The 58592-nt window shown below is 34.6% G+C and overlaps 8 protein-coding genes across 11 annotated transcripts in view; 3 read left to right on the plus strand and 5 right to left on the minus strand.

Moving 5' to 3' along the window:
• Nucleotides 1–8420: 8420 nt before the first annotated feature.
• On the minus strand, nucleotides 8421–9162 carry LOC116026877 (gibberellin-regulated protein 5-like). The gene is made up of 3 exons (XM_031268303.1): nucleotides 9085–9162; nucleotides 8839–8914; nucleotides 8421–8602 (listed from the first exon to the last, which is right to left on the minus strand). Exons 1-3 carry the CDS (start codon nucleotides 9160–9162, stop codon nucleotides 8421–8423), a joined length of 336 nt encoding a protein of 111 aa, XP_031124163.1.
• A 1946-nt stretch (nucleotides 9163–11108) lies between these two features.
• LOC116026878 (probable aquaporin NIP5-1) lies at nucleotides 11109–13848 on the minus strand. The gene is made up of 4 exons (XM_031268304.1): nucleotides 13675–13848; nucleotides 12833–13252; nucleotides 12333–12394; nucleotides 11109–11341 (listed from the first exon to the last, which is right to left on the minus strand). Exons 1-4 carry the CDS (start codon nucleotides 13846–13848, stop codon nucleotides 11146–11148), a joined length of 852 nt encoding a protein of 283 aa, XP_031124164.1. The 3' UTR covers nucleotides 11109–11145.
• A 596-nt stretch (nucleotides 13849–14444) lies between these two features.
• On the minus strand, nucleotides 14445–17355 carry LOC116027121 (protein FATTY ACID EXPORT 4, chloroplastic). Its single transcript, XM_031268551.1, has 4 exons — nucleotides 17028–17355; nucleotides 16883–16947; nucleotides 14919–15006; nucleotides 14445–14825 (listed from the first exon to the last, which is right to left on the minus strand). Exons 1-4 carry the CDS (start codon nucleotides 17266–17268, stop codon nucleotides 14716–14718), a joined length of 504 nt encoding a protein of 167 aa, XP_031124411.1. The 5' UTR covers nucleotides 17269–17355; the 3' UTR covers nucleotides 14445–14715.
• A 3086-nt stretch (nucleotides 17356–20441) lies between these two features.
• Nucleotides 20442–24590, plus strand: LOC116026555 (probable methyltransferase PMT18). Of its 3 annotated transcripts, none has more exons than XM_031267877.1 (7): nucleotides 20442–20619; nucleotides 21033–21171; nucleotides 21358–22540; nucleotides 22805–23015; nucleotides 23169–23466; nucleotides 23583–24050; nucleotides 24129–24590. In XM_031267877.1, the coding sequence occupies exons 3-7, from the start codon at nucleotides 21791–21793 to the stop codon at nucleotides 24355–24357; spliced, it is 1956 nt and encodes a 651-aa protein (XP_031123737.1). In that variant the 5' UTR covers nucleotides 20442–20619; nucleotides 21033–21171; nucleotides 21358–21790; the 3' UTR covers nucleotides 24358–24590. The 3 variants fall into 3 exon arrangements, with proteins under 3 accessions (XP_031123737.1, XP_031123735.1, XP_031123736.1); XM_031267875.1 differs by having other exon boundaries at nucleotides 20444–20619; nucleotides 21791–22540; XM_031267876.1 differs by lacking the exon at nucleotides 20442–20619 and having other exon boundaries at nucleotides 20912–21171; nucleotides 21791–22540.
• Nucleotides 24591–41639: 17049 nt separating this feature from the next.
• On the minus strand, nucleotides 41640–43943 carry LOC116026879. The gene has a single exon (XM_031268305.1). The coding sequence runs from the start codon at nucleotides 43941–43943 to the stop codon at nucleotides 41640–41642; it is 2304 nt and encodes a 767-aa protein (XP_031124165.1).
• Nucleotides 43944–43979: 36 nt separating this feature from the next.
• Nucleotides 43980–45680, minus strand: LOC116026880. Its single transcript, XM_031268306.1, has one exon. The coding sequence runs from the start codon at nucleotides 45678–45680 to the stop codon at nucleotides 43980–43982; it is 1701 nt and encodes a 566-aa protein (XP_031124166.1).
• A 335-nt stretch (nucleotides 45681–46015) lies between these two features.
• Nucleotides 46016–48599, plus strand: LOC116026817. Its single transcript, XM_031268217.1, has 2 exons — nucleotides 46016–46403; nucleotides 48136–48599. The coding sequence occupies exons 1-2, from the start codon at nucleotides 46200–46202 to the stop codon at nucleotides 48358–48360; spliced, it is 429 nt and encodes a 142-aa protein (XP_031124077.1). The 5' UTR covers nucleotides 46016–46199; the 3' UTR covers nucleotides 48361–48599.
• A 7273-nt stretch (nucleotides 48600–55872) lies between these two features.
• LOC116026640 overlaps nucleotides 55873–58592 on the plus strand; it is a 6121-nt gene continuing 3401 nt past the window's right edge. The window contains exons 1-4 of one of the 2 annotated variants that reach the window (XM_031267971.1): nucleotides 55873–56104; nucleotides 56241–56593; nucleotides 57573–57707; nucleotides 57875–57917. In XM_031267971.1, the coding sequence (XP_031123831.1) occupies nucleotides 56367–56593; nucleotides 57573–57707; nucleotides 57875–57917 (405 nt within the window). In that variant the 5' untranslated portion in view covers nucleotides 55873–56104; nucleotides 56241–56366. The other variant, XM_031267972.1, reaches the window with a different exon arrangement.

Below are 58592 nucleotides of genomic sequence, written 5' to 3' on the forward strand. Positions count from 1 at the left end.
AAAAACAAAGCCACCCCCCCCCCCCCCGGGTGGGTGCCAGGCTTCAAATCAAAAGGGAAGCAGCAAACAACCACCACAACAGCAAGCAACATGTCTGATCTAGGTGTCTCGCCTGAGCAGCTTCACAAAATCATAAACATATTGCAGAATCAACCGCAGAATCAGTCATCTGGAACCTCTAGCTCTAATGGTGTGATGGATGCTGTCACCTTAACACCTAAATTCGATGAGGTTCACACCAATGATGAAGGCAAGCTCTCTGTTAACTCTCTTTCTCTAAATAATTCTACCTGGATTCTTGATTCAGGAGCTACCAATCACATAATCTGCTCTCTTGAATTGGTCTCAAAATATCATGCAGTCAGAAATGTTGAGGTAAACCTTCCTACTGGTCAGTGTATTAAGGTTAAACACACAGCAGATGTAAAACTCAGTAATGATCTATGGCTTAAAGAGGCTTTACATATCCCTTCATTCAAGTTTAATATTGTATCTATGAGCAGATTAATTGAGGACACAGGCTGCAAACTAACATTCATGTGCAATCAGTGTGTGATTCAGGGGAGTCTTGGGTAGATAATTGGTATAGCTAAAGAGGACAGAGGCTTATATCTGTTGGAGCCACCAAAGCTGAGGGATGAGGTCTGTTCTTTGCAGCACAATAAAACAAGAATTTGGCACCAAAGATTGGGCCACTTTCCTACAAATAAGCTGCACCTTGTATGTGACATTGATAGTTCAAAATCTGACAATATACCTTGTGATGTTTGTCATTTAGCTAAACACAAGCGTTCTTCCTTTCCAATAAGCATTACTTGTTCTAAGGCTTGTTTTGAATTGGTTCATGCGGATATATGGGGACCATTCCCAGTTTGTTCATTGAAAGGGGAATATTATTTTCTCACACTAGTTGATGATTACTCTAGGTTTACTTGGGTACATTTGATGAGAAGTAAATTTGAAACAAGACAATTCATTAAGAAATTCCATGCTTATGTGCTTACTCAATTTCATGTTATGGTTAAAATCATCCGAAGTGACAATGGTGTTGAGTTTAGAATGGATGATTTTTTCATGAAAAATGGCATCATACATCAACGATCATGTGTTAATACACCACAACAAAATGCAATAGTCGAACAAAAACACCAACACATCTTAAATGTGGCAAGATCTATCCGGTTTCAAGCACATTTACCTTTAGAGTTTTGGGGGCATTGTGTTATGCATGCTGTACAGGCTTCCTTCCCCGGTCATCAACATGGAAAATCTTTACAAGAGATTATATGGGAATGATCCAGACATTAAAGACACCCTACCAAATAACAGACACAAGATGGCTCCAAGAGGGAAGAAATGCATTTTTATTGGTATTCCAGCTGGGGTGAAGGGGTACCTCTTATATGGTTTGGAAGATGGAACATGTTTTATTTCAAGAGATGTTACATTCTATGAATCTTACTTTCCTATGGCAGATGATAACAATGATAGCAATAATCATTTGGCCAATCAGCCATCACTCCCTAACATTCCTATCTCACTTGATTTAAATACAGACAATCAATGTGAGCAAGGGCAGACACTACAGATATCTGAACAAGAACAGCCACATCAGTCTTCTGAACATTTTCCCGTAGATACTGAGGTTCATCAACAACTTGGGAATGACATGAATGAGTCAGATGCCGGCAGTCAGGGTGATCAAGAAGAACCTTCCACCCAGTCTGATGTGAATCCTCCTGCTCAGATTAGGAGGTCTGATCGCAACCGAAAAATGCCTAGCAGACTCATGGATTATTATTGTGATGCTGCTGTAACGAAAGGCCTTTCTCCACATCTGTTATCTCAAGTTGTGTCATACAGTCACCTCTCTATTCCTCACAAGGAGTTCTCTATGGCCATCACAGCTGCTGATGAGCCACGCACCTACAGTCAAGCCATAAAACACAATTGTTGGAGACAAGCTATGGAAAATGAGATAAAAGCTTTACAAGAAAACAACACATGGACTGTAGTTGACTTACCTCCCGGGAAAACTCCAATCGGTTGCAAGTGGGTATACAAGATAAAGCTCAAAGCTGATGGATCCATTGAGCGATATAAAGCTCAATTAGTGGCAAAAGGTTATACTCAGCAGTTGGGGATAGACTATATTGAAACATTTTCTCCGGTTGCTAGGATTACTACGATTCGTACATTCCTAGTTGTTGCAGCTTCAAAAGGTTGGCATATACATCAACTAGACATAAACAATGCTTTCCTCCACGGTGATTTGGACGAGGAGGTTTACATGGTTCTTCCACCAGGATTTCAAGCTGATAAACAAGGGCAAGTTTGTAAGCTCTCAAGGTCTCTTTACGGATTGAAACAAGCTAGCCGGCAATGGAATGCCAAGCTAACCACCGCATTGATAAATGAAGGTTTTACACAATCAAAATATGACCCCTCTCTGTTTACAAAAGGTTGTGGTGCATCCTTTGTTGCTATTCTTGTGTATGTGGATGATATCCTAGTCACAAGTCCTAACATGAATTTGGTGCAGCAGCTGAAAACATACCTGGACAGCACTTTTAAGATAAAAGACTTGGGCAGGCTTGGTTACTTTCTGGGGATTGAAGCACACTTGGGAAGAGATGGTTTAAACCTGTGCCAACGAAAGTATGCTCTGGACATACTTAATGAAGCTGGTTTCATCAACTCCAAACCAGTAAACACACCCATGGTTCCAGGACACCGCTTAAACAAAGAAGAAGGGACTGCTTTATCAGATGCCACAGAGTATAGGTGCCTTGTTGGTCGTTTACTGTATCTCACAGCCACACGACCAGACATTGCGTTTGCTATACAACAACTTAGCCAATATGTTGATACTCCCACAACTGAACATATGGCAGCAGCTCACCGGGTCCTTCGATACATTAAAAAGTCCCCAGGCCAAGGTCTTTTCTATCCAAAACAGAATGATGCTCAACTCACAGTATTTTCTGATTCAGATTGGGCTTCATGTTTGGAAACACGGAAGTCCATCACCGGATTCTGCATATTCCTAAGCTCAGCCCTCATTTCTTGGCGATCAAAGAAGCAAGTAATCGTCTCTCGTTCTTCATCTGAAGCCGAATACCGTGCTCTGGCCTCGACAGTCTGTGAGGTTCAGTGGTTGTCTAACTTACTTCATGATCTACAGTTCCAACCAAGCAAACCAGCAGCCTTATTCTGCGATAATAAATCTGCCATTGCCATCGTCGAAAATCACGTCTTTCATGAAAGAACGAAGCATATAGACATTGATTGCCACATTGTGAGAGAAAAACTCAATGAAGGGTTATTCAAGCTACTGCCAGTAGCATCAGCAGCCCAGGTTGCCGATGGTCTTACCAAGGCTCTCCCTATTTCACAGTTCCAGCTGTTTACATCTAAACTGGGCACTCAGGACCTTCACGCTCCAGTTTATGGGGGGGTGTTGGCAGATGACGCAAGATCAAACGCGAGTGGTGAGCAAGACTGAAGAAAGGTGGTGAAAGGGAATCTTGATGAAGCAGTTATAACCACCTGTACAACTCACTCTACCCATGTATATAATTCATTGTTCAGCTTGTAACCAACTCAACAACTCTAATCAGATAATTCCTTTCCTTCCTGTTCTGCTTTCGTCTTTCTTCATTGCATGTGAGCTTATCCAATATGATGCCCTAACAGAGTGTTCTTCTCTCTCAGGTTGTTGGAGAATCTAAGAAGAAAGAGGAGTATTTGTGCTTCCCGGGACATTATTGTGCTTGTTATTCTTTCTTTTACCACGTCGTGAACAGAGGGGAGCAACTATGTGTGAGATTTCTAGATTGATCTTTTCCTTGGATTATTTTTTTTCTGAGATTCTGTGTCCATGTATTTCTCCCTTCAAAAGAGTTGAAGCTTTGCTGCATTTCTGTATTATCTTATCAGCGTCTTGTCCTGCAGTGTAAGCATCAACTGGCTGCAAAACTTGCCAAGTCTTTGGGAGCTTGCATTGAAGTTATGGTGTCCGATGAAGAGCTCGCGGTGATGCTCTCCCATCTTTGATAGTTTGCACTCTGAATTTTGTATTTCATACTGGAAAGATGAAGTGAGGTGCAATGCGTAAATGAGCTGGCTGCATTTCTATGTCACACTTGAATGATCACTATAGCACCTATATATGCATGTATGAATTATAATTTGAACAACATATGAGAATGCATATGCAGTTTGTGAGAGCACTGCTTCAGTTCTCTCAAAACATGACGTAGTAAGTACCATTGAATTGTAAGAAATGAACACTGGAAAAAGACAAAATTGCCCTTCAATTGAACGGAGAAATAACGTCAATTTTGATTGTGGGTTAACATTGTCCAACTTTTATTAACTTTGGGTGAAATGTGACCAAATTAATAAAAGCGGACTAAATGTGTCCTAACGCACAATAAGTATAGGACCAAAAATGGAATTTACTCAAATTAAAATTAATAATCGTAATAATATAGTACATATATTTCCCTACAATGTAATTTACACTATTGGTAATTTATAATTTTGAATAAAATATAGGCTGTTATTTGATTATTAAAATTGCTTTATAAATACTATTGAATATTTTCTATTCTTTTTTGCTATTTCTCATATTTCTCCTGATTGTTTAGTAATGAAGTCTGTTTTTGTCTTTGTCTCTGACCTATCCAGGACTAGGAAAAGCTCTTTAAGGCTATGGTTAATGCGTTGTTATTTGACCAGAGAATATCAACGCTCTACGGTCAACCAACAAACACTCAAATACTTATTCTATTACTCTTAGGTGAATTTTTTCCTAATATAGTTATACTTATTGAATATCAAAATATAAGTGTATTTCAAGATAACGCACAGGCCAAATATTCTTAATATATTATAACAAATCAATTCCGTACATCGCACAGATGAAAATACTAGTTTAAGAATAATAGAAAAATGTTTTAAAACTAAGTTACCAAAAAAATAATTAATATGACTAATAAATATAAAGTAAATAAGTCGAGTATAATTTTTTTTAAAAATAGAGTGATTATAATGGAGGATATATGCGCCCAAAAACAATCAATATTTATTGACCACAACCATCCTTTTCATGGGACTAAATCGCAACAACATTGCAGTCGAAAACTTATCATAGTTTTAATTAAATTAAAATAATAAATATAATTCAAGGACATTTAGGTCCTCCTTCTTGGGTCTTCCAATCGTTATAACAGGAACAACATTCCTTGTTTCCATAAGTACCAGGTGGGACGCAATGGCACCGGTCGCAACACATGTTGCAGAACATCAAACACCTCTTCTGGTGAGATGTTGCTGAACATCTCCTATTGCATTCACTTCCACATTCTTCCAAAACACAAAACAAAACCCCCAAAAAAAAAAAATATTAGTACTACAATTTATTCCATAGCTCAAACGGAGAAGACCAATCAGTCCTTCAAATTCGAATTTATAACTTTGTCATTACTAAGTCAATAGTTTGAACAACTTGGTTGAGGTTACGTCATTAAACTTCACTTTCAATCATTTGAATAACGTGGTATTTTAAAAAGAGTAGTGCTAGATATCCCTCAAATTTTCCCCCTCTAATTTAATCCATCACTCATGACATGGCAATATAAAGGTTGAATCTCCAATCTAAAGGCTTCCACACCTACCCCTTTCTCGACAGAGCGTTTGGGAAGATGTAAATCACGATAACTCAACGGCTCAGTAGAGGATTTGCCCACTTTGAACACAATCCCCACACTGTCGCTGCCGAGGTTCAAACCATGATCTCTTCTTCTAAACACGGTCTACCAAACCCATGAGTTAAACCCATGCAGGTGGGTATATAGTACTTTATAAACGAATTACTTACGATTTGCCGGCACAGGGCAAGTGGTCGGATCAACAGGGGGTTTCGAGATGAGTGTTGCATCGAAGCGCGGTCCTGCCTGCTTGTTTTCACAAGTTTAATTTGAAGATCAATTAAATCTAAAAGATAACAGTAAATGATGATACCATTTTTTGACTTATTTGTGCGTAGATTTGATTAGTAAGGGCTTATTGAAATGATATATGCCATTCAATTTTAAATATTAAATAATTAAATACAAACTTACCATTGAAATGTCGAGAACGGCCAATGATGCAACGAAGAAGAGGATGAAAGCATATTGAATTCTTGAAGAAACAACCATAGTTTTTGTATGTTCTCACTTCTCTATTTGTTTCTTTTCCTTTTGGTATAGGGGAAAGAATTATGTGAGTTACCCTAACAACAATATGCCTTTATAGGAAAAATATTTTTTATTTCCAATGAGGGTACTGAATGTCTGAATTAGGATGATATAATTTTTCCATAAGCGCTAAAAATGAAGGATTTATTATAATCTACCAATTTTACTAAATTACATCAACGAATTATGCAAATCATACCCATAATTGAGGGCATAATATCGAATGCAAATATTACATACCCATAAATGTTTGTAATCTATATCTTATACTATATATAAAATAAAATCCTCCTATTTCATTTTCTCGCCCAATTTGTAGTCAATTAATTAAATATTTTATTGGTCAAATAATTAATAAAGCTTATTTGGTTAGAAAATATAAAATGGAAATTAACTAATATTTATTAATTGGTAATATCGTTTTCTATATTCGCGTAGCAATACTATTAATAAAAGTAAAATCATCTCCTTCATCTTTCCGACAAAAACAAATATTATTAATTAATTGGTAAAAAAATTAATAAAATTTAATTGGTAACAAAATTTTATTTACCAAATTCTGAGAATGGAGATTATGAGGTTGCAGGTGGAAGAAAATGGCGAGAGCAGGGACTCTGTTTCCCCCCTCTCGGCCAGACCCGCAAGCCACCTGCGCGAGAGAACAGGTCCACCCGCAGGCCTTAAAGGCCCGCGGGGGTGACCATGCAAGGTGTGCAAGTTGCGAATGACAGGGCTCCAAGACCCCGGCCCCACGATGTCTTGGCGGCGAGGTTCGACACCCTGCTGCCAATCCCGGCGGGATGAGGGGCTCACTAGTTTTGGGGGTATACTCCCTTGCCTATTAGGTCCGGCCACCTCGCATTTTTAGCCCGATTGAACCATGGGAGGTCCGGGTGCTTGATCTATTAGTTGCCTTTGATGAGATAAATTGTTAATTAAATGTGACATTCCATTTCGTTATGTTATTATGTGATCAAGCATGATATTTTCTTAAATGATATTATGAGATTATTAAGTTTGATATTCCCATGTGATATTATTCTATGATTAAGTTATGTGTTCAAGTATGATATTTCCATGAGAAATGATATCATATGTAAGCAATGTAACTAAGCTTGATACTCTTATTTGAAATACAACTAATGAAATAAATAATGCGAGAGCATAACATTCCTACATGGAATGCAATTATAAAGTAAATTATGTGATTAAAGTATGATATTCCTAGTTGATAGAAATTATGAGATAGCATGAAATCCTTATTTATTGAAAGAATGAGATTATGAAATGATTTATGATGGGACCATGAGTTGAAGTATGAAAATTTTGAAGAGGAAAGCAAATGATATGCATTCTATCTTTGATATTAAAAATGTCATGTTAAGTATGATGAATAAAATCATCTATATGATTATTGCTTGTGTATTTATTTATAATCTCATGCCTATGTACATATTTACCAAGAAAAGAGTGCCAACAAATACAGAAATGTGACAACATATATAATTAACGCACCAGCTAGAGCTAAAGGGTGATACTAAGAAACTAAACAAAAAACAAAAACTAAAAGGCTTTAGCAACCTTACTCTCAAAAAAAAAAAAAGCTTTAGCAAGCAACCAAAGTCCCCTATATTTAAGTATTTTATGCATGTACAATGACAGTGTTATTTGTCGCACAAAGGAGCTATCTTAGACTGGTTGGGTGAGTATGAAAGATATAGCAGATTCCCTTTAAGGTTACATTTAAAAACACGAATGTTGGTCCCGCAAGTAAAAGTCTAGAAAGGGGGCAGTGTGTTTAATAGACTTGTTTGACACTCTTGAAAACTTTTTCGAACAACAGTGAGCTAGAATTTAGTTCAAAGTTTATAAACAAAGCTTTGAACACATAGCTAAATTTGTAGTTTGAACGTGTTTGAGTGCATAAGTATGGGGTTAGTTCGTAGTTCGTAAATAATGATAAGCAATGAAAATGAAGAAAGTAAAGTTACAAGAATTTTAAATAGAATAATTGTAATGGAGTGTAATATATCATTATTACAATAGCGGAGGTATCCCCAAAAACAATCAATAGTTATTGACTTATTGACCACAACCATCTTTTTTATGGGGCTAAATCACAACATTGCAGTTGAAAACCCATAGTTTTAATTAAATTAAAATAAATAATATAATTCAAGGACATTTAGGTCCTCCTTCTTGGGTCTTCCAATCGTTATAGCAGGAACAACATTCCTTGTTTCCATAAGTACCAGATGGGACACATTGGCACCAGTCGCAACACTTGTTGCAGAACAACAAACAGTTATTCACGTGAGATGTTCCTGAACATCTCCTTTTGCATTCACTTCCACATTCTTCCAAAAACAAAACAAAACACAAAAAAAAATAAAAATTATTAGTGCTGTTACATTCATAAAGTGACTGTGCTCATTGGAACTCAAACTCATGACCTCCCATTTAAAAGATTCACTTTGTGCCACTAGACTACAAACTCATTGGCACTGAAAATACTTCCATAAAAGTTACAAATTTTAAAAATAATTATTAAACGTATAAAGTGGCACATAGACTTTATAAACGAATTACTTACGATTTGCAGGCACAGGGCAAGTGGTCGGACCAACAGGGGGTTTTGAGATGAGTGTTGCATCAAAGCGCGGTCCTGCCTGCTTGTTTTTCACAAGTTTAATTTGAAAATCAATACAAACTAAAAGATAACAGTAAATGATAATACCATTTTTTGACTTATTTGTGTGTAGATTTGATTAGTAAGGGCTTATTGAAATGATATATGCCATTCAATTTTAAATATTAAATAATTAAAATACAAACTTACCATTGAAATGTCGAGAATGGCCAATGATGCAACGAAGAAGAGGATGAAAGCATATTGAATTCTTGAAGAAACAGCCATAGTTTTTGTATGTTCTCACTTCTCTATTTGTTTCTTTTCCTTTTGGTATAGAAGAAAGAATTATGTGAGTTACCTCAATAACAATATGCCTTTATATATAGTTTCTTTCCATCTATGAGGGTACTGAATGTCTTAATTGCGATGATTTAAATTTTCCATAATCGCTAAAAATAAAGGATTTTACTATAACCTACCAATTTTACTACATTTCATCAACTGTTATAAATCTATTATTTATATTTGTAACAATTTTGACATTTATTGTTGTAGATTATGTTATTTCATATAATATATATATATTGTACATAATACATATTGTATAGTAGAGGATGATGAATAAGAAACATATTTCTATCTTCAAAAAAAAGGAAACATATTTCTGATAGTTTCCAGTTTCCATATATATTTGTTCACAATTCCTGCTGTGAAACGAGCATAGGCCTCAAACAAACATGCATTACAACATCAACGAATTATGCAAATCTTACCCATAATTGAGGACATAATTGATCATTAACTACCAATTCAACCTAATTACGCAATCAAATGCAAATCTTACCCATAAATGTTTGTAATTTTAAAAATATTCCGAACTATTATGGTTAAATTTTCTATAATCAAGGATGTAATTTGGTTGAATTGGCAGTTGAGTAACGACTTGGAAATGATAATATAGTCAATGTACCATTTTTGGTATTGACTTGTGAAATTATATATTTTTTCCTAGGATTAGATGAGAATTTCATGGTGGCAATAACATATGACTAAATTATGTAAGATTTGCATAATTGAGGACATAATATGGTATAGTTGATAATCAATGGTCAATTTTAAAATTATGGCATGGCTAAAATGCAGTTGTTATATCGTGGATCATGGTCATGACTGATACTGCAGTTGTGTTGAAAGGGAACTGTAGTTGTGCAGAACGGAGGCTGTTTCATCCGACAGGAACTGCAGTTGTGTTGAATTGATACTACAGTTGTGTTAAACTGATACTACAATTATGTTGAAAGGGAACTGCAGTTGCGCGAAAAGGGAAGTGCAGTTGCGCGACTGTTTTCATTAATCAAAACGACGTCGTTTTGATATCGTGGTCCACCGTATAATTTGCGGTTAAAATGTTATCTATGAATAACTTTATGTCTTATATATCAAATTTATCTTGCGAAGATTGGGAAAAAAATGACATGGTTACCCTCTCTCTTCTTCTTTAAAAAAAAAAACATAATAAATAAAAAAAAATTAAGGAGGCAACCATTCCCTTCCTTTCATATTCTTCCGTGTAATTACTATAGTAACTTTATGATAATCTCTTTATGTAAGAAATTAATGCCCAAAACAATAAATGTTGGCTCCTAGAAAAATTATTAGAAAAATTAATGCCACAAAATTAATCTAAATATATTATCATTAGAAAAAGTCTGGCTCTTATACCACTATTAGAAAAATCATACAAGCGTAACGGAAGTATCAATCGTTTATTTTTAGATTCAACGTTCAAAGATGGAGTTAGAAAGTTTTTGCTAAAATTAATGCCACAAATAAATAAATACACACACACACACATAAGTATCAATTTTTTTTTTTTTTAGATTCTACGTTCAAAGATGGAGTTCGAAAATTTTTACTAAAATTAATGCCACAAATATATATATATATATTCTTTTTTTAAATGTTGTTTTTTATAAATGATAATTAAAATTTAAAATTTTAAGAAATTGTGGAATATAATTTGAATTAAAATTTTTAATTATTTTTATTTATTAATATTTTAATATTGTGCATGAATTTTTGCATATCGCTGTGTACAATTTGCTAGTAATAAACATATAAGTACTGTAAAACAGTTAATACTACTAATTAACTTTATTGTTTTTTTTTTTAATGCAATCATGATCTCATCTAGCCAGATGAAACTCAAATCAAATGCTGTAAGTTCAACCTTGATCTCAAGCACATATATATACACACACATTACGACTATCTGTGGAAGTTTTTGGGTCGGTGAGGTGAGTCGTTTTCAACTCCGGGAACCTTTACTAGTGTATAAATTGATGCTCCGGCAAGGGCACCAAGAGTTGGAGCAATCAAATATATCCATATTGATTTATAGTTTCCTGTTGCCACAGCCGGCCCTATGCTGCGCACTGGATTCATAGAGCCACCGCTAGACGGCCTACACATTTCACAAACAAAATAATAAAGCACGTTATTCATCAATTATTATACCATGAACCAGGTTCGTATTGCATTGTGAACCCTAATACAAAAATTCGATACCTACAGTTAATAATTTTTGTACATGTAAACAAATAATTTGATAATTGCTGAAACATTATATGAATATATGATAGCTACAAGTATAAATATGTTAACTATAAGTACAAAATGTGTCAATACAAAATATGAAGGTTATTTTTAGATCAGGGTCTACAATACAAAGTAGACCCTGGTCTATGGTATAATTTGACGTTATTCATAATATAATATTGTGTTTATTACCGAAATGGTCCCTCGACGATTGTGAAATTACCAATTTGGTCCTTGACAATTTTTCTTGCCAAATTAAGTCCTCGACTTTGAAAATTTTAACCATTTTGGTTCTCCGTTTATTTTACCATTTGATATCCGTTAAATCGGGACCAAATTGATAATTTCATTATAGTCAAGAGACAATTTCAGTAAAAAATTAATTACCGAAATGGTACTATGACAGTATGACTATAGCAAAATTACCAATTTAGTCCCGATTTAACGGTTGTTTAACACCAAAATAAACGGAGGACCAAATTGGTTAAAATTTTCAAAGTCGAAGATTTAATTGGGCAAGAAAAATTGTTGAGTACCAAATTAGTAATTTCACACTAGTCGAAAGAGTATTTCGGTAATAAACTCTATAATATTAGTCTCGTATGTTTGGAAATTTAACATTATTGTTTTTATAAAAAAAAATAAAAATTTGTTACATGGCCTTATTTAGTTCTTAAAATATGAGATTCTTAGGCGTAATATGATATTTTTAAAAAAAAAATGATTTTTAAAAACTATTTTTTTGTTATATTTCTCCCAAATTATTAATAGTATGAGAATTTATCACTCCGTAAAAGTATAGTTTCATTTAACCTAGCAAGCTTGAAGCTATGATTGATGAAGTTAATTCTTCTCACCCGGCAATAAGAATGTTTAGCATGACTGTTGCTCCAACTGCTACACCAGCCAATTTTCCCACCTACAAAATTAGAAAAGAAATACTTTTAAGTAAATAATATTTGAGTTATAGACTCTATTTAGTAACATAGTTAGTTTATCAGTCAATTTTAACTTGTTTGATCATTATTAGTTGTTTGATTTGGTTAAACAGTCATTATAAATATTTGACTAATTAATTTTTTGTAATGGCTTATTTATCCAAAATCCTAAAATTCAAGAAGCTGTTCAAATCAATTTTATCGATGTAATCAGTTATCATCTAACAGTAAATTTATCAAATATTTTTCTCAATCAACTAATACTATCAACTAGTCAAATTCACTAACTCAATAAGCTAACAGTCATTTATCAAACACCCATAATTTTCCCTTCATTTTTTTCTCTTTTCTTAACTTTTAAACCGATCATGAGAAGTATAAAAATGATTTGTTGTAATAATTTGTCACTATCTACTCACCGCACGGCTATCCGTAGCAATCGCAGTGACAACAAAGAGTAGATTAAAGGTGATGAGGAACTCGAGCGCGAAAGCTTGGCCGGCGGCGACCGAAGGGGCGGTGACCCCGCCGGACATGAAAGGGTGGAAAATGGCCTTGAGAGCTAAAGAAGCACATATGGAAGCCGAGACTTGTGCCACTATATAAGCCGGGACTTGGGACCAAGGAAAATGGCGAAAGGCTGCTAAGGCAATGGTGAGAGAAGGATTAAGATGAGCGCCGGAGATGTGGCCGGTGGACACAATAATACTCATCACGGCAAGGCCGGCGCAGGCAGCGTTTCCGATCAGGGTCTCCGCGCCATTGTACTTTTGGTTCACAATCGGTGCAGCCGTTGCGGTGAATATAAGGATAAATGTCCCCACAAATTCCGCTCCTACCTGAAAAATCAAAAAGTTAAGTGTGAGTGTAGCTCCTACCTGAAAAATTGAAAAGTTAAGTGTGAGTGTAGTAACCTGTAAATACTCTTCAATATAAAATGATTTTAGTCATACATTGAGACAAAAAATAAACACTCAATTCTGTCTCACTGAAACACATACACTCTGTAAGGTTGAGTGTGAGTGTGAGTGTAACAACTCGTAAATACTTTGATTTGAATCTTCTAGGTAAGAAGATTTTAGTCTTTAAGTTGGGACAAAAAATAAACCCTCAACTCTGTCCCACTGAAGTACAATCTGTAATTTAGGGACCCTCGTGCCTCAAGTTTAGGGTTTAAACCTAAAGAGGCTTAGGCTAGGCAAAAAGGAAGAAGAAGAAGACCGGAAATGAATGCATGGCTGGCCGGCCGGCTTGCAATTACCTTGCGAGCAAGCGGGATTTTCGGCGACGGTGCAACGTCCAAAGCGGAGCACTTGCAACGAGGTACTGGATTCCGATCACACGGCGGCGAGTCTATCCGGACAGAGGTGAGAATCGGCGTTGGAGTCGCCGGCGGCGGTGCATTCGTAGCTCTAGCAGCCTCGTATTCCGGCATTTCCTAGCTTAGCTTCTTCCTTCAATTCAATCAAGATTTCAGTTTCTTTTGCAAGCATTCATTTGTACAAAACACCCCTTTATATAGATACATATATGATCAACCAACACCTTTTCATGCAATTTTATATTATTTAAATTATCCGTACTTTTAAATATTAAATTTTAAAAAAAAAATCAAATTTATCTATAAATTTGTGCAAGAATAATATTATATACGAGTACTAAAATGAAGAATAATATTCTTTTTTTTTTGGCCCATTTTGATTGATTCGGATGATCATATGTTTGGCTCTTATAAAAAATACGCAATATTAAAGAGTTTTCTTCGACATATATATGTTCAACTCTTATAAAGAATGTGCAATAATGTTAAAGAGTTCTGAACCAGACTTTTCCCAAAATAAATAATTCATATAAAGAATATACAATAATGTTAAAGAGTTCTGAATCAGACTTTTTTCCGAGTAAACAATTCGTTCTACGTGCATTCTAATGACATTTGTGGTTTAAAAGAGGAAGTCATGGTGGAACAGATTCCTTGCAGAAGGTGCAAGCAACCCAATAGGCAATGAAATATGCCTATAGCTACTAGACTTTGAGCAGGAAAGCATTACTCCTGCCCCATGATTTGAAGCAGCTTTGCATTTTTATCAGAGATAATATATTCATTAAGTTATCATCTTCATTTGTTTATTACAACACTACTGACGAGATTACAGAGAATTCTTGCCACCAAATTCATCAGCTTCTGCTAAAAACACACAGAATTCTTGCCACCATTAGCCAAATGAAACACAATTAAGGAATCTTATCCTTGATGGCCAAGATAGTGTTTCCTAGCTATCCATTCCACATGCATAGGCTATCAGACCTTGTCTTGCAGGTAGGCTAGAATAAACACTGCCAGAGCTCCCAAGGAAACGCCTAGTAAAGGACCTGCAGGGACTAGTTTGCGGGAAGCAGCTAACCGTATTCCTGCACAACAAAGTGGAAACAATTAGAATAGTGGGGTGTGGGGGTGGCGATTACTCGATTAGATTGTTGAGTGAATAGGAAGTGAAGGCTTACCGAATACACAAGCAAAGAGGAGAGCCGATCCGAATGCTAGGGCATCACCTAATTCCTTTGTCTCGGATGCTTGCATGAGAAAATAGGCCTGTATAGGAGGAATGGGATGCATGTCACTTCTAAGACGGGAATGGAAAACCTTATCCAGTTCAGGGCGCCTCAGACAGAATATATACGTCCTCATGTTTTACAAGCAATTCTTATCCTAGGTAATTATAGGTGCATGCAAAAGGAATAAGCATCAATTGTAGTAGGCAAACAGAGCCTGTCAGGTCTTCAATAAAGAGAAAACTTATTAGGAAATGAATTGAACAGAATCCGGGAATAAGCAACAAAAGTTTAAAACCATCCATGTTTGTCAGAACAAATAGCCACGACCATCAACTGTCAGAATCCCTAACATAAGAAGAGCACCCGTAGGTTAATGACATGAATTTTAATTTTCTCACAATGTTTTTCATTGTCTCATATGCACGTCAATCTGCATAAAATTTCCGGTCCTCAGTTAAACCATGAAAGTGCAAACTTTATATCTCAAGAACTAAAGATTCCAACAGTGACACACGTTGTTTGACAGCAATAAGACTGTACCAGTGAAAGAAAATGGCAGCCCGGCTCTCAAATCACTATTGTCTATATTTCTATTTAATGATCTACCAACACCGAAAACCATAAATCTCTGTGGGCTATAGGGTTACCAGAGCCATGGACAAAGCAAACTTTAATCTAATTCCTTTTACCCCCACTCATCAATTGACCAATCTACAAAGCTAATAAAGAATGAGCAAAAGCTAAAGCAAGAACATCAGAAGCATTACAAACAGTGAAATCGAAACCTTAACAACCAGAATTCAATTCTCTGCCTAAACATTTCATCTTTTTATTATTCCTATCCCTGGATCAAACAAAATGAAAATATCAAAGATAAAGCAACTTTCAAGACTTCCACATTGTCATAAAGAGTTAAATACTACAAACTCTAAGGCCATGTTTGGTAAATGACTGTTAGCTGATTGGGTTAGAGGGTATAACTAGTTGATAACATTAGCTTATTGTAGAAAAGTGTGTAAATTAACTGTTAACTGATAGCTTTCGTATAATTTCTTTTCTCAAAAAGCAAATTGAAAAATTTGTTTTGAGCAACTTTTTGAATTTTAGCATTTTGGAGTTATAAAAAGTTTATTAATCAAACACTTTTATTGATTTTTTAACAAGTCAAATAGCTAATAGTGGTCAAATAAGCCAAAATTGGCTGATAGGCAATAACTATTTTACCAAACAGGGCCTAAGCACCACTATCCACGACATCTAATAGTCAACTAAGTTGATAGGAATCAAACTTAGGGTGTGTTTGGTTGGGGGTTTAGGCATAAGGTATGGGTATCAAAGTGATTGTTAGTGTTTGGTTGATAGGTTTTGTGAATGCTACTATGGGTTTGAAATATCCCATTAATGGCAAAACCCATACCCTTATTAAATAAGGGTTTCATCTCCCTTCATCATTTCTTCCCCAACTATTAATAATCATTCCCATTCCACCCAACTACCAAACATGCTAAATACTTTCACCAAAACCCATTACCCTTACCAAGTATTTGATACTCATTCCGATTCCGATTCCCATGTGCGAACCAAACGCACCCTTAATGTCACCATTCATTTCATGTCTTTTTGCAAGTTGAATTTTTTAATAAAGAGAAAAACTCACAGGTGTGGGGTAAACCCACCCTAGTTGATGGCAAAGAACCTCCGGAAAATAAATCAGTCTAGGTTACTCATAGCCGACTAGCTCAAATTAATGCAAGACAATAGACTGCTGCTCCAGCTAGAAGTTGAATTTGTAACCTTAAATTCTATTATTCTAGATAGGAAGTTAACCACAACAACTATCACTAAAAAACCAATTTCTTAACAATTCAAAGCAAGAACTAAAACACAGAGCTTAAAAGTTTGCAACACTTAACTGTACCCATAAGTCCAGCACCGGTTAAGCCGCCCAGAAGTGAGCCCTTACTTCCAGATCTTGTAACTGCAAACCAAGAACGCATTTTGGGGGTTCAAATATGACAATTATACACAAATTCCAAACCAGAAAAGCAAAGGGCATACATGCAAAGAGGCCGCCACCAAACAAAAGCGTTCCATAAGCTGCAGAGGTTAGAGGTGCGAGGTCTGTGGTTGTGAGCTGACAGTTACAGCGGAGACGGGTTGTGGCAGTGCCGGAATGCAGTCGGGTTTTGTGGGCCGGAAATCTTGGTGCATCTAAGGTGGTAATGGTAGAAGAAATGTGGGATAAAGATGGTCTTGTAGGAAGCGGCGAGAAGAAGCTGACATTGCTGCAACAACCCATCGTCTCCCCCGTGAACACTACAATTCCGGCGATAATCCCGGTTTTACTCCGTAGTCCGTATTCACTGGGAAAAAAAATTAGTCTGTGGGCTAAAAATTTAGTTGGGCGGATTGGGCCAAGCTTGAGCAGTTCAAAATAATACAATACTTTATTTTCATTTTTCTGAAAAAATGTCAAATTGGCCCCTAAGTCGGGTGGATATTGCAATTAGATTTCCTAACTGAAAAAAGTTTCATTCAAGTCCTATAAATCGGTAAAAATTGTTCAATTAAATCTAATTGCACTATCCACCAACTTAGGAATCAATTTGACACTTTTTTATTTTTATTTTATTTTTTCAATAAAAAATATTTTTTTTTATTTTAGTTATAATATTTGCCTTATTTAGTTTAACTTTCTTAACAAAATGATCAATAAATGTTTTTAATTAGTTTCAACGAGAGACTAATGGAGTTATAATGGGATAATGACATTTTTTTGGTGAATTAAGTTTTTCAACTTTGCCTAACAATTTCTTAGATCTCATGAACTTGCCTTTAGACCTATGAGGAGGTAAATGAAACCTGCATAATCTCGAACTCATACCAAATTCTACTCTTCTGTGGACCAGGAGTCCAATCCCAATCACATATGAAATTGGTGGAGCTCATTTACAGATTGTATGTGATATTGAGGTTCAAATCTCATACTGTTGCTGGAAGTGAGTTTCAACTTTCAAGTACAGTTACTCAACCACTAAACCACTTTCATGGGGCAATGATGACAATTTTGTCAAGTTAAAATATGTACAGTATTTAAACTCAATGTACAAATCTATTAGCATTAAAGATATGGATTAAAAAAACTAGGAATATAACCTAATTCACATATATAATGTTTTTAGATTTGTTCCATGTTTCACTCACTCAGTAATATATTTTGAGGTAGTATGAATAATTTTTATTTTTTTTGTCTGCATGTGAGTACAAGGGATCCAATCGCCTTTAAGTCATAACCTTTAAGTCGGACGACGAACTAATTACACTAAGTTTCGAGGCTATACAAATAATATTTAATGAGTTATATTACATGTATTCCCAAATCTTGCTCCTTCAAATTTACCTTTTGATGTGGCAGACACTAATTGGTTATTTTTCATGTGAATCCTTGTAAAAATGTCTACATCAAAATTTTAATTGTTGAATAAAAATTGAGAGTAAAAAATGTAAATACGTACATGTAATATTTTCCATATTAATCGAGTTATACTACATGTATTTAAGATGATGAGTTTGAAAAGTGACATAACTAAACGGGTGAGTACTAATGCCGCTGCTTTCCTTAATTAGCTGCGCTTATCACGGAATACTATATATAGACAAGGAAAATGCTGCTAATAATATTCTTTTGCATTCTCCAAAATCCAAATGTACAGTTTGGTTTTTCTCCAAATGAATCCTTAATAAATATTCAAACAACGTAACTGGTCTTCAGTTTTGACAATTTCCAACTGCCACTAATGGAATATATGTGTACTTTGATTGATATTTTAATTAAATTTTTTTTATTCACTATTCTGATGTTAAATAGTTATACAGTAAAATTCGATTAATTAAACTAAGTTATTATTTGTTGGGGTTAAATAATTTCTCTACACATTGGCTAAAAACGTTATTGGGTATTTGGGTTGGAGAAGGCTTTATTGCCCTTATTCAAATAGGTACCAAGTCCTAGATTATAGAGTAATATTTGGATTTTGGGGTAAGAGCATGCTTTTATAGTGTGATCATTATACTTTAGGGTATGTTTGATTTATGAGGTTAGATCCGAAGAATGAGAATGAAAGTCATACACATTGTTTAGATTATTTCTATAATTATAAAACTTATTACCTAATTTAAATCATGTATCATTCCATTAATTCAGTCTTATCTATCCTTATTTCATCGCTTGCCTCTGGACCTGGCAATTATGGACACGACCCGTTAACACGACACGAAATCGGACACGAAAATAACGGGTTAGTGTTTAGCCTTAACATGTCCCGGGTCGTTAACGGGTTGACCTGTTAAGAACCCGTTATGTTTTCGTGTCTTAACGGGTCAACCCGTTAAACCTATTAAGAACCCGTTAATATTATCGTGTTAACCCGTTTACACGAACCTGTTTACACATACCTGTTTAGAACCCGCTAAGAACCATTGTCATTTAGGTAAGAACCATTGTCTTTACAAAATATATCATGAACATGATTAAGAATGAATTTACTACATTAGGCCAAGATCATACACCAATTATTGATGTTCAACAATCTGAAATTTGAATGTTTATTGTGTTCAATTTTATTCTAAAAACTAGTATGGACTTCTTTAATTATGATTTTTGGATGTTATTTTATAATTTTATGAATGTTATAAATTGAATATTTTTTTAGTTTGTTTGATGGATTGGATTATAGGTTTTATTTCTTATATATATATATATATATATATAAAACTTAACTTTAAGTTTTAGTTCTTAATATATCAATAGATTTAACAGGGTTAAATAATGGGTTTCGTGTCATATCGTGTCGACATGATCTGAAACATGTTAACAAAACGGGTCTATCGTGTCAACCCGTTTAACCCGTTAACAATTCGTGTTCGTGTTCGTGTTACAATTTTGAACCCATTAACCTTAACGTGTCGTGTTCGTGTTTAACCTTATCGTGTTCGTGTCGTTATCGTGTCGACACGTTAACGAACCCGTATACACGAATTGCCAGGTCTACTTGCCTCCTCACTCATCTCTTCTCCTTTCATCGACTTCCTCACTGCATTGCATACTCATCTCAAGATCAATTGCCTTAATTTTTTATTTTTGTATTTTTAAAACCTATATTCAAATTATAGGGTTATATATAACCAAATGTCAAAGTTGGCAATTATTCAAATTCTACTATATTACCAAACATGCAAAATGCATTCTCAAAACCCAATCCAATTATCAAATATTTGATTCAATTCCAATTCTTATTCCTATATTCGAACCAAACACACCCTTAGTTTTTATTTAATATCTAAATAAAAAAATTTAGTTCAACCAAAATGAAGAGGACAGTATCTCCAACAGCGGTTTTTGGTCGTCCATGGAGACAAATTTGTATACTTTCACTCTCACCCACTCACCTGTCACCTCTCCCTTTTATTACACTCTATATTCCGTGTTCAACTCTATAATTACGCATCTCCGTTTCCGCACTCTTTCTCGCATCCAATCCCCATTACCCGCTTCTTCTTCTCCATAACACGAATCCCTTCTTGGGTTTCTTCATTTTGAGCTCCCATGGCTTCTGCTTCTGGAAAGTCTTCATCTTTGTCTTGATGCACAGTAAGTATCCCATTTTTACCTTCATTCTTTCACTTTTTCTGTAAAGGGTACTCCTTTTGCTTCTTTTTTTTTTTTTTGTTTCTGCCAGAGTTGATGGGGAGGGGGTCCATGTGTTTTTCTTTTTGATGCAACTTAGCTAGATATATAGGATAGCTACATCCTAGATAACACCTGTACACGTTGTTGTTCTTTATCATTTTCTCTTTATTTGCAAACTGGCATTTATGATTTGCCTTTGACTGTAAGAAATCTTTTTTAAAAAATGGTGTCTTTGACTCTTTGGGTGTTGTTTATGTATGCACATAAGGTGGGGGTGTGGGTTTTCATGTCTGGTTATTAGTGTGTTTTAAGGTAATCTTGAATGAAGTTGATGATGTGAGCTCAGGCAATGAATGATGTCTGGTTTTTGGCAGGGGTGAAAAGATTAGAAAGGAAGTTGAAGGGAGAGGGTGATTAGAGCAGAGCTTCTAGCATTGTAATTACATACTTATTCTGTGCTGTGTTCCCACTTTTTCTCTCTTCCTTTGCACCCCAAAGGCCACCATTATAGAGGTATGTCTCACAAAGTTTTCTTGATTCTGATTGTAATATAGTCATATTCAAATATATATATATATATATATATATATATATATGAATGACCCTTTACTCATCTTTACATCTTTTGTATATAATATGTTCAGTCCATGTAAAGAAGATCCTAAGCATTGTGTTACACTGTTTTACTCCTCTTTGTAGATTCAATTCCTTTTTAAGGGAAGATAAAATATCATTGAATTGAAGAGAATGGTTTTGGAGTTTAGTGTTGTGATTCCATTTTTATCATTCCTTCTTATCAATTGCATATTTTGGGGCAATCTCGGCCAAGTTGATCAGACTGCTGACTTGATAACCACAAGGTTACAAGTTCCACTCCCAACACGAGTAGCCTATCAGCCTTCTTGGTTTGAGCCGATCAGCTATGAGCAACCTAGGCCGGATTACCTCCTTATGATCCTTTGTTGGCTAGGGTCACTAAGTTGGTTTATCTCCTTGTAGTCCTTTGCTGGCTAAGATCATGGTTTGGGAGTTTAGTAGTGTTGGTGATTCTTTTCTAGCATTCTACAAATCATGTATTTGGGTGGCTTTTGCTGTCATTGATTTGAATTGGTAAGGGTGGTGGTGATTGTAGATGGCAAAGGAGTATGATGGATCCCCCAAAATTACACAGCTGGAAACAAGGAGAAAACAGCTAACATGGATTTTGGGAGTAAGTGGCCTCTGCATCCTATTCTATATTCTAGGAGCATGGCAAAGTACAACACCTCTCCCTACAACTCAATCTGAAGTTTACACACGCGTTGGCTGTGATAATCAATCCTCCCAAACAGGCAACCCTCCTGAAATGGCAACCCAACCACCATCATCATCATCGTCGTCTTCATCGTCTTCATCATCAGTGTCATCGTTGCCATTGCAGCCAGCCCCCTTCGACTTTCAGAGCCATCACCAATTAGAGGTCAAGGATTCTGTGGAGCCTGATAACTATGCACCCTGTAGTATGAATTTCAGTGAGTATACTCCCTGCCAGTATCCACCGAGGGGAAGGAAATTTCCTCGTGAGAAGTTAAGGTACCGGGAGAGACATTGCCCCACAAAGGAAGAGCTCATCAACTGCCTCATTCCTGCTCCCCCCAACTACAAGAGGCCTTTCCCGTGGCCTCAGAGCAGAGATTATGCATGGTTTGCCAATATTCCCCACAAAAAGCTTAGCGTTGAGAAGGCCGTTCAGAATTGGGTCCAAGTGGAAGGCGACCGCCTAAGATTTCCAGGAGGTGGCACTATGTTCCCACTCGGAGCTGATGCTTACATTGACAACATCAATGAACTCATTCCCCTCAGTAATGGAGCCATTCGAACTGCAGTCGATACAGGTTGTGGAGTAAGTAGCCTTCTCCCTCATTGTGCAATGTTTCCAACAATGATAAACTAATGTGAGCTGCTAATAATATAATGAGATCGAGCCTCAGTGGAGGCGGTATTGACTCTGTGTGCTTCAACAGGTTGAGAAAGTATAGATGAACAGATACTACAATGTAATAGAGTCAGTACTACTCAAAAAATAATATAATGCTTTATAATTACCTTTAATTTCTCCATCATAATTCATCTCTATTTTGTTTCTAATGGATATATTCTAATTAAGGTTGCAAGTTGGGGCGCTTTTTTGTTGAAACGAGACATTATAGCCATGTCTTTTGCTCCGAGAGATACACACGAAGCACAGGTATGGTTTGCATTGGAAAGAGGTGTTCCAGCTATGATTGGCGTGATGGGTGCACAAAAACAGCCATTTCCTGCAAGGGCTTTCGATATGGCTCACTGTTCTCGCTGCTTGATACCTTGGACCGACCATGGTAAGCTCTCCTAGACCATGGAAAATGTAAGATGGAATATAATCTAGTAGACTAAATTCCAATCCATGACCATTTAATCATACATTATATTGGTTACTATCTGTCCATTATTGTCTCAGTTGAAGTGTTTGTGTGTTTTTGTTATGGTTACAGATGGGATGTATTTAACGGAAGTCGACAGAATCCTTAGGCCGGGAGGATATTGGATACTTTCGGGGCCTCCTATCAACTGGAAGCAATACTGGAAAGGTTGGGAGAGAACAAAAGAGGATCTGAAGCATGAGCAAGATTCCATCGAGGATGTTGCCCGACGATTGTGCTGGAAAAAGGTAACTGAAAAGGGTGATTTGTCTGTGTGGCAAAAGCCTCTCAACCATTTTGGGTGTTCCAGGAGAAGATCAATGGCTAGTACAATGCCCCTCTGCAAATCGAACAGTTCTGATGAAGTTTGGTACAAAATTAATTCTCTATCAAAACTCTACAAGTGATTGAGATGAATACTAATGTTTGAACTTCTGGACTTATAGCTGATTTATTTAATTTACCTTGTTTTTTTTCTTGAGAAAGGTACAAAGATATGGAAAACTGCATAACCCCGCTGCCTGAGGTAAGCAATCCAGATGAAATTGCGGGTGGGGCATTAGTGAACTGGCCAGAGCGGGCATTCGCTGTTCCTCCTAGGATTCTCCGAGGTTCAGTACCAGGAATCACAGCCGAGACATTCAAAGAGGATAACGAGGTGTGGAAGCAAAGGTTGTCGTACTACAAGAAGCTCGTGAGTGCCTTACCCCAAGGGCATTATCGCAACATAATGGACATGAATGCTGGTTTAGGCGGCTTTGCAGCTGCCTTGTCGAAAATTCCAGTTTGGGTGATGAACGTTGTCCCAGCTAACATAGAGCCTAACACCCTCGGGATAATCTATGAACGAGGCTTCATTGGCACGTACCAAGACTGGTGCGAGGCCTTCTCGACCTATCCTCGAACCTATGACCTCATCCACGCTGGCAACGTGTTCAGCATCTACCAGGACAGGTAACAAAAACTCGTTCGTTAGCCATTGCTCGTGCAGCGTTGCATTCTAATCTCGCGTGCACAATTTTGGTTTTGCAGGTGCGATATCAGCTACATTTTGCTCGAGATGGACAGGATCCTGAGGCCCGAAGGGGTAGTGATATTCAGAGATGTGGTGGAAGTGTTGGTGAGAGTGAGGAGCATAACAGATAGAATGAGATGGGAAAGTCACATTGTGGATCATGAATCTGGACCGTTTAACCCCGAGAAGATCCTTGTTGCTGTCAAGACTTACTGGACAGGCAACATTGAAGGACAACAAAGATGATGTTTTTCAGTTGACAGTTTGAAGGTTGTTTTGCCCTTTTTTTTTTTTTTTTTTTTCATTTTAGATGACAGGTCTCATGATTCATGAACTTGATTCTTTGTAGAAAACTATGTTAATCCTTTATCTGTTAGGAAAGCTAAGAACTAGATGCTAGACTTAATACTGCAAGAACAGTTCTTTTTGTCCACTTGATTGTTACTTGATCGAGTAATATTTTATAGAATTAAGTGCTTTACTTATCTTCATCTAATACGTATTAAAATATATATATATAAGATAGTTATTGATGAAACAAATTTTATTTTAAAAAAATGAAACAAATTTTATTCTAAAAAAAACAATATGACTGTAAGTAAGTCGGGTCTCAAGATTTTATCAATATGCCAAGGTGTTGTCAACTTGCAATCGTTATACTCGCAACACGGTACACATAGCAATGTGCACCACGAACGTAAATGACGTCGTTTCAATGTTAGTGGACGCGAACGCGAATGACTCAAGGAAATTCATTATTTATAATACACATAATCATTATCTAGAATTCACAGAACGTTTGCCTAGAATACACAAAATGTTTGCCCAGAATACACAGAATATTGATACAAAATACACAGATGTTAGTGGACGCGGACATGAATGACTCCAGGGAATTCATTATCTATAATACACATAATCATTATCTAGAATACACAGAACGTTTGCCTAGAATACACAGAATGTTTGCCCAGAATACACAGAATTCATCTATCCTCCTAACATTCGAATGCACAAACACATCACAACATGTGTTAATAACATGAATACACAGAACACTGACACAAAATATACAAAATTCATCCTCCTAAACATTCGAATGCACAAACACATCACAACATGTGTTACTAACATGAATACACAGAACGGTTGCCTAGAATACACAGAACTGTTGCCTAGAATACACAGGATGATTGCCTGGAATACACAGAATATTAATATAAATACAGACACCGGCCGAACCGGAAAGCGTGATTTCCAAAAAAAAACGGACAATTAGTTTATAATGTTCAAAACGACGTCGTTTACGTACGTGGTGCACATTGCTATGTGCACCACGGTGCACGGTATAATTTGCCGTAAACTTGTTTGGTTGTTTGTAGGAATGTTTTTGTGGTAGTTGCTACCTCGTTTCCATTTATATGTGTAGGCATGTATATATGGGCTGAGTCGTTATTGCATGGATAATAATTCATAGAATTGTGTGGACCATAAGTATTTTGTGTACAAAAACTCATAAAGTATATTATTTAAAAGTACATTATTTTGTATATTATCAAATAATGTACATTCAATACACAAATAATTTACTTTTAGTATATTAAAAAAATATACTTTGTATTCAAGAAAAATAATTATTTGAGTACAGAAAATGCATTAAGGCTATGTTTGACAAATCTAGCTGAAAAGGTAGCTGAAAGTTGAAAAGTAGCTGAAAACTGAAAAGCTATAAGTTCGAAGCTGAAATCTGAAGAGCTATTAAGCTAGCTGTTATGCTTAAAAGTGTTTGAGAAAATTACCTTTTTGATAAGCTGATAAATGAAAAAAAAAAATGAAAAGGACATCTTCATACAATTTAAATAGTTTTAAATTTAAATAGGTTTGTTTATATATTAAAATATAAAATAATGAAATTAATATATTTTAATAAAATATAAAGTAAGAACATATATTTGAAAATATATAAAGTAAAACAAAATGTTTATAAATCATACAAAAATTAATGTTCAAACACAAATGTCAAATTAAAATTACAACCAAACATATTGAAGAGAAAATGCCAAAAGAGTTTTAATTGGGAGATGTAAAGGATGTCATTTATTTAAAATAACAAAGATAAAGATGGAAAAAAGTTACAAAACTACTAGCTTATTTTTGAAAAGCTACTTTCTAAAGTAGCTTTTTAAAATAAGCTCTTATTTTAAGCTACTAGCTTATTTTGAGAACATTACCAAACAGAGCTTATAGCTTATTAATAGTTTAAAATAAGCTATAAACTCTTAAATAAGCTTTGCCAAACAGAGCCTAAATACTGTAACTTCTCCCTGTGCGTGAGAGAGAACTTCTATGCTATACAATTCAACCTGTTTCTAAAAGGCTCTTGTATATATAGTGGTGCAACCTCCTTCTGTGAGATAAGTGTTTGTTTCAAGCCTTCCCATCTTCATTTTCCAACTTAAATGGGTCTATTTTGAGAATTAATTTCACCTTCAACCAGTTTAGCGACAGATTTCACTGTTTTTTTTGTTTTTGTTTTTTGTTTTTTGTTTTTTTGTTTTTTTTTTTTTTTGTAGTGAGTATTTTCCTTAGTTTCATGTTTCTATGAATTTAATGTGATTCAACATCATTCTAATTTTGATTTCTAGTGCTGAGAAGCACTAGAAATATATTTTCAGTGCACTAAAATATTTTTTTCTGGTGCACTGGAATATATTTCCAGTGCAATGGAAAATAATATTCTAGTGCACTAAAAATATATTTATCAAGTAATGATGGATTTTGTCCAAAAATTAACTATACAGTATTTGACATTTGTTCTCCAAATATTAACTACACAAATGGATTATTCTTCATCTTGTCAATAAAACATTCCAAGTGAGCCAACTGAAGAGTCGGTTGGGCAAAAAAGCCGACTGATGTTTGGTAATTAGTACTTAGTAGTGTGTTTGAACTTTTTATTGCTATTTTGTTACATAATGTTTAATTTAGACTTTGGATTTGGACTATGTGAGTATGCATTATATTGTTTGATAGTGTGTTTGAAAAATTAGGAAATGTTGAAATTTGGGGTTCTTAAATCTAACCGAACTAATTTCGAACCGAAACCGAAATTTTTCAAACTGAACCAAAACCGAACCGAACTATAATGTAAAACCGAAAGCATGGTATCATTTTCTAATACCGAAAAAAAAAAAAAAAAAACTAAACCGAATCCCGAAACGCTTACCCCTATTTTTAATATATGTAGCAATAATTTTCTTTTGATTTTTTTTTTTGGATCAAGCTACCTGAATAAAAAATTATATATATATATATATATATATATATATATATATATATATATATATATATAATGTAGGGATGAGTCGTTGAATTTTGGATAACCAATGAATAAAAAGAGTTTTATTGTTACGTAATTGTGAAAATTTTGATCTCTATAATTTTTTTTTTTTAAATATTCATGAATCAATTGATCTCATATTTAATTTAAAAATAAATTTACTTATCAATGGAATATAAAAAACAATCATTCAAGTAATGCTAGACGCTCATTTCAGTCATTTGTATTATTGTGTACATGGGGGCCATTGCGGTTATTAGTCAGTATCACCATTCCATTTATCACCTAACGTTATTATATTGGATCGACGGTCTGATTGCAACGATGCAATATAATTGCCCCCATTTTAGGGCAACAACAGTATGCAATAAATTAAATTAATTTACCTATAAGAAAAAACAAAGAATTATATTCTTAAAATCTCGAGAGAAAGAGACAGAGATGGTTGGGTGTTGCGTTAGGTCTAAGGTGTTATTTCCCACAAAAAGGTGAAATGCTCTCGCCTCAATAACATGTTCTTAGGTGGAAGGACTAGTGTTTGATGTCCACAATAAATATCATATTGAGTGTAATTTAAACATTGTGACTATATATCAGGTATTAATTTTGTGTCATTTCTCATAATCTATCACTTAAAAAGCAACTGAGTTACCCGTGTGGGAAGCAACTATGGTGTCTGTGTAGGCAATAAGTTAGAACGTTAACCCCAAATTTGAGGCACGTCACCGTTCTTGTCCTGAAAATTGAGAGAGGAGATAAATTACAAAATATGCTTCAATTGATCTATATGTCTCAAATGTGCCAAATTTATGACTTTTTATTTTATTTTATTTTTAATCTTTGATAAAACATTTTAATTTTTATCGAGTTGATTGATCAATTTAACTGCTCTAAATTTTTTGGTACAATAAAAGCATGAGACGTGCGGAGAGTTGCATGTGGGCGGACTGCAATGATGGCTTCATCGCTCTTGCATGGGGTCCTCTTCATTCACGGCCATGTCGTTGCTTATTAATGAATATTTTCTACCAAGGCACCCGAACGTAATGAGGCACAAAATATGTTTTATACACTTTTCATATTAAATTGATCAGGCCGGCCGTTAAAAAAAATTAGGTTGTTCATTCACATTGCTATTTGATAAAATTAAATTTTTGATTAGCGCGTAACTGCTTCTTTAAATTAGTCGAGGTTGCCCACAACATAAGGAAGCTAATATGCCGCTTTGATTGGGGGTCAAACTCGTAACCTTATAAAGTTACAGTTACCAAGTTAATCGTCTGACAAACTTTAGCTAATGTTGTCCCCATAGAAGAAAGAGAAAAAATAAAACGGAATTTTTAATTAGGGTAATTGTGAATAGTAGTGCAACATCGACCTAGTGCTAGTGTGCACAACGCACATTGCCCCCACCCCCGGCAATTTATATCGTGGACCAGGGTGCATAACCAAAATGTTAGGAGATGAGTTCTGTGTATTCTAGGTAATAGTTCTGTGTATTTTAGGCAATCATTCTGCGTATTCTAGGCAACCGTTCTATGTATTCATGTTAGTAACACATGTTGTAATGTGTTTGTGCATTCGAATGTTTAAGAGGATGAGTTCTGTATATTTTGTGTCAATATTCTGTGTATTACCTTAATTAGAGTTTTCTCTTTAAATTTTTGTCTATTAAAAAAAATTCTAAATTCTCAAGTATAGGATAAGAGAAAAAGTTATAGCTGGCAAGTAACAAAATTTGTTTTTTAAGAATAATAAGACAATAGTAAAGCTGTTTTCCAAAAAAAAAAAAAGAGGAGACAATAGTAAAGCACACTAATAAATGCGAAGAAGAAGACAAATTGTTGCATGCAAGAGCAAGGCATTGTCTCGGTGTCATGAAATGAACACTTCATGAACTCATGATGACCCTCCCACCTCTCATTTTCTTAGTAGCTAGGATCACAAATAACACACTTTTTATTTTTTATTTTTTTGAAAACCAACCGCACACACTTTTTATATTTACACACACACAAAATCTTTTTTTTTTTTTTGTTGATGATATTTTCACTAGGTTATCACTTTGAGATTATCAGAATTTGCCTCGAGTTGTACCTTCAGAGTTTGTCTAGGACAAAATTTGGCTTAAATTTATTTTATACTAATTATAGTAATTACTATTAAATGTTAAAACTATGGGGCGTTTAGTTACTTGTGTCACATTTCCTTCCAAAATTTTAAAGAAATTTATTTCACTTTTCGTCTCACAAATATAGTTGTATTTTTATTTTTATCCTTAACTTTGATTTGTTTCACTTTTAATTTTTTGGATTTAAAAAATGTTCCTCTTTTGTTTAAAATAATGCGTGAAGTATCTTTAATTTATTTTTTTTCAAAACATTTTAGGACTAAAATTAAAGTTAAATATTTTTATTTTTAATGAAATTAATGATTAAAAGTGAAACAAGTTAACATATGATGACAAAAAAAAAAATGACACTAATGTGGTATTCTAGAGTGGATACCAAGTAATGTAATTATTTGAACTAAATACACCTGTAAAAAAAATAATAACATACCTTTATTTGTTTGATTCGTTGTAGCGGAGGCTAAATCAACAACAATAATGAATCTTTTTTCTTTTCAAAATTAAACACTATTTGAGTGAAAAGTCACTTTATTCAATCTCCCCTTCACGTTTACCTAGTGTAATATATTTTGTAATAATAAAATTCTATTATGAAACTAGATGACTCTTCATGTGTGAATAGTGAATCGTTTGCATCTCAGAAATACAATAAAGGAGAGAGAGACAGAATACAGAGAGTCAAATTTTTATTAATCATTCTTCAGTATAATATATACAAGATATACAAAGTTTTAATATAATTCTAATACTACAAATGATGATGAAGTATTATCATAATATAATACGTACATTTAGTAATGTTAACATATATTTATTCATAACAAATTCTTTTTATTCATTAATTATCATAAATTAAAAAAAAAAGCCTAATCTATTAATCAAATATATATTGTCACATAAATAGATTAAAAAAATTAAGATAAAAATATAGCGTTACTCTTAAAATAAATACGTAGAATTTTCGAATCATTGAAGCTTGTGGACGTGCCATCCATGGCGGGCCACTCCTTGTTCAATTCTTACCTATTCTTGAAGGCAACACAGCTGATTGCTTGTTTGGAGATCATTCTAGAGAACAAAATATATATATATATATATATATATATATATATATATATATTACATTTGTATCTCTTTCTTCTTTCAGCAGTAACAATAATATTTACTACTCCCTAATCACTTATGATGGGTTTAATTGCATTTTTTATTTTTAAAATATGTACTGTAAAAAAATTAATTAATTTCAGTAAATTGATATCATATATTCATATCTAAGTTTTTTTTTTGGTGAGAAAACATCCGTGTAAAATCGGAAACTCAATTTACCACACTCTACGGGTCATAGGACCATGAGCATCATCAATTTAAGAAGAAGATTCTGCAAGCTCCTTGGCGGGCGTTCAAGAATATTCATATTTAAATATATATACACTAAGATAGTGTTATCATAATCTCAAGTAAAATACTCCCTTGTTAAATAGTTACATTCTTACATAGGTGTTTTGTGTATATTGAATACTCATACTTACTTTCATTTTTGGTCATTTTATTACAAAAAATTCATGACCACTATTCAAATGATTCACTTTGAATGAAGTTTACCTTATGATCTTAGCATGCAAAGGATCACAATTAAAGAAGTAAATCAATTTAAGTTACTTATAGCTAATCGGTTCAAACCGAGAAAAGCATTAGACAACTCTCATAAAAAATCGAACATGAAGTCTTTGTGGTTATAATTTTAATGCATAATTATGAGTGACATTAGCTTCCTTTTATAATTTGAAAGACTAATTATAATCATTTTTATTTATTTTAAGAACTATAAGTACAATGAACCTTTTACCCTCCCTATTGAATATAATCTCTTCAAAAATTCTAAAATAAAATATATGTTAAAGAAAGTGTCTTTAAAAAAAAAAAAGAAATTAATAACTTAATTTTAAATTAGTTAAAAATTATCCTGAACAATTAAATACTTGTAGCACCAACCAACAACTTAGAACAATTGATAAATGTTCCCATGGACAGCTCAATTGATAATCAAGTGATAAATTTTAGATAAGGATACAATATCGAGACATAACCGCCATATGTGAGAGTTACATTACTTACACCCAATATGGTGCGCTCTTTGAAGGCACCAATGCCCTGCCACTTAAACGATCACTGAATAATCATGATTTAAAAAAGAGTAATTCACGACATTCGACCAGAATTTTAATCTAATAATTTTTCAAAATAACAATTCAAGAAATATTTCAAGAAAACAGGGGAAGTAAAGTAATGTATCTCTGTCTCTATATAAAACCGCGGCGCCACTGTCCATTTTCATCACTCTCCTTCCGTTGCAGACCTGCAGCGCAGCTTTCTCATTTTATTCCTTTTTTTCTCTCTATATTCTCTCTGTGGTGTCCGATCAAAGATGCGGCTTTTGAAAGAAGACGCCACCGAATACGACGGAGATTTCCGAGACTCTCCGGTGTCACCATCCACCGCGGCGGAGCCGGCGTCACCTCTGGCACACAACTGCTTCCCGCACAGCGGCTGCCCTTGGTGGCCGTACTCCAGTGCCCGGGATTTCAAAACCAACACCGCCCTCGTCCTCCTCATTCTCTTCTCCGCTTTTGTCTGCGCCCTCGCTTTCAACGCCGCCGTCCGCTACTTTCTCCGGCGCCGGCGCCGGCGCCGCTCTTCATCCGCCGCCCACAGAGACGGAAATTACGAGGAGGATGATGACAAGGCGGGTGGCGGGTCCAAAACGGGCGAGGACGAGGAGGCAGGGGCTAAGATTCCGACGGTGATATTCTCGGCGGCGGCGGCGGAGGAAGGCGGAGGAGGGGTGGCGTCGGATGAGTGTATAATCTGCTTGGGGGAATTCGTGGAGGGAGAGAGAGTGAGGGTGTTAGAGAATTGTAAACATTGCTTCCATATCCAATGTATCCAGCGCTGGCTCAAAGCCCATTCTTCTTGCCCGACTTGCCGTGCTGCCCCTCATTGAGTTTTTTGCATCCGCAGATTTGTCGACGACGGCGACGATTATCGATCATGTTTTTATCAGTAGAAACATATGACTGAGTTTTGACGATTAATCTGTTCTTGTTCTCTTGCCATCTTTTATTTTCCTTGCTTTACTCCCAATTTAATAATTTTTGTCCATAAATTATAAGAAACCTCCCTCAATTATTTACTTGTCTGCAAAATGACTTATTCCGTCCTTAGGTTTTGATAGGATTAAATTATAAAAATCATGGTAACCTAACTAAATTAGTCTGACGGTTAACTTGACAATAATAAAGTGGACTAATTAATTGTGAACAATTTAACCTCATAAACAACTTAATTGATTGTAGAGATAAAATTTATTATAAGAGACTCATTAACAATAGTGTGTGAGTAATCTCTTAAAATAAGGGACTTATTGTGCGTAATGAGCAAATATCTAACGTATGTCGAATGCATACCTTCTCGCTGTTGCAGATTTTCTTGTCAGTATTCAATTTGAATTTTTTGTAAGATTTTATCTAGTTGGAAGGGAGATTTTATTTTTCTTTTTTTCAAAAAAGGAAAATTCATGCTCGTTGAGTGTGTGAGTAAACCCCACAGAGCTTACTTTTTCGTCATAAAAAATCACACTTTGCAAGGACTATGATTAGATAGTTGGGGTGGGGTTTTTGTTTGGTTATTTCTCTCACAAGAGGTGATTTTTGAGGAAAAAAAAGAGGGAGACTACGTCGAACTTTACGCCTGCACCTAAAAGGTGTATTTCGTTTACAGGCCCATTAGATGTTTTAGAATGATCGCTAGCTAGCGATTACTCTAAGTTAATTAATTTTTAAAAAATGAGAAACTGGTCATTGCATATTAGTATGCAACAACAAACTTCTTGTTTTTTTTTTTTAAAGATATTTTTAATTTAATTTTTATAACATATTCCCTCCGTCTCATTTTACATGTCTTACTCTCCTTTTGGTTTGCCCCAAAATATTGTCCTCTTTCTAAAATTGTACATCACCATCATTCTATGTTTTCCAATTTACCTTTATGAGTTTTGCATTTTTTGTTGCTTTTATTTTCAAAAGTGAGAAAAGCGAGGACATAATTGAAAATTAAAACACATAACATTTACTTTAATTCCTTAAAAAATGTGCAAAAAGTAAATATGATAATCAATTCGGAACGAATGAAGTAATTTTTTAAAAATTTATGCTGCTAGTTTTTTTTTTTTAAATTTAATTTTAAATTTAATATTGCTATTAATTTATAATAATCAATTAATTAAATTTTGACATGTTTAATTTAAATACTAATAGTTATAATTTTGACATGTTTGAATAATCAATCTTGGCTGACGTCGAAAACAAGGTATGTGGCTACTCGTCTTTTTCACGACTGGGTTGATGGTTTGCATTGTAGTGGTCCTACAGCTTCAGTTCATGCTCCAATTGCAAATTCGGTCTTAACTGAGGAAGGTGTGGTTTTGGTTTATGTTGATGCCGCTTTATTTAATGGTACTGGCCAGGGTTTCTATGGTACTCTAATTAGATAAAGGAATGGGGAGTTTGTGTAGCAAAGAATGGCCCTATTCGTTGCTTGAATGATGCTCATCTAGCGGAAACTTTGGCGGTAAAGGAGGCACTTTCTTTGACTAAGGAAAGGGGGTTCACGAAGGTTATTACTCATTTGGATTGTCAGATAGTTTGCGGCTTGATTAATGGTGCTTTACCGGATTTTTCTTATGCAGGTTGTGTGATAAATGATTGCCGTGAGTTTCGTCGACACTTTGAAGTAGTGTCTTTTTAGTTTATTGCTCGATCAGTGAATAAGTTTTCTCATGCTCTTGTGAGGGCGGCTCGTTCTCAAACTGGTCCTACTAGTTGGTTTTTTTCTTTACCTCATTGTATTGAACATTTGTTTTAATTAATGAAGTTGGTTCGTTTTGGTTTTCGAAAAAAAAAATTACAATTATAATTTTTAGAATCATAATAAATAAAGAAATAACTAAAATATAATTTGTGTAAATTCGGGGCTCCATAAAAAATTAGGAAAAAAATTTAAAATTATTGGGAAGAAAAGGTTTTTGAGATTGAGTGAGATACTAGATATGATGAGGTGGATGCTGAGACTCACAAAAAAAAATTAGAAGAAAAAACCTTGCTGATAATGTTCACTAAAGATGCTTAAGAACAATCACAATAGTAAAACCCACATTTGAATTTTTTGTTAGATTTTAATGAGTTGGAGGGTAGAGGAAAAAAAACGTAATAGAAAATATGAATTTTACGATGGTGCCTACCATGACACACCCACTAGGTGCGCTCCATCACGGGTGTTTTTCTTAAAAAATTTTTCTGTTAAAAGCTAGAAAAAATTCAATATTTACACTAAAACCACACCTCTCTCTCAACAATGAGGTTTTACGTCGGATATTTTTTGGTATCAACTGCCAAGTGAGAGGAAGAGGGATGAGAAAAGAAAATAAAAAGGAAAGAGAAAAAGGAAAAAAAAAAAAAAACTAGGATTGCTAACATACCTATCGGGTGCATGCACTGCGATGGGTGTGCGCAATGTGCATCAACAGACCTACTTTCTCTTTCTTTCAATAGACCTACTTTTTTTCTTTTTAAATTCCTGTAGACCCCTAAAAAATTACTCTCTCGCATAGTATACCTTCACACCCACACACTCGCTCACACACACACTCTCCCTTCTACTTTTTTTCTTTCATCTCAAAAAAATTCATCCAAATTTTAAAAACAAAAAAAATCACTATTGTGATTGCTCTAAGAAGAGAAATCATATATACAACCACTATACAAGTTTAAGGAAAGATATCACACAAAACTAGTTAAGGACTCGTTAGAACTCGTTGATTTATGTATCTATCACATGGGGAAGTTAAGAGCAACCATAATGGTAAAACCCATATTTTGATTTGTTTTGTCAGATTCTAATGAGTTGGAGGATTTTTGGGGGAAATCATAACAGAAAATATGAATTTTAGAGTGGCACCCACTCTGACACACCCATTGTGTGCGCTCCATCGCACTCACGTTTGACTCGTTTTTTTCCAAAAACTTTTTTTTTGTTCGAAAAACTAATATTAGCACTAAAAACCAATCATTCTCTTAACAATGATTTTTTTTTTTTTTTTTGGTGTGCCAATGCCCAATGGGATATAGAGAGAGGGGAAAAAAGAAGATGATACACTCTCATTTGTACCTATTTTACTTGTGTTTTTATGTAGGTTTTATAGTTAATTGTGTGATAAAATGTTGTGTCCAATGCTTATTTCCTTGTTTTCATATTTAAAATGGTATAATGCTTGGTTTAGATGTTTTTGATGTGTTTAGAAGTGCATTAGAACCATTTGGGAGCAAAAGCCAATCCAAAGGAGCCAAAGAGTTGTAATTCCCGCTACCATGGCGACACCTTGGTAATTGGACCATATCTCAGCCTAGGAATATCCAAATGAGATGATTCTTGAACCATTGGAAAGAAGACTTCAAGTGCTACAACTCTTATGAAGACATCAAAGTGCGGTTCGAAAGGGAAAAGGGTCAAAATTAGGCTGCAAGTCGAAACTGTGTTGCAGGCAGATTCTCGACGCGTCGAGAATTTTCTCGACACGTCGAGAGTTGGCAGAATGCCAAGATTTTGGTTCAGGAATATCTCGACGCGTCGAGAAATCGCAGATCTGAAATTTCTGCTGCTTTGAAATGTCTGTTTTGCCCCCCCATTCTCCACCCACTATAAAAGCATCATTTTCTCTTCAAACCCTAAGCTTGGCTGCGGATTTTGGACAAAGAAGAGCAAGAAAGGGAAGCTCTCATCTTCTCAAAGAGCTTGAAAGGAAAAATCAATTGGAGAAGAGAGATCAAAGAGAAGAGCTTGGAGGCATCATTCGGGAGAATTTCTTCCTCTCTTTTCTATTTTAAAGCTTTATTGTATATTTGTTGAATCTATTTTAGCCATGATAGGCTAAGCTTTTCTTTGGGATTTTTGGATTGATAAGTGTTTATGAACCTATGTGCCTAGTTCTTTAATTGCTTGAATGAAATATCTATTTGGGTTTATTACTTGTGTTGTAATTGTGGCTTAATTTCTTGATGCTTGTAGTTAAGGATCCTAATTACTTGTTTCATTGCTAAATTTGTCTATGAATTAGAGCACCCACAATTGCACTTGATTCTTGTACCTCGAGAGATGACATGTTGATTAAGGGATTTATTGTGAATAGCTCACGAGAGTGAGTATTCCAATTGTGAATAGCCCACGAGAGTGGGTATTCCATTTATTGCTTGTTCTTGATTATATGTTGTGAATAGCTCACGAGAGTAAATGATATGATTCAACCTCAGACCCATTTAAATGTAGCGGATAACAGCGGGGCTCGAGAATTGATAGTATTCTAATTACCTTGTTTTGGGATTGAATTACGAGAGTAATCTTTCCCTTTTAGATTGCAATCATCCACACTTGTTGAACCCGAATGATTATTTCACTTTAGATTGGCACTAGGTGATTAAACACTTTGACACCCAAAAATCCCGCTCTTAATCTATTGTATATAAAAGTCCGTTTGCCTTGCTTCATTTATTTTGTTTTCATAATTATAGATAAATACCCATTGTTAACGTAGGAATAGCTTCTCGTGAATTAATTAGTAACTAGTGCTTGATACCCCGTTTCCCTGTGGATCGATAACCCCGGAATACTCCGGGTATTTGCTTGTACCTAAAAAAAGGCTACGACCAGAAGAAAAAAAAAACTAGCTAGGCCAAGACTACTAACGCACCTAGCGGGTGCGTGCATTGCAATGGCTTCACGCAACACGCATAAATAGACCTACTTTCTCATTCTTTTTTTTTTTTTTAAATTCTTGTAGGCCCCAAAAAATTACACTTGCAGACAAACATGGTTCTATCATTTTATAGGCCTGCGGCATGTAAATAATAATAATAATAATAATAATAATAATAAAAAAGGTCCTACCTTATGTTAACATATATTTTTATACCTAAAATAAAATTTAAATTGCATAAAGAACAAAATACTAATGTCAAATAACTTGAAATAAGATTCACAAGTTCTTTAGCAATATTACACACAATAATATTCTAGTTGTTTTCCTAAATACGAAATAATCAATAACAATGTCAGCGCCTTCATAAATAAATAATTATAGTTTGTAAAAATGAATAAATAAATAATTTAAAATTAAATAAGCTTACAAACAATAATATTGTTATCATAATAAATAATAAAAAATATTCATAACAAAATATGAAACATAAAATTGTTTGAATAGAAAACACGTTATATATCACACATCTTTTGTATTGATATATATGATTTTACTTTTTATCTATATCAATGTCAATTTTTTTCTAGAATAATTTGAATATGATGACACAATAGAAACTTATAGATTACATTGACTAGATGATTCGTGAAAAAATTGTATTTAATTTTTTTTTTATAATTGAATCAAGAAATATAATTTATATAAATTCATTAATCAAGTGATATATATATATATATATATATATATATATATATTTATTTATTTATTTATTTATTTATTGCCAAGGACCTCTTTGGTCTGATGGCACCTAAAGAATATCTTATAAACAATATTGTTTGTGTTTTGGAACTGTAAAAAAAAAAAAAATAAAACAAAAACAAAAAAAAAACATTGAGAAGGAAAACAACGCACTTTAAAAAGGAAAACAACGCACCTAAAGCTTTAGACTGACGCACTTAAGTTTCAACAACTAAGCTCACCTTAAGCACAAAAATAACACACTTTAATAAAGAAAAAGGTGCACCTAAAGCTTTAGATTGACGCACTTAAGTTTGAACAACTAACGCACCTAAAGTTCAAAACCACGTACCTTAAGCACAAAAGTCGCGCATCTTAAAAAGAAAAATCACGCGCAATAAGTTTGACCCATATGGAAATTGACCAAATTCCTACCGCATTTTTTTTAAACATTGTTAATCCTGAACATTGATTTTGACAAGATCAATGGCTCTCTTCTCACTGCACAACCGCACAGCACCCCAACCGCATTTGAATTGTATTATATGTGTGTGTGTGAGTGTGTAGACAAATCCAAACTATCGATCTACAAGATTTGATTGATAGAAAATCAAGTAAAAAGGAGCGGGTCATTAGCATAAATATTATAAACTTTTAAAATTTGTAATATTTATGAAAATGACCCTTTTTTTAATTTTTTCTTTTATTCTAAAATGTTAAATTTACTAGATCGATGATATGGGTCCTCTCTAAGCATGGCCCCAACAAGGGCCTAGCTTACCTTTGCCTAAGACAACACTGACAACACTGCTTGCAGAGTACTTACACTTTTTCTCTATTCATTCTACTTTCTTTATTCCATGTCACAAAAACCCATCCATAAGTTCAAAAAAAAAAAAATCAATATTGTGATTTCTGATCTCTAAGGAGAGAAAGCAGATATACAACTATATAAGTCTAAGGAAAGGTATCACCCAAAACTAGTCCATGACTCGGGAGAACTTGTTGAGTTATGTATCTATCACATGTGTAATCATACAACACTGCATGTATACATCTTGTAATAAGGAAAATGTTACATCTAATTCTAAATTATGCTCTCAACTTTTACCCCACCAAATATTTATTAATTTTAATTAGATGAAGAAACTAAGATGAACAAAAATATCGGATCGACCACTCCTTTTTATTAAGTAATCAAAGCATGCCGACACATAGTATGGAGTAAAAAATAAAATAAAAAATAAAAATCCATGTAGTATTGCTCCTATAGTAATAACTTATACTTTTACTTGATCACATTCTTCAAACAACAATCTAGAGTATGTCCCGTGCAAACTTCTTTTCTAAATGATTGCATGATACTAATAATTAGACTTTATATAAATTATTTATAATTTATTTTTTTTGTAATAATATTTAATTTTATGTTAATGAGTAAAATTTATATATTTAAAAATATCGAGTTTTGTTAAATAAAAAAAGTCAAATTTAAAAATTCTAAAAAAATTGTTAAAGAAAACAAATGGAAATAAAAATTGATATAATAAGTAAATAGTATATTGAAAATGTTTTTTCCCCTCTTAAATTTCCTCTCATGATGTAGTGCTTATGAAATGTCTAACTGCATCATTAATTTAAAAATGAATTTAGTTTCCAATCAGATGATCATAACACTTCAAGATGGGGAGTTTATAGGAAAAATATAGGACTATATAACATTGCTCATGTTATGTGTGTATATATATATAGCCATGCTTGAGGTATTATACATAGGGGTCGGATATTGAGAGTTCAAGCTAAATGAAATTCAATTCAAATTTAAAAAAATAAATTAGCGACTATAGTATCTGTCGTTACAAATAACAACGGACAATAGCGACAGAAAATTCTCACACTAATAATAGCGATGGATAGTTTGTTAGTTTAGCGACGGATATTCCGTTTCCGTCGCTAGATATAGCGACAGAATATTCCGTCATTGTCCTCTCATAAATTTCATCGCCAAATTCGTCGCAAGAAGAAGTTTAGCGACGGCAAAAATTTGTGTCGCAAAATTCTAGCGACGCGGGTTTTTGTGACGGACGATTTCCGTCGCTAAACATTTTAGCGACGGAATTTGTTCGTTGCTATTTCCGTGTTTTTTTGTAGTGTTTGTGTCGTGTAGATTCATAGACAAATCAAATTTAGGAAGGGAAGGATGATATAGATAGAAAGTTGTTATTTTGGTTATACCTCTCTTGTAAGGTTGGTTTGGGGTGATATAAGGTTCTATAGATTAAAAAGTTCCAAGACTTCTCTACAACTTTTATATTTTGAATTTTTCCAAATTTAGATGGTATTATGATCACAATCAAGCTAGAAGTTGTTGCCATTGCACAATTGTGAGTTTTTCATCAACAAATGATATGGTGCTATCTAGTTGCCATTTGCTCTACTATCTCTACTTTTATCTAGATCATACTTGATGATGTGTCTATTTCAATTCGATTCTTTATTTATGTAATATTTGTTTTTATAACTTTGCCTTTGTATTATCTTACAAGGTTAGAATATGCTAGGAATATTTTCTACATATATTAGATTTTTTATTGTAGCCTATATATATAAAGATGCATCTCTTACTCTTGTAAGGAATTTTTTGACAAATGGAATATGGAGCTTATTATCTCTACTCTATTGTAGCCAAGGGGGTCTTAAACCTTCTTTCATATTTTGATTAAAGAGTTACTATTTAGATTAATATTTGCAACCGAGTTACTTGATAATTAGATTTTGCACATAGTAAAGTAGTCTTGTAGATTTTCACGTTAAATGATAGCAACCTTCACTTCTTTAAGTCACGTCGTGAAAATATATATAGGATGTTCTTAATTTAATACCATAGAGTTGTATCATACACAATTGTGTAGAAAAAAAAAAGGGTAAAGAGTGTATGAAATGAGGGATAGATAGAGAGGTGTTAGTGCTAATTGTTAAATTTTGGTGACATACCAAAAACAAACATCATTTTAGTATGAATTTTGTTTTGAGCAAAACAAAAAACATGTCGTCCCTAGCTAATAATATATGTTATTGTGGGAGCTTCTTGCTTGTGCATGGAGTATGGGCGAAGTGATAAGAATGAAAACACCAGCCTGCAATGTTAGATAAGCTTGTTGGGTGTCACACACTTTAATTATTTGTTAGTTTTTTTGTGTAATAACTTCTAAATTTGGACAAGCTATGCTACACTGTACCAGGTGCTAACCAACAATCGAACATTACTTACATCACCATATATATATATATATCATATCTGCAGCTGCATAACGGTATATAAATTATTTTCAATACATTAAAGAGCAAAAAAGCTATAACAAGAATTTTATTATTATCTTATGCTTTTAGTTTCCATCTTGGAGGCATCAAGAAATAACAAATAATTAATACTCTCTCGTGAATATTTAAATGTGATAGTTCCCACAAGTCCACAACCATTTTTTTTTTTTGAAAACCAAAAGGCGATTATATTAAAATCGCTCAGAAATAGCGTCAGGGGGAATAGAATCCCAAAACAGAGAAATAGACTGTGAGAGAGCCATCGTTGCAAGAACATGAGCCCCTCTATTTGCAGTTCTAGGAATCAAACTAACAGAGCAATTAATAAAGGACGACATAATAGCCTTAGAGGCATCAACAGAAAAACCAACATGTGAAAAAGGACTAGTGGAAGACGTAGTTAACAAACTTGTAAGGGTGGAGCAATCCGTGAAAATATGCACCGAGGTTAGACCACGGTCCTTGAGCCACGATAGAGCTTCCTTGCAGGCTAGGGACTCCGCCATTAGAGGTGAGAAACAAGATGGCAAGCGTCTGTTGAAGGCTGCGGTGAAGACTCCATCCTGCGTCAACAGGACTGCCCCCATCGCTGCAGCTTTCGTTTGAGGAAGAAACGCCGCATCGACAAAACATTGAGCAGCAGCGGCGACTCCTTCTGGTGCTGTCGTTGTTTGCGCCAGATGGTGATGTGTTGTAGCAGAATGAACCTGACGCCATGCAGCAGTCGCTGCCCGTGCTGCACGCCATACGCTCTTCGGCCGAGGCAGTGAGCCCTCCCATACGGCCTTGTTGCGCGCCCTCCAGATGTGGTACAAAACTGCTACAACATTAAGAACATCCTCCTCCGTTAGCATGGACACTGCATTAGCAAACCACACACCAAACTCATCCCCACCCACACTAGGAACATGTAAAGAAGACTCATTCCACACCAATGTTGAAAACTCACACAATAGAAGTGAGTGCATTATGTTTTCATGCATAACACCACACATTGGACATGTTGGATCAATATCCACTCTCTTTATAATCAAATTAGTAGTAGTTGGGAGGACATTAGAGAGGGCTCTCCATAGAAAAATTCTCCACTTTGCAGGGCATTTAATCTTCCAAATATGTAGCCATCTATCAAAGTTACCCGGGGCAGTATGATATTCACCCATGATACGCTTATACCCATCCTTAACCGAGTAGATGCCTCTTGGGTCTCCTTGCCAAAACCAAGAGTCCTCATAGTGAGGAGCTACTGGCACCTTCAATATACGGGTCACATCATCATGCTCAAAGATGTCATGGATGATCGAATGGTCCCATGTACCTGTGGCCGGGTCTAACAATCCTGAAACCATAGAGCCCTCCAGCTCATGGGGCATAGCAGTCTGTACCATTGGATCAGGTTCATCAGGCAACCATGGGTGACCCCATATTAAAGTTGACTTTCCATTCCCCACTCTTCTTCTAATCCCGCTGCAAATTAATTCATGGGATGCCACAATGCTTCGCCAGCAATAACTTGCGGAAGTACCCAGTGTTGCATCAGTAAAAGTTGTTTTAGGGAAATACCTGGCCTTATAGATACGAGCCACCAATGATTGGGGCCTTGTGAGAAATCTCCAGGCTTGCTTGCCCAACATTGCCAGATTAAATGCCCTTAAATCCTTGAAACCCAAACCTCCAAATTTCTTGGGAACACACAATTTGTCCCAAGCCTTCCAATGTATTCCTCTCCCATCTCTAGAGCCCCACCAGTAACGATTCATAGCTCTCTCAATAGCAACACAGACTGAGTCAGGCAGTAAAAAGACACTCATTGCAAATGTAGGCATAGACTGGGCTACACTCTTAAGGAGAACCTCCTTACCTGCCTGCGAGAGGAGCTTCTTGTTCCACGAACCAATCCTTTGCTTAATCTTATCCTCAATATATGAGAATACAGCTTTCTTATTTCTTCCTACAAAGGAAGGGAGGCCCAAGTATTTACCAAAGTTAGGTGCCTGAACTACTCCCAACACTGCAGCCACACTATCCCTGTCCATCACAGATGTGTTTCTACTAAAACATACACTATACTTATGAAAATTCACCGCCTGTCCAAACATATTTTCATAATCAGTAAGGCTCTGCTTGATAGCCCCCGCTTCCTGAATGTTTGCTTTAAAAAACAGAAGGCTATCATCTACGAAAAACAGATGAGAGACCGGTGGTGCTCCCCTAGCCACTCTACAACCATGAAAATCTCCCCTTGTTTCAGCTTGCTGGAGTAGTAAAGAAAGTCCTTCTGCACAAATGATAAACAGATAGGGAGATAGGAGGTCTCCCTGCCGAATACCACGCGTGGGGATAACCTGACCAGCATTTGAACCATTCACAAGAAAATTGTAGGAGACAGTGGTCACACATAGCATAACCAAGTTCACCCACTCTACAGAAAAACCCAAAGCCAACATCATTCTACGCAGAAAAGGCCATTCCATACGATCATACGCCTTAGCCATATCCAGTTTTAGGGCCCCCCACCCTACTAACCCACACTACTTTCTATTTAGAAAGTGGCCCACCTCTGCAGCAATAAGAATATTATCTGTAATGAGCCTGTTAGGGATAAAAGCACTCTGTGAATCTGAGATCACGTCTCCTAGCAGCGGTTTCATTCTGTTTGCAATCATTTTGGCCATGATTTTGTACAACACATTGCAAAGGGCTATAGGGCGTAAGTCAGACACCTTCTCCGGATTGTTCTTTTTAGGAATAAGCACCACGTTAGTGTCGTTAAGGCCCTCAGGGAAGGTACCCTCATTCAGGCATTTTAACACAAAAGCAAACACATCAGACCCCACTACATCCCAAAAGTGCTGATAGAAACCCGGATTCATGACATCGGGTCTTGGGGCTTTGTCAGGAAACATGGAGAACAAAGCAGATTTGACCTCGCTTTCACAAAAAGGCATTAACAGGGCAGCATTCTGTTCGGGAGTAATACGAGGGGCAATAGAAGCAGCAAAAGAATCCATATCGGGAGAAGCAATGTTTGATGCAAAAATATCATGAAAGTAATCAAGCACAATAGCATTCAATCCATCACCCTCTACCCACACATCAAACTCATTCTTTAATCTAGCAAGAGTGTTTTTCTTTTTTCGTGCAGAGGCGTACCTGTGGAAGAATTTGGTATTGGCATCTGCACCACGTAACCAATGCTGCTTCGCCCTTTGTCTCCAAAAGGCATCCTCCTGCGTCTCCAGCTGACACAACTCAGTCTCTATACGCTGGTATTCTCCGATAGAGTGGGGATCCAGAAGTCCCTTGAGAAGGAGTTGATTCTTCCGAAGCTTGGCTATTTTATCACCAAACTTATGAAAGTGATCTCCTCCCCAACGGAGAAGCCTGTCTCCACAATGTCGCAAACATGCCAACAAGCCAGCCTCTCTCCCTTCCTCCCACGCCTCTTCCACTTGCCCTCGACACCCCTCATCATAGACCCAGGCCATCTCGAACTTAAAGGATCTGCGGAATCTACGGCTTACTCGCACCTCCTGCTTGACTCCCAAAAAGAGAGTGGTATGATCAGAATTGCGAGAAAGCAGATTAGTCACATTTGCCTCCGGTAGTAAGTTACACCAATCAGCCCCTGCAAGCACCTTGTCTAACCTCTCCTCCATCCATTCCAAAGTTCCCCTGCCCCTCTCCCAGGTAAACGGATAGCCCTGCATGGGTAGTTGAGCTAAACCACACTCTTCCACAACCTCACCAAAACCTCGCAACAGATTATCAGGATGTGGATTCCCTCCCCGTTTTTCAGCCTGGAACAGGAGATCATTGAAATCCCCTATCACCACCCAAGGGAGAGCAGACCTGCCCGCAAGTGATCGTAAGAGATCCCACGATGCACTTCTTCTACTACGTTCAGGGAATCCATAGAAACCCGTCATCCTCCAAACCCCCAGTCCTACGATAGACACTTCCACATCCACATGATTTCTTAAAAAACTTAATAATCTTGCAGTATTATTCCTCCTCCAGAATAGGGCCAGACCACCACTTAAACCGACACTTTCAACATAAAATAATCCTTCAAAACCAAGCTTGACACGGAGTCGCTCTGCATGAATCCGTCCCACCTTGGTTTCCATGAGAAAAACAAACTCGGGCTTCTTACGGGACACCAAGTCCACCACCTCACGAACTGTTCGTGGATTGCCCAAGCCACGACAGTTCCAACTGAGGGTACTCATGATGAGGGTCCACAACCATTTGATTGGTCCATATTGAAAAAGTGATATGCAAATTGTGAACATTCAGTATGTAAATTGTGAACATTCAGTATTTATTGTGTATATTAGACCGAGATTCACAGAATAATTTATCGTGACCAACTTGGCGGGCTAAGCCCGTTTTGACGAGTCTAACAATACTCTTTAATTTGGTCCATAGTTTTATAAATTTGAAACTAAATAGGCTATATTTGACGCATACGGTCCATTAAACAGAAATTGAGTCCGAATGGCCCAAATAAGGGTCCAATTTCGATACTTTGTCGGAAAACCCTTAAAACCCTTTTCTTCTACAATGCTAATTTTGATCGAATCAATACTGCAGAGTTTGGATTTGATCTGTAGTAGCTCAGTTGAGCCCCGAAAGGGAGGACGGAGATCAACAACACACTAGACATAGTTTTCCGGGGGCGTCGGAGGGTCGTCGGAGAGAGAGAGCACACAGCGGCAGCTGCGGCGGTGGAAGAGTAGACGGAGGAAATGTGGTGGCAAGGCGGAGGAAATGGAGGAGTATTGAAGACATTCGTAAGATATATGTCGAATTCAAGGAAGCGGGCGCCCAATCTGAGGAAGATCAATCCGAAGGTACCGCAGCAAGAGGCTGCCTCCATTGCCGAAGCTCTTTACAATGTCATAAGGCAACACGGCCCTCTCAGTGTTTCCAACACTTGGAACCACGCTAAGGTGCATCCTTTATCTTTCTTTATTTACCCTAGAAAATATATGAATACATTGATTCTAGATGATTTAGTCCCAGAATGTACAAAAAATTTAGGAAGAACCCTTGATCCTTGGAGTTGAAGTTCCAATTTTCCCCCATTAATCTGCCATATGCTTAAGAATTTTGATTTCTTCAGTTTCCCCGAGAAACCTTGTTATATGGTTAGTTGTTGAAGGTAAATTTCCAAGTAAGGATTTACTTAACTATGTAGCCATACTGAGAGCTAGTAAGAGCAATTGAATAAATGCATCTCTCTTTGTTCACTATGAAAATTGAAATGTAGGATATGAAAAATCTATCTTTGTTCCGAGTGCTTATTAGGAATTTAGGATATAGTACACTGGTTATTATGTAATATGAGTGGTTTAGGAAGCTTACTAAGCAATGGAATGTCCCAAGACTCAAAGAGAGAATTAAAGAGAAGTTTTGGCGTATCAGCTTGCAACTAAACCTGAATGTGTTTGTGTGCATGCTATAGTGTGGAAGGGCCTGCTAGGCTGCTACTTCCAGTGTTGCCGTCAGCCCATCACAGGCTGGGAACACTTTTTGACCTATGATTGAGCTTACCCAAAAAAGATTCAACTTCATTTACTAAGTCATCTGTGAGGGGAAAAAAATATAGTTTGCCGTTGCAGCATCTACAGGATTAGCACGGTAAACTATCTGCTTCAAAGACAATCGAATGGAACTAGTTCTATCAAAATACAAGTTAGATTAAAAAACAAAAAGGCCGCTGTTGCCCAATTTGGACAAACAACTTAAAGCAAGAGCTTTTGAGAGATTAGCAATCACATTTCAATAAGCTGTAAACAGTATATATGAGTTTGCAATTTTAACTGGCTTTTTAAAAGCTGTTTTAAGGTTATAAGCTTATTGAAATAGCTTATGGAGATCAGCAAACAATTCTTTTCAAAAATCATAATATCTTTTATAAGCTTATCTAAACACATTGAAAAATATGCCTAACTGCCTAAGTACTTGTAGCAGTAATCTCATCCAAGCAGGCCTACATAGCTTCTATATTAACTATTAAGTCGTCTTTCCTAATGCTTTATAATGCTATGTTTAAGTACAGATTTACAGTCTATTTCAAGAAGTGAGAATTTGTACCATACAATACCAGATGCGTAAACCAACGAGTCATTTTCTTGTTACTTATTTCATTAGTATTTCTTCTTACCTTTAGGGTGACTCTGTTCATTCATTGTTTATTTAGAATTGCTGATCTATTAATTCCTGGAATTGTTTGTTTCCAGGGATGCACGATCATTTAGAATTGTTTGGTTTTTGGTTTGTTGCTACCAAGCTGCCTTGTGCTAATCATTTCTTTGGCTGAATTGAGCTCGAGGCTTAACTGTATGGACAATGTTAAACTTTAGTTGAGCCTTATTGCTCTAGCACAGCACATGTGTTCTATTGGGAACACCTTATTAGGAAAAAAGTATTTTAACTCAATATACTAAACTCTAATTGGATGCAGAAAAGTGTTTCTTGTATTAAGTGCATCTGTGCATGTGGATACTTGATTCAGTTTGTCCCATGGCACCTTTCATTTTTTTAGGGAATGCAAATTATTTGTGAGATAAGGCATCATTTGTGCTAACTGGTGTGTCTCATAGGAATCAGACAGTATTTTGTCAAACTGTATCGATGCCTGTGATTATGTGATTAGTTTTCTACTCGTAAATATTGCAGGAAGCTAGTATCAATGGATTGAACAGCAAAACACACATGAAGATAATGCTGAAATGGATGATGGGTAGACATATGCTGAAACTATTCTGCAACCACGTTGGCTCCAACAAGAAATTTTTTCTCTCGACATTGCCTGAAGAGCCTCACATCAAGCAAGCAATCGAGGCCATGGAACTGAAAGCTAAGGCGGAAACTCCAACCAAAAGTAGAAAACGTACCCGTTAGTTCAATTTGCCTGCTGTTAAGGAACAATTCAACCAGAATAATATATTTGAATGCAGCAGATATATGAGCTGCATTCAATCTGGAACTCTTAATCAATCCTTTTTGTGTTCCAATGTCGCCTTAGGGCTGATTTAGTTCTGTTTTCTTGCTTCTATTTTAGAATAGTGTGGAAAAAGAAAATTGTAAGATAATATGTATTGTGCCTTTGTTGCTCTTGGATGCCTTCCAATTGTGTTCTATCTGTCCTTGCATTTTAGGTTGTTTTCGATTTTTAAAAACTTTTTTGAACTTTAAAATTTTGGAGGTATTTTAATTCAAAATTTTAGAGTTTTTGGGTAATATTCAATTAAGATTTTTTAAAAAGTGTTTAAAAGTCTGAGGATTTTTGTAAACTTTTATACATTAGATTTTTTTTATATTAAGATTTTTGAATACTTTTTTTACGCCAATATAAATAGTTGAAATTTATCCTTCAATCTCTAGATTTCTGGACTTTCTTTCTACCAACTTTGAATGCTTTCTCTTTTCATCTAAACTCTATTTTTTTTTTTCTTCCTATTTAAACTCTACAAACCCTATACCTAAATTCAAGATTATTTTTTCTTCATTATTATCAATTTATCATACATTTTGTTAGTGCATAAACTTTACAAATTTTTCCTCTCTTAAACTTTACAACTTTTCCAGATTTTAAATAATTGAAATACATCCCTTAGATCCCAAATTTTTAAATTTTCTCTTTCTAAGTTTTGAACTTTTTTTACGAACTTTTTTTTTACTATATGTTTCATAATATTCGTAAAGATACTTGTATATTTTGATTTTTATTCTTTTTATGTTTATATTTGTAATAGAAATTTTCATTTTTTTAGCAGCGGATAGTTATTAGCAGCAACAATTTGGAGATGGGAACAACAATAAGGTGATGTTGCACGGCAAACAACAACAATAAGATTTTCGTAGCAACAAAAAGTTTGGGATTGCGAACAATGACACCTTGTTACTATTTGCAATCCCAAACTGCTATTGACAATAATAGTTCTTTTGCTTGATGCCGCAATAGTATATCATGTATAATTATATATATATAGCCATATAGGTCCTTAATTAGGTGAGAATCATGTCCTAGGTGAGAACGTAAGAACAAATCCAAACCATTGATCTAGTAGATCTAACGGTTGAAATAAACAAAATTTTGTAATATTTATGAAAATGACCCCGCTCATTTTAAAAGTTTATAATATTTATGAAAATGCATTTTTTACTTGATTTCTCATCCATCAGATCTTGCAGATCAATGGTTTGGATTTGTCTTTAAGTTCTCACCTAGGACATGGTTCTCACCTGATTAAGGACCTATATATATAATATTTTTTTAAAAAAAATTATAAATAATAAGAATCGAAGTCAAAATTTGTAAGGTACATTCAATTTAGAATTGTAATGACTTTTGTAGAATTTTTAAAATAAAAAAAAGTTTATAATATAATAGTTAAAAAAAAAAAGTTTATGAATGTTTTTTCATATAGACTTTTATAAACTCTTACCACGTTTATAAAAATTTAGAACAAATCTATAAAAGTCACTAACAACTTAATTAAATCTATCATTTTAAGAGTTTTTAAAAGTCTACAAAAATCATTATTAAATACATCCCTCTTAGTATTTATTTGATCCATAGTTCATTGGGAATTTGAGATTTATCAAACCTAAAAAAAAAAAGGGAAAAGTGTCAAATTGACCCCCTAGCTTATCATACATTTAGTAATGGAGCTTTTTTAACTTAGGGGACTCAATTGCACTATCCATTTGACTTAGGGGGCCAATTTGACACTTTTCCCAAAAAAAAAAAACAGAACATTTTAATTAAAAGTCAAATAATAACTTTCTTAAAGTCAAATGTACATTATCTTACCCATAAGTTTCATTATTTTAACACATAGTATACATTATTCTAAACATAAAATTCAACGCGTCGTTTTGAACGTGGACTACTTTCCACACAATAATTTGCCTAATTTTCATGGACCAATCATGTTAGACGCTTGGGCCATCCAAAATTAGTTAGGTCTAATGGGTCGATATATATATCCCATCAAATATTTTAATAGGTCCCTTTTAAGAAATAAATTTCACTTATTTATTTATTTATTTTAGTATCTTAAAATATATTCGACAAAATTATTGGAAAATCTATATTATTTGTAATTCCCCGTAATTATTTATTCAACTATATTTACAATGTAAATTTAAAAAAAAAAAAAACAAACAAACAAACAAACAAACAAGTAATACTTATGAAGAACAAATTCTATGTTAAAACTTTACACACAATGGCTAACTTTAAAGCAAATAGAGAGTGTCTAACAAAAATGAGTTGATACATCATTCTGCAAGTAATAATTAAATAATAAGATTATTCTCTCTCCCCCCCCCCCCAAATTAATTAATGAATTTAATGAGATTCATTAGTAGGGGAAAAGTGGGAAAGAATAAATGGACACTTTCCTAACTGTTCAATATTATAGTTGTCAGTTTATAGATGGACTGACCGGCCAACAACCTACCACCGTCACTCCCTAACATGAAAGAGATATCAGAAAACGACTAACCACATTCAAACAAATAAAACATTCATTGTCTATAGTTTGATTAAAGTTTGCATATATTCCAGTGTGCTAATGCAATTATAAAGTCATAAATTCAAGCACACTTATAAAGTCATAAATTCGAATCTTATAAATGACACATTATGTTAAAGAGTTTTGAGTTAAATTTTCTCTTGAATAAGAGTCAAATTTTAGGTAGATGATTCAAATCGAGGTTAAATTAGTCATATAATAATGAAGATATATGATGCAATATGTCAAAAAAAAATAAAAAATTCACATGTACTCTACTTCAATTCTTAGAGTTGTTCACACAATATTATCAACATTTTTTTTCTTTTTCTTTTGTTAAACGTGTAGTGTACTATATATATACATAGTACTACAGTCATTGTCTTATATTATGTCGTGAATTCCTCTGTGATCACGTTGAGCAGCTCGCAATAGTGACCATCACGACCATCAGCACGAATCCTTGTCTTCTGCAAGCTACTGGGCAGTGTCACGACATGAGCCCAGTAGTGAATTGAATCCAATGTGGCTATTTTGGCATGAACTTCGAGTATAAATTACTTGGAGTGATTGTTTTTACTTAACTTTTGATCCCTTAGTTTTTCTCTCTAGGTTTTCTTCATAGAAACTCTCCCAAACACTTCTACATTGTAATCCATAAACATTATTGAAGATCTAGAGGAAGAATTCAACTTGTAATTGCTTTTAATTTCAATCTTCAATTTCATATTTGATCTTCCTATTTCCATAATCAAAGCTAAGTGTTCATTTCAATTGCAATTTACTTTCCTTCTAATAATACTTCCCTTGATTCTTCAGCTTAGCTATTCAATTGTGACAATGTCTAGCTAATTTTTAGGGAATTAAGATTAGGTTTTTCTTGTTAGGATGCTAGAATGCTTTGAATTGCAATTAGGAAGTGACTTGATGTATTAACTTGATTCTTGTTGGAAATGGACTTTGTATAGGCTATTGTATGGTGATGGCCACATCATGCAATAGGTATTGGGGTGTGTAGTTGCTAAGAGATTGGGACTAATGTATAGCCTATTCCACTTGCAATTCCACCTTGCACCGAGATGTAGAACTCAGAAGAAGATCTGTACTCTAAATGTCCGATGAAATGTCTCAAGTAGTAAAGTTGCTATGAGAGTAGGATTTTACTACTTGATAGGCCAACTCAAATAGATTACGAGAGTGGCTTGGCAATGGGAATATCTTCCAAGAATCATGATCAATGCACTATATTACTACTTTTTATACTTAGGGTGATTCTTTTGCATCCAATCAAGGAACACCTAGTTCTAGTCCCATCCATTCACTTACTTGCTTCATTACAATCGCTTGTTGCTTTGTTTTCACTTGTTGCTTTGATTTATGCACTTGTCCTTAGCCGCACATTGTTCAAATAATTCTCATTCGCCATCCTTAGAGAATGACATCTCTGATAAATTTCATCTTTTCCAACTTACTTTCCCTCCCACGCTTACTACGTTAACAAAAGGTAAATGAACTTTTTTTGGTAAATAATATTTTAATTAAAGGTTAACGTATTTGATCGCTTTAGGGGTTTTATTAAGTCAAATTGCTAAAAAAAAAAAAAGAGTTTGATGAACACCAATTTTGAATTAAAAAAAAACGCTAAACAAAAAATGCTACTTAGAGCAACATTTTTACTTGGTGCTTTAAAAAAATATATTTTTCAAAAATTCATCCATCTATAAACATTACTAAAATATTAAATAAAAAATAACAATTAGCATAGTCCATGCTCCATTAAAAGTAAAATTAGTAATGTGGGATATTCATATTTTTAATTTTGCTTTCATTTTTTCCTTTTTAATTTTTGTAATTATACTAATAAATTAATTAATAACTCGTAATAATAATCAGAAACATATTAATATAAAATTTTTTACTTCTCTTCTCATGCTTTATGAGTTGAGATGATTTTATTTTCTTTTTATGCCATTGAAAAGAAATTAAAACAAAATGAAAATTAATAAAAAAAATCTATATAAAATTTGAGTGAAAGTGTAATTAACAATATAATAGGAGAGGACGAAAAATAATTATGAAAAACATGTTGTGCAAGCAAACATTTTTCAATTAACAAATATTATGCAACAAGCTAGTGCCCTAATGTTTGTAACGTAACTATTCACCTCTATTTAGTAAAATAAATATGAACTATTTTTTTTTTGGTTATTTCTCCAAATTAGAATCCATAAATATAAATTAAATAAAAACTGAAACAAAGTAAGAATATTAAAAAAATAATATTTTATCTTAAAAATCTGATATACATAAAATATATAAAATTAAAATAGATGCATATAATATTATCTCATAATTTAAATAAAATGCAACATTTTAAAAATTAAATATAAATTATATTAGTAGTACTAAAAAAAAAAAAGTAGTACTCAAAAAAATATGGATTATATTATATTATTATTTTTTACAATAATTATCGTATAATATTTTATATTAATATGAAAAATTACAAAAAGTAAATAGTATAATTAAACGTAATTGTAGGTCTTAATAACAACAAAGTAAAATATAATTTTAATTAATTGGACCTAATTGCAAATAAATATATATCGATTTGATTCTACTTTATTAGTAAGTAAATAGATTTTTTTGAAATAGATAATAGTCTTAAATAAATGAGATTATTTTTTTTTAATGAAATTACCCCCCGTGAGAATCAACACCTAGTTCTGTGTTAAATTATGGGGTCTTTGACCAGATAAATTGTAGCTGTTTTTTTTTTTCCTTTCATTTTTTTTTTTAACCTCACACCCAACACAATTTGGATTATTGTCATTGTTGAGTAAGGATTTAAAGGGAATGATGGAACAGATTTTTACATGAAACCACATTGATAAAAATTAAGATTTTTTTTTACTAAACCAAGTGAAACTCCTCTTTCTTATTTATATGTGTCAGTTCATATGCATGAGTTGTGAATGCTCCACCACAATGGAGTTGTATATGTATTGTTGTAAAAGGTAATGAATTGTACAATGAAGAAAGTTATTTGATAGCTCACATTCAAAGCATTTGTTTGTACTTATAAGTAGCGTGTGTAATAACTTCTGTTATACGTCTTCACTTAAAAGGTATGACTCTCCTCTATTCACATATATCTTGCTCATCTAACAACTTAAATGCATAATTGTTTCCATCCCAACCAATCGTCGCCACTGAATTGACCGCTTCGTTGAATTATTCTCACTACATTTAAAAAAAAATATTCATACACTTTCAATTCATTTATAAAATTGATCTTAATTTCACATCACCTTAACAAATTATTCTACCGTTTACCAAATTTACAAAATTTGCAAAACATGCAATCCACGTAAATCTAAAAAAATGGATAACGTAAAACATATCATGTAAAATTGAAAGAGTAATTTCTTTCAAAGATACAGTTAATCTAACCAATTTCATCTGTCATGTTACCATTGAATACACATTTAATTGCAAAAATAAATACACGTGACATGATTTGACTATTGGACATGAAATCTTGTCATCTCAATTAAATGCTACTTAAAATGCAATTGAATTATAGTAATAATTAAAATAATCCATCAGAAACGCTTAGAAAAGTAACAAAATAAAGACTTTAAAAACAAAATTATCCATCATGAATTTATAAATTGTATGCCCAATTTCGATAAAAATAATTAGAATGATAATACATAATGTGACATTAAGATAAAATTACATATTTTTGTACTTATATTGCACTCATTTTTAATGTGATATTACGATAAAATTGATAACCTCAACTTTTGAAAAGCTAATACTACTGGTCCCATGATCCCATCTCATCACTTTAAAAAAGTTTTTAAAAACATGTGTTAATGTAACACAATCTTTGACCTATTATTTGACCAAATAATTTAAGTTTGAAAAGACAATTTCAACCTTTAATTTGAGCTGTTTTTTTAGAACTTATTAGTATTATTCTTTTTAAAATATACCCCATATGATATTAGTTGGATTATGTTTGTAATCATTGAGATTATAATTCATTAACTTATAATTGAAGATTAATTAATTTATTTATTGTCAAAATTTAAGTGACTTAATAGTGTAACAATATAAACTTTAAATTTTATTAGAATATAATTACCTTAAAATTCATGATGGAATACAATTAATCTTGATGCTTGAATTGTAATCTTATTTAACTGATTGAGGTGGACAGATCAAAAGATAAACTTTAAATCGAGGTGGACAGATCAAAAGATAAACTTTAGATATATAAGGTAAACTTAATCACCCTAATTTCACACATAAAAATAAGATTAATTTGTAACTAGATTATAGCTCAACTAATTAACTAAATCCAGATAGGATAAATCAATTACAGGGTGTTTAATTGGCAATAATTGTATTCTCTTTCAATGTTATTCAGCATCCATGAAAATTACATTGCTTGTTTGAATTACAATCCCTACTTTATTTATATATTTCTCGTAAAATTACAATTCATTTCCTTTCTAATTCTCTCGTTCTAACCAAACACTTTTTTTTAGTTGGATGTAGTCTAAAGATTCCACGTCGAATCCAGTGACTAATCTCCTAACTGAATTGTAGACACATCTATTAAGTGATTGGGACAGTTGGTCTGGATATTTAAAGTTATTCTGTACCCCAAATCAAGGATCAATTCTTTAACTAAACATTTAGTTAAATATGGATAAGTTCATTCCATTCAACCATATCCCATATTATTCTAACCAAACACCTGTTAAAACATATCTTATAATTTATCTCGCCGGAAAATTTCATTTATTCAATTCTCCTCACAGAAAATACGCAACCGCACGGGAGAATTACAAACTGCCACGTTTCGTTTGGGGATTACGTGAGCAGAGGGCAGAGGCTACTGAGTGGAGAGTGTTGCAGTTGCTGTCTCTGTCACCGTCGTAGAATGTTGCGTAGAACCTCCTAATCACTACGATAATTATGTTTATCATTCCAATTACTTAAAAGTAAAAGTAGCACAGAAAAAAAAAAATTAGTCCTCAAATACTCCAAGAACAGGAAGAAGATGACCCTCGGATTCTCTTCTTTGCTTTTGGATAATTCTGTTCAAGGTTCGATCTCTTCTCAATTTTTCGCTTGCTATTGTCTGTACTGTGAGTGGATTGGAGTTTATGCTTACGCGCTTTTCCTTTCCGCTTTTCCTTGAACTAAATTACTGTTACTTATCTTGTTTTGGGTTCCGATTAGTTTTCATCGGAAATTAGCGTGATTAGAGGAATTGATCGGTGGTGGTTGGCCCTATAAGAAGCAGGCGACGGTGGGGTTTTTTGATTTTTTATTTTTTTTTTGTTTTTGTTTTTTGGGTGCTGAGAAATGAGGGGAGGTGGTGATGCGGTGGGGGACGGTGGCGCCGCCGCGGTGACTGAGTGCGGTGACCGGATATCTGGTGCTGAGAAGCCGTGTTTGGAGGCCGGCGATCAATCTTTGCTTGCCATAGTGGTTTCTGCCGGCGATTCGGTTGATTGTGAGGAGAAAGGTTGTGTTGAGTCTCCCCAGAAGGGTCACTTATCTAGGAATTCAAGTTCTCAAGAACAATGCAGGTATAAAAATCTAATCTTTGGCCCTTCAATCTTCACTTCTTCCCATTACAACTGCTCAAAAGTCAAAACATTTTTGACCTAGGTTGTTAGTTGTCTTGTTGAGTTGGTTAGATTGGTAACTACTTAGGTTTGCATTTTGTCTTGATTCATGATTCATCTGTGCTGAAGTATATTAGAATGTTTGGTGTACTGTCTGTGAGTTTAATTTGGGAGCAAGTCTTTGGATCGCTATTCATATATCCGAGAAATGAAGATACAAATCAATGAGGATCAGTGTGAGTTGAGATTTGAGAATCACATTGTACTGCATTTTTAGCTGTTATTCATTAAATGGCTTATGATGATTCAATGGGAGAATGAGCTATATTGGTGCATACCTACCTACCTTCAGTGAAAATGGCATCTCAATTTGAACACAACTTTTGTACTCGAAGGGTTGAAAGATGTGATTTTGTATCGTTAGTAGGCAATGGCTACTTTCTGTTACAGATAGATGTAAAACAAAGGTGTGTATGTATTTAAGAGAAATAAACGGTTACAATAACGAATAGGTTAATCTTTATGATATGATGTAGAGGTATTGTTATTAATGTTGCAACATACTGTTCTTTGCCTGCTTTCTGATACTTCTTGGTATATCGCAACAAGTATCAAACTGTGATTCCGTTTTAGTTGAAAATTCCATACTTTTTATTTAGTTACAGCCAGAAGTTTGTTAATTGTCCTCCTAAAATTCTCTAGTTCATGTTATCTCCTTTTCCTCGTCTTCTTGTGCTCGGGGAGAAACATCCAAACCATTGATGCATCCCATGTTGGCTAGTTACGAGAATCTGGACTAATATATGAGGCTTAGGTTTGACACTTTGACCTACATTCATGAGCTAGCTTTTGTGGTGCAGTTAGGGCCTGAGTTTGCATCAACCATCCTTGTTGAACTCTATGAAAAATGAAATTTATTATATCATGTGCTATTTTCCAGGGTATGCCAGCAGGAGAAGGAAGAGGATTTGATAGAACTTGGATGCCACTGTCGTGGTGGGCTTGCAAAAGCACATCGTACATGCATAGACACATGGTTTAATACGAGAGGTTCAAATAAATGCGAGATATGCCAGTAAGTCATTAGCTAAGGGGCCTTTTATTTACTTGCTTCTCTGGCTAACATGTTTCTAGGTGTGCCTTTTTTTTTTGGGGTAATGATCAAGAATTGTTTAGTTATTCTTGTTCCAGAACAGGATTTTTCCCCCTTTTATGATAGTGCAGCTTGCAATTTTAATGCAGGCAAGTTGCAGCTAATGTGGCAATGCCCGAGCCCAATGCCCCTGTAAGTGCCTTCATTAAATTTTATGGTGGTAATGGATTCTGGTCTTTTATGTTCATTATAAGGTTTGTTAAGTAAAATTCTTGGTGACTACACATACTTGTGTGTGTGTGTGCATGTGTTTTTTCCCCGAAATGGTGAGTACTGAATACAATGATACAAATGTTATAATCTATTGAAGCGATAAATATCACAATACATTTAAAATTACTTTTCATCAATCCAATCAAATACAACCAATGAACCAATACAACAACCCCTAAATTAACGGGACTAAACGCCCTTAACTAAAGAGACTAACATACCCCACACATAAATATATAAGTTGGGATTGAACCCTTGACTTACGTTAGTGATTCTCCCTCTAGCCAATAGGCTAGAGCTTATTGGCCCTAGCTTTTGTTTAGAGTATACTATTTGGAGCTTTTTATACATATCAAATAAATAATCGCTGTATGTATAAGAGCCAGAATTTGTTAGGCTTAGTCCCTAGGGATAGAAGATTTAGAGTAGTTTAAAGCATTTGGGTTCATCCTCTATTCCTCTCAACTTGTTTTCTGTAGATTATGTTAAAACTTTGATGAAACTTGAAAGAGAATGCATTAGTATAGAGTTAATTCCATTTTTTGTACTAGATTTATAGATCCACTTTTAGTCTTTTTTTTTTTTTTTTTTTCC

The sequence above is a fragment of the Ipomoea triloba genome, chromosome 8, assembly GCF_003576645.1.
Source record: "Ipomoea triloba cultivar NCNSP0323 chromosome 8, ASM357664v1".
Classification (NCBI taxonomy): Eukaryota; Viridiplantae; Streptophyta; class Magnoliopsida; order Solanales; family Convolvulaceae; genus Ipomoea; species Ipomoea triloba.

What these genes read in the sequence shown, in the direction of transcription:
- LOC116026877 (XM_031268303.1), bottom strand. Translation starts at nt 9,162, where the DNA reads ATGGCTGTTTCTTCAAGAATTCAATATGCTTTCATCCTCTTCTTCGTT. An exon ending in CCATTCTCGACATTTCAATG is followed by an intron (nt 8,915 to 9,084) that starts GTAAGTTTGTAT and finishes AAAAACAAGCAG; the next exon opens with GCAGGACCGCGCTTTGATGC. An exon ending in TTGCCCTGTGCCTGCAAATC is followed by an intron (nt 8,603 to 8,838) that starts GTAAGTAATTCG and finishes TGTTTTTGGAAG; the next exon opens with AATGTGGAAGTGAATGCAAA.
- LOC116026878 (XM_031268304.1), bottom strand. Translation starts at nt 13,848, where the DNA reads ATGCCGGAATACGAGGCTGCTAGAGCTACGAATGCACCGCCGCCGGCG. An exon ending in TTGCTACGGATAGCCGTGCG is followed by an intron (nt 12,395 to 12,832) that starts GTGAGTAGATAG and finishes CTAATTTTGTAG; the next exon opens with GTGGGAAAATTGGCTGGTGT. An exon ending in CTAAACATTCTTATTGCCGG is followed by an intron (nt 11,342 to 12,332) that starts GTGAGAAGAATT and finishes TGAAATGTGTAG; the next exon opens with GCCGTCTAGCGGTGGCTCTA.
- LOC116027121 (XM_031268551.1), bottom strand. Translation starts at nt 17,268, where the DNA reads ATGGGTTGTTGCAGCAATGTCAGCTTCTTCTCGCCGCTTCCTACAAGA. An exon ending in GTGCTGGACTTATGGGTACA is followed by an intron (nt 15,007 to 16,882) that starts GTTAAGTGTTGC and finishes CCTCCTATACAG; the next exon opens with GCCTATTTTCTCATGCAAGC. An exon ending in CCTCTTTGCTTGTGTATTCG is followed by an intron (nt 14,826 to 14,918) that starts GTAAGCCTTCAC and finishes TTTGTTGTGCAG; the next exon opens with GAATACGGTTAGCTGCTTCC.
- LOC116026555 (XM_031267877.1), top strand. Translation starts at nt 21,791, where the DNA reads ATGGCAAAGGAGTATGATGGATCCCCCAAAATTACACAGCTGGAAACA. An exon ending in GATACCTTGGACCGACCATG is followed by an intron (nt 23,016 to 23,168) that starts GTAAGCTCTCCT and finishes TTATGGTTACAG; the next exon opens with ATGGGATGTATTTAACGGAA. An exon ending in AACAGTTCTGATGAAGTTTG is followed by an intron (nt 23,467 to 23,582) that starts GTACAAAATTAA and finishes TTCTTGAGAAAG; the next exon opens with GTACAAAGATATGGAAAACT.
- LOC116026879 (XM_031268305.1), bottom strand. Translation starts at nt 43,943, where the DNA reads ATGGCTAAGGCGTATGATCGTATGGAATGGCCTTTTCTGCGTAGAATG.
- LOC116026880 (XM_031268306.1), bottom strand. Translation starts at nt 45,680, where the DNA reads ATGAGTACCCTCAGTTGGAACTGTCGTGGCTTGGGCAATCCACGAACA.
- LOC116026817 (XM_031268217.1), top strand. Translation starts at nt 46,200, where the DNA reads ATGTGGTGGCAAGGCGGAGGAAATGGAGGAGTATTGAAGACATTCGTA. An exon ending in ACACTTGGAACCACGCTAAG is followed by an intron (nt 46,404 to 48,135) that starts GTGCATCCTTTA and finishes TAAATATTGCAG; the next exon opens with GAAGCTAGTATCAATGGATT.